The sequence below is a fragment of the Electrona antarctica genome (genome assembly GCF_951216825.1).
Source record: "Electrona antarctica genome assembly, chromosome: 20".
In the NCBI taxonomy this organism is placed as follows: domain Eukaryota; kingdom Metazoa; phylum Chordata; class Actinopteri; order Myctophiformes; family Myctophidae; genus Electrona; species Electrona antarctica.
In genome coordinates this window covers 21,941,725-22,013,813 of record NC_136801.1, presented here as the reverse complement: position 1 = coordinate 22,013,813, position 72,089 = coordinate 21,941,725, and the positions used below count along the sequence as shown (strand labels likewise).

General features: G+C 42.2%; 3 protein-coding genes across 5 annotated transcripts in view; all 3 read left to right on the top strand.

Annotated features, from left to right (window-relative positions):
• Positions 1-13,021, top strand: part of LOC306913380 (cyclic nucleotide-gated channel beta-3-like) — a 40,620-nt gene extending 27,599 nt beyond the window's left edge. Inside the window, exons 8-14 of one of the 2 annotated variants that reach the window (XM_079489981.1) lie at positions 5,315-5,474; positions 6,200-6,297; positions 7,280-7,363; positions 8,401-8,519; positions 9,423-9,575; positions 10,194-10,344; positions 12,820-13,021. In XM_079489981.1, the coding sequence (XP_079346107.1) occupies positions 5,315-5,474; positions 6,200-6,297; positions 7,280-7,363; positions 8,401-8,519; positions 9,423-9,575; positions 10,194-10,344; positions 12,820-12,834 (780 nt within the window). In that variant the 3' untranslated portion in view covers positions 12,835-13,021. The remainder of the gene's footprint in view (positions 1-5,314; positions 5,475-6,199; positions 6,298-7,279; positions 7,364-8,400; positions 8,520-9,422; positions 9,576-10,193; positions 10,345-12,819) is intronic. The other variant, XM_079489982.1, reaches the window with a different exon arrangement.
• Positions 13,022-14,072: 1,051 nt separating this feature from the next.
• Positions 14,073-49,662, top strand: LOC306912950 (cyclic nucleotide-gated channel beta-3-like). 2 transcript variants are annotated; one of them, XM_079489428.1, is made up of 14 exons: positions 14,073-15,371; positions 28,529-28,737; positions 29,787-29,837; positions 31,790-31,876; positions 32,352-32,416; positions 33,194-33,316; positions 35,381-35,522; positions 41,751-41,910; positions 42,674-42,771; positions 43,802-43,885; positions 44,941-45,059; positions 45,945-46,097; positions 46,716-46,866; positions 49,426-49,662. In XM_079489428.1, the coding sequence occupies exons 1-14, from the start codon at positions 14,903-14,905 to the stop codon at positions 49,438-49,440; spliced, it is 1,926 nt and encodes a 641-aa protein (XP_079345554.1). In that variant the 5' UTR covers positions 14,073-14,902; the 3' UTR covers positions 49,441-49,662. The 2 variants fall into 2 exon arrangements, with proteins under 2 accessions (XP_079345554.1, XP_079345555.1); XM_079489429.1 differs by lacking the exon at positions 43,802-43,885 and having other exon boundaries at positions 14,074-15,371.
• Positions 49,663-50,791: 1,129 nt separating this feature from the next.
• On the top strand, positions 50,792-59,020 carry LOC306912951 (zinc finger protein ZIC 1-like). The gene is made up of 4 exons (XM_079489430.1): positions 50,792-51,975; positions 57,499-58,074; positions 58,173-58,336; positions 58,489-59,020. Exons 1-4 carry the CDS (start codon positions 51,507-51,509, stop codon positions 58,672-58,674), a joined length of 1,395 nt encoding a protein of 464 aa, XP_079345556.1. The 5' UTR covers positions 50,792-51,506; the 3' UTR covers positions 58,675-59,020.
• Positions 59,021-72,089: the final 13,069 nt, after the last annotated feature.

Below are 72,089 nucleotides of genomic sequence, written 5' to 3'. Positions count from 1 at the left end.
TTTTACGAATTGCGAATTACATTGCTCCATGCAGTTGCTAAAAATTCTCATCAATATGTTATATCCCATTTAGGACGTAACCTGACTGCCAGATTGCGGCAGTATTGAGTTCACCAGTTCCCTCCTCCTGCCTTCATCTGGGCTCTGTCAAGCAGAAACGATGAACCCGGAAGCAGCGGGACAAAAATCTGATATCTCCATAATAATTTCGAGTTGTAGTCTTGTTAGGTTGATCCCGCCTCTAGCGGCCCCATACAGCCGCATATCGCTCTGGCCAGAATTGGTCGGGAGTAGATCGTCTCTGCCCGAGAGAGCCCAGACTCACCCTTCTGGCAGAATGCAAATGTCCAGCAGGGGGAGTGGTTCCACCAGGCTTTTTAGGCCGGGACCCATTGGGGTTTTTACCCTTCAAGACGGGAACCCATTTTTGGGTTCTTGTTGCTATGATTCATAACAACATAATTTTTTTGTAATTTTGAAGAAATATTTGAAGTAGCCTATTTCAGAAAACTTAGGTCAGGATTTAGAAGGCGTTTTTATAAGAATCGGCCTCTAGTCCTAAATGGGCTATTACTGTATCAGGCCTATAGGCTATATTCTACAAAATATTCCGCAAAATATGTGAATGTCTCCACACGGCCGGCTCTTCAATGCTAATTTAGAGTTGAACTGATCACCCCATGGAATATTTTATAGTGTTCTTAGAGTCAGGAATGTTTCAAATGAAAACGCAACGACATCATTCACATTGTCTTCTTTTCCTGGAAATCAGTGCCTACCAAACAGTGATGTGGACGGACAGCGTGACAGAAAAAAAGATTGAGCACCTTTATTCCTACATTCAAGTGTTTGCACCAAGGTTTTATTATAGTTAACCAAAAGTAAGGCAATAACTAAAACTAGAATTGGACAAAATTAGGCTTTACAAAAAAAGATAACTAATTTAAACCGTATTGTATGTTTACAAATCATAGTGAAAATGAGCTTAGTTTATAGTCCAGTCAATATTTCATACATTAGCCTAATTATTTTTTAAACAAAAAAACTATAATGAAAACAGCTGATGTATGTGAACTTAATGTAATAGATCTGCTATTTTCACCTTTTTTCTGGGCCTTTTGAACCTTACCCCAGACCTATATTATGTTCTTTTTGTCAAAACTAAGCTGTTTCATGAATTAAACTAGCAAATCCACATTAACAAAGAAACTAAACTAAACTTGAAAACAAAAAGTAAAATAAAATTCGAAACTATAATAACCTTGGCGTGAAACACTGGCCACTGACTGTACACTGTAGCTTCAGTCGTTGTGTAGAAAAACTTCAGTCATAGATGAGCTTCAGTTATACAGTGGTTCTCAAAGTGGGGTCCAGGGACCCCCAGGGGTCTTTTAAGGGATTCCAGGTGGTCCAGCTAGCAACACATAACATCAGAATCAGCCCTAACCCTATTTAGTCAGGTGAATCAGAGGTGATCTAGAAAAAAATGATCTGAGAATAAATTCCTTAACAATACATTTCTTCACCAATGTGATTGTAAAGGTGTCTAGTAACACTAAAACCTCTCACAAAGACTGAAATTCAGTTTCTTCTGTCTGGGAGTCTGTGACTTTGCCTGCAATAAGGTTATTAATGTGTAACCTCTGTGCCCAGAGTCACCTTTTTTCTATGTATTTTTGAGTGGTGTAAACCACTCCTACGACTGGCTTTGTTAGTTTACGTGTCTGTCTGTCTGTGCTAAAAAAAATGAGCACGGTTGCTATGGTCACCCAGTTCACACGGGTGTGATTTCATTACGTCAGACATTACGTCAGACCACAGCTGATCAGTCTATATAAGACCTTACACCACTCAGTTCACACGGGTGTGATTTTTTGTTTGCAATGCTCCCTTTTGATGTACTTTATTATTTTCTACCAATCCTCTACTCTATGAGATTTTGCTATTTATCTGCTGGACTATATGCTACAAGAAGCCAGTGAGATGCATGTGTTGCTATGGCAACAAGCAGTGATTGAGAGACCCCGCCCACAGCTCACCTGGCTGATGGAGTGATGGGCAATCACAATGTTTGGGCCACCTGGAGAGATTGACTCTGTCAGTCCAGAGTGGAGGTGAACAGAGAGTGAGACAGACAGTCTATACTGAGAAGCATATAGTCTTGCTATATTGTCGTATTTGGATCGTATTGTATATCTATTGGATATAAGAGACCTTTCTTTCCTTTTGGAGTATTTTCCCGGACGTTGGATTTCTAGAGGACCATACTTTGCGAAGGAGTTTAAGGGTGGCCAGAGGAGACTGGCCACATTTAAGTTTAGTTTTGGACAGTGCCAGGACACTTGGGATTTACACCCATCCCTTTTGAGGCAGTTTTATTTTATTTGATTTGATTAAGTGAATATTTTGTTATTAAACTTTATTTTGCTCTTGATTTAATAAATTACAGTTAAATGTATTTACTGATTCCTTCAGTGATTTATATTCTATACTGACCCACCACCTCCCTCATTTTGCTATAATTGGTTCTTCAATTGTTATTGTTGCAACCGTTATAAATGGTACCCCAACTTTCAGAAGCTGTCACAGACTCCCCTAGGGAAACTGAATTTCAATCTTTGCGAGATGGTTACTAGACACTTTTACAAAGGAATGTAAGGGAACAATATTCCCTTTATACATTCTTCAACTACTCAAAAGAAAAACTAAACTAAAATGATACGTAGCTTGCGGAGTTAGTTCAGTCAGATATACTCGAGGGATTTCATGCTGTGCTCAAGGGCGCATACATATACTCAAGGGGTTAATATATATACATTACTATGTGGGTGTATTCAGTGTGTGCAAGACCCACATGTCATTCGCTGATGTGGCAGTCAGCTGACCAATTGGGTGGGCTACTTAAGCTCACTAGACCATACTGTAGATATTATAAAAAATAGATGCCTCACTGGCCGTTGCAGTTCATTGGAGCGACGTGTATCCCAATGAAGTGCAGTGCTGAAGGCTTTTTTTTTTTAAATATACATTACAATACAAAACAAGACAAACAAACAACAAAGTTATTAATACAACAATACAACATCAGAGCCAGGGGGAATTAGATTACTAACAGAAAACATTAAAGAGTGAACGCAAAGCAACAGTTCTCCGCAGCTTTCTTATTTAGAAGTGCTGAAGGCATTTGCTGATGGCACACTGCGTCGCTGCCCAAGTGACGTCACTCATGCGACTCCTCCATGTCTCTCGCTGTCACTCAAGTGACTACTGGCCAATCACAGAGCGTCTTTTCCGGGACTTATGTTACGCACGCGGAAGCTTGACAAGCTTCCGCTCATTGAAGGCAAATGCTTTGCAAGGAATGTTGGGACAATTGTGCCTTCAATGGTGACACGCGCCTCAGAGCCGGAAAGGGTGTCTACGTATGTCTATGCACTAGACTGCATGCTTCTTCCTGCCTTCCTTCTGCTTCCTGGTTGTTGTTATGTGAGGTTTGCTCCCACCACCACCCCAGCACCACCGGTGGGCTCTGTTATTTCTGTTCCCCATGGGGGTTGTAATTGTATCTATCTCCCTGCTCTTAATGTTAAATGATGGTGTTTAATTGTGCCGAGCAGGGAGAAACATTTAGCAGAGCTGAACGCCAAGATAAAATATTATATGCACATTTGTATTCTCATTCTATAATAAATATTGGTTAAATCTATTTGTGAGTTATCTGACTGAACAAAAAAAAACGATCTGCAAGACCCCCACACCGTGACAAGCACATGGAATTGTAGCTGTTGAGGCATTAGATTTAGTTTGACTCTGTTCCATGGATAAATATCGTAAAAATGGCTGATCTACAACACCTTGCAACGCTATTACACCCATCTCTTTCTTATGTAATATTTGTCAATTTGGCTAGTATAGTTTGTTGATTACGCAATACTAATGGTCTTACTTTTTTTTTTTTAAATATAAGGGTATTAAAATGCCTTTAAAGTCCTTAAATTGGCACTATGTTGGTTCGTTCACTGTTGAATGAGAAATCAACGTTGCACATTAAAGGGAAACTTCACCCTTTTTGCAAAAAAATATATATGATAATGACGTTTAGAAGATTTAGAACACTTTCCTGGGAGTCTTTATGTGTGTAATATGTGGTTTTAGATATTTTAGATTGTAACAGCGAGCCCAGTGTCTCTGATGTCATGGACACTGGGCTCACTTACTTCCTGGACTACATGTTGTCTCAGTAAGACTGAGACCTATCCACAAGGAGGAGCAGTACACCAAAGCATTATGGGAATTGTAGTCCAGGAATGAAGTGAGCCCAGTGTCGATGAGACACTGGGCTCGAGACACTGGGCTCACTGCTAAAATTTGAAATATCTAAAACCACATATTACACACATAAAGACCCCCAAGAAAGTGTTCTAAATCTTCTAAACGTCATTAACATATATTGTTTTGCAAAAAGGGTGAAGTGTCCCTTTAAGCAAATCCCACGGGGACTCCTCTCCCAAATAAAGAAAATCACCTGAGGACCCCTGGGACTTTCCAACCCGCACCATTTGAGATCCACTGCTGTAGACATAAGCTTCCTTTAATCTCCTAACGGGCCGACACTTCTTCACATGCAGGTACCTGCGCTGTTACTACTACGCGGTCCGCAGTCTGATCAACATCGGGGGTCTCAACGAGCCCCACACCGTCTTTGAGATTTCCTTTCAGATGACTAACTTTTTTACGGGTGTCTTTGTGTTCTCCAGTTTGATCGGACAGGTAACAGAGAGACATATAGAACTAGAAGGGCGAGGCTTATATATACGATCCCTCCTGAGGTCCCCCGTAGGAAAGCCGAGGTTCCCTGCACTGCAGTAGCGGTTTTCGGGTGTTATCAGACGATTTAATAGTGGCCGTGATCAGCCCTTGTCAAGACCATGCAATGGAGCCAGTATGGACATTTCCTACATAGTGACGTTTTGTTGTCAGCAGTTGTTTTCGTCGACTAAAACTAAGACAAAAAATGTTCGTCGACTACCTTTTTCCACTGACAAACTACATGGGGAAACAAGTTTTATCCACAGGGATAAAAAAAGAACTATTGTTTTCACTAGCCTATAACATATTCGTAGTCTGACTATGTTTTGGTCTATCACTGGTGTTGTTAATGCTCAAGCAAATAAAAAAAAATACAAATAAAGACCAAAAAATAGAGCAGCCTACCACAGGCTTGAGGTGCGGTGGAACCCCGTTGTGCCTACTGCTTTAATAGACTAAGTATCTCTTCCTATAGTGTTTCTTATCTGTCACATGTTCTTCCCAGATGAGGGATGTTATCGGTGCCGCCACCCAGGGCCAGACATACTTCCGCAGCTCCATGGACGCCACCGTGGCCTACATGGTGGCCAACAAGATCCCGAACCTCTGCCAGAACCGCATCCGCACCTGGTACACCTACACCTGGGACGCTCAGGGCATGCTGGGTCAGTATCCATGGGCTGGTTCAGTATCCATGGGCTGGGTCAGTATCCATGGGCTGGGTCAGTATCCATGGGCTGGTTCAGTATCCATGGGCTGGTTCAGTATCCATGGGCTGGGTCCATGGGTCGAGAGAGGCTGGATTTAGGAAGATCTCCGAAATATGGAGTTTTTAAATGTAATTCAGGCACACTCGCGTCAAAGTAGATTTGGCCATTTTTTTGCAAGAAATGGAATTGGAATTTGGCGCTAATGGTGCCGCTCTTTACGGACATCATACTATTGATACTGAGTGACCATGATACTGGCCATTAGATACTGACATGATGCTGACATGATAGGCTACTGACCATGATACTAACCATGATACTGACATGATACTGACATGACACTGACCATGATACTGACATGATACTGACTATGATACTGACCATGATAATGACCATGATACTGACCATGATACTGACATGCTACTGACTGCTACTGACAATGATACTGACCATGATACTGACATGATATTGACAATGATATGATACTGCTGTGATACTGACCATGATACTGACTGCTACTGACAATGATACTAACATGATACTGACCATGATACTGACATGATATTGACAATGATATGATACTGCTGTGATACTGACCATGATACTGACCATGATACTGACATGATATTGACAATGATATGATACTGATACTGACCATGATACTGACTCAATGCTTCCAGACGAGTCGGAGCTGCTGGATAAGATGCCTCTGGTAATGAGGACAGCCATCGCTGTGGACATCAACCTGACCACCTTCCAGAAGATTGACCTCTTCAAGGTGACACCTGTACACGCACGCACGCACGCACACGCACACGCACACACACACTGGACATCAACCTGACCACCTTCCAGAAGATTGACCTCTTCAAGGTGACACCTGTACACGCACGCACGCGCGCACACGCACACACACACTGGACATCAACCTGTCCACCTTCCAGAAGATTGACCTCTTCAAGGTGACACCTGTACACGCACGCACGCGCGCACACGCACACACACACTGGACATCAACCTGTCCACCTTCCAGAAGATTGACCTCTTCAAGGTGACACCTGTACACGCACGCACGCGCGCACACGCACACACACACTGGACATCAACCTGTCCACCTTCCAGAAGATTGACCTCTTCAAGGTGACACCTGTACCCGCACGCACGCACGCACACACGCACGCACGCACACGCGCGCGCACACACACTGGACATCAACCTGTCCACCTTCCAGAAGATTGGTCTCTTCAAACTGCACACTGGTATAGACACATCAGTGGTGGAAAAGTATTCTTTCTAAAGTAAAAGCATCAATACTGCAATGTAGAAATATACTCTGTTACAAGTAAAAGTTATCTTAATTTGTAAAAATGACTTGAGTTAAAGTACAAAAGTATTGGTATCAAATTGTACTTAAAAATACCAAAAGTTAAAGTATTCATTATGCAGAATGTCCCATTTCAAGTTTTCAAATGTATAAAAATATTTTGAAAATAGCAGATCTATACAAGCTCACAATGTGTCGCAATCGTGATGCATTGTGAGCTTGTAGGTCGGAAATAGGTCAAAATTTTACTTCAGTACAGTACTTAGGTAAAATTACTTTACACCACTGAGACACAGGCACGCAGGCACGATTGTGAATGTTTAGCTTCAAAATAGATGCCCAGGAATTGAAAACAAACAATCAAATACGCTGCTGTGCTCTTTATATATTTCACACACACACATTAAGCAACTTGTTGTGTGAATTCTCTCCCCAGGGTTGTGACCAGCAGATGTTGGTGGACATGTTGCTGAGACTCAAGTCTATCATCTATCTGCCTGGAGATTTTGTGGTGAAGAAAGTGAGCACAAATATGTTTACAGTCAAACTTAGAGACTTTTGCATCTTAGAAATGTGCAGGGTGATTTAACACAATTAAGGCCTTGGACGTGTATACACGTATTTTCTAATCAAACTGCAGGTGGCCTTGGACGTGTATAGTCTTTAGGGCTTTTTTATTGATATAAATCTAAAAATTAAAAATCATATATATATATATATATATATTGGCCTCTCCTGCACCGTACTTCTTGCTGTTTCGCGCATGCGCGCTGCCGTTCACTTCCTTGTTTACGGCTCAGAAAGAATGGATTGTATCTCCTAATCTAGGGAACTCCATGGTTTTGACCAGATGGGCAATGTTCTGTCTTCATTTCTGACTTCAGCATGCCTCTCATTTGGAATATTAACACTTCTAGAGAGACTTTAGCGTGACCAGCGTGAGGTAAGAATGGAAGATTATGTCTCCCGGTTTTGGGGGAGTGAACGGAAGGCGGGGTTTTTCAAACTAAAATCTCCCATATCCGCTGGCACTCTAGCACTTATATTTTGAAATATGCTGGCGGCATCCAAATTGTTTAGCTGGACACGTACTCCACATTTAGGTGATAACCTAACCACAGCGGTGATTGGTAAAAACAGAGATGTGCTGGGGTGGGGTTCTTGCTTACTGTAAATTGCACTGGATTAACACAATCAGTGCCGGGATTCCTTCAAAATAGGAGCTCTGGGGTGCCAGAAAGACATGGCCGCTTTTACTCTCCCCTCGCCTGATATCATTGAGGATGCGCTAGGACGTGTACACACGTCCAATGCATCCCTCAATTGGATTCCCTAGGACGTGTGGACACGTCGGATGGACGTAAATGGTTAAGAGCGTCTGCTAAATGCCCACAGTGTAAATTGTATATTATTATATAGATTGGCTTTTTCCCACTGTGCGCTTTTTGTTTACAAAGCCTAAAAGAAATGTTCAATGCCAAAATCAAAAATGACATCGTAAATCACAACCTGCATCCATATGACAATGAATCCTCTGCCCTGGTCTTGTGTCTTCAGGGGGACATTGGTAAGGAGATGTACATCATTAAGGAAGGAGCGGTGCAGGTGGTTGGAGGACCTGACAACAGCATTGTGTTTGTAACACTGAAGGCTGGCTGCGTCTTTGGAGAAATCAGGCAAGAGTTATACTATTGTTAATGTCATGTCACTTTGCCCTTGATCTTGTACAGCATGTTTCACATGACTTACATTGGCATGGACACTGGTGGAAAGTCACTTTTTACTTACCCAAGTACTTTGCTTTGTACAATGTTGAGGTGTTTTTACTTTACTAATTTATGCTATTTATACTACTGCCATTTATAGTGCCACCAGAGGCTGACTTGTGAAACTTCTTTTTTTATATAGCTCCTTCAGATGCTGTCCAAAAATGCAAATCGGTATCTCTATAGTCATGTGATCAATAGAGGGTATGCGCATACATAAAGTGAATGGCAAATCGAGTGGCAAATCGAGTGGCAAAGTGAGTTTAACGTCATTTAACGTTGTTTAATGCAATCAGATTCTGTTTCTGTTTGGATGTAATATGGGCTGTCATGGCCAGAGTTTAGTTTTTTGCCACTCCAGTAGACATTCCCGCATATCTTCCGCATATGATGATGATGTCATGTGCATATGGATCTGTCCGGTATTTCATGTTCCATCCTAATTGGCTAACATTGGCTTCCAAAGTTTGTTTGGAAAAATGCCTTAAATCATGAACGCAGAGTGCAATTTGAGGGAAATATTGCACGCACACTCCTACTAGGCAGAGGAATAAATCCCACCTTTTTCACATCGGCCTGTTATAGCGCCACCGGCAGGTGGACTTTTGCAGAACACATTTTTTGGAACAAAATGCCTCAAACCATGTGATTTGAATGTCGAATTGCCATCAAAGGCGTAAGAATAAATGGCACCCCTTTTCACATTGGCCTATTATATAGTGCCACCAGGAGGCCAGGATAACGTACCTGGCCTGGTGGAGACCTGTGCTCCGAGGAACACTTTTTCTAGTTAATCTCTCTTTCCATCACCAGTCTGTTGCAGTCCTCCAAAGACGGAGGGAACAGGAGGACGGCTAACGTCAAAGCGTATGGCTTCGCTAACCTGTTTGTCCTGGAAAAGAAAGACCTGTTTGACATCCTGGTCCACTACCCAGAGTCCCAGAAGGTGCTGGCCAGGAAAGGCAGGTGAGTCACCGCCAAAGATCTATCAATCCGTTTCCCAGTGGAACTCGGGTGGGGAGTCCTCTGCCCAAAGCTTCACACTCAATATTTCAGTGTACAATATGTGCTAGTGGTGTAAGTAACTCATTTTGAGGTATTTGTACTTTACTTGAGTATTTTCAATTTCCCATACTTTTACTTCTACTCCACTACATCTCAGAGGAAAATAATTTTAGCTATAATATAAATTTCAAATTTTTACTCCACTACATTTATTTGAAAACTTTAGTTACTATAGTTACTTTGTAGATTATTTCAGCCATTTGAAAATAGCCGATCTACAAGCTCACAATGCGTCACGATGCGACCCATTGTGAGCTTGTAGATCTGCTATTTTCAAAAGATTTTTATACATTTGAAAACTTGGAATGGGACATTCTGCTTAGTGAGTACTTTTTACCTTTGGTACTTTAAGTACATTTTTATGCCAATACTTTTGTGCTTTTACTCAAGTAAATTTTGAATTCTGTACTTTTACTTAATGGAGTATTTCTACTTATAGTAATTTGAGTACTTTTTCCATCACCTGCAAATGTGTGTACAATTGTGTCGATTTAATATGAACTTTGTTCAATTGAAAAGGAAACTGATGAAGTCCAAAGGTCCTGCGGCAGCCAAAGCTGATGAGGAGAAGAAGAAGGGTCTGGCCCTGTTCGGACCCAAACCCCCCACCCCGAAACTACTGCGCGCCTTCGGCGGGAACATCAACAGAGCTTTCATCAACAAACTCAAGGTGCTTTGATTGATTCATTGAACAGTTTGTAGTAGTAATCACAGTTCGAGGAAAGCAGTATCAAAATACCTTAACCATTGGGGCCATACAAATATGCAATACTATGCAAAAAATAATAATAAATATAGCTGAAAGCAGCGATAAAGCGGGACCAAGATAGAAGAAGAACAATGCGCAATAAGAACAATATGCACAATAAGACTGACGAGCTGAGTTGTCTGTACCCGGGTTTGAAACAACAACCTTGCGGTCCAAGGGCAAGAGCTCGACTGACTGAGCTACACGGAGACAATCAGTTACTCCATTGTTAACAGGAGCATAAGAATAGTTCAGCATAAGTACTCAAACTTTTAGAAATTAGCAGATCTACAAGCTCATAACATGTCCCGGTACAGTACGGTACGGTACGGTACAGTACGGTACAGTACAGTACAGTACAGTACAGTATGGTGCAGTACAGTACGGTGCAGTACGGTACGGTACAGTACAGTACAGTACAGTACAGCACAGTATGGTACAGTACAGTACCATATGGTACAGTACGGTACAGCACAGTATGGTACAGTACAGTACGGTATTACACTTTGCACTTATTACACTATTACACTACTATTACACTATTACACTACTATTACACTATTACACTTATTACACCTATTACACTATTACACTACTATTACACTATTACACTAAATACACTTATTATCCTATTACAACATTTGACTCAATACACTATTTCATTATTACACTATTACACTTATTACACTATTACACGTATTACACTATTACATTACTATTACACTAAACACACTTATTACACTATTACAAAATGAGACTTATTACACTTACTAGTATCTCTATTATTGTGATGCCATGTCCTAGTGCCTGATGGGTCAAATGTAATCTACTTCAATATTTCTATAGTTGAGTCATCACAAATCTTGCAGCACACAATGCATACACTGAGTTGTCTTTACCCGGATTTGAACACACAACCTTGTGGTCCAACGGCGAGAGCTCTACCGACTGAGCTATGCAGACACAGTCAGTTGACTCATTCTAAACAGTAACATCATTCAGTATTCATATAGGTATTAGGTGCAGAAGAAGTTTCACAAAACAGCAATTTTCATTGGTTCATAAAAACTGTGCTACGATTATTTGTCCGTATAGGTCCAAAGTTCACATGTAGAAGTTTTCGTGCATTTTGAGCAAAGATTCTGGGAGGAGTTACATTTGAACTGTTTTTCATATAATTAAAAATGGCGGGTGATCTAAAGGTCAGAGGTCAAAAGTAATAAAGTTGTTCGGCATGAGGAGACACATATGTGTATCAAAGTGTCATTGCCAACGGTCAAACGGTTCATGAGATATGCACGTTCAAAGTTTGCAAGTTTTGCATCAATCTGCACCGTTTAGCATGGCCCTCTACCATGTTGACAAGTTTCGCGAAAACCGACTGCACGGTTCAGCCAGAACAGCTATTTTTGGCGGAAGGAGAAGAAGAAGGAGAAGAAGAAAAATAAACACAAAAACAATAAGTGACCAAAACCACTACGTGACTTCTTGGTCCCTTAATAATAATACAAATAAAAACGTCATATAAACGGTTAGAAATCAAAAGAAAAAAAATATGAACATCAATGAGGGAGAGGGGGGGCTCTTTGAGAGCGGTTTTAAGGAGAGTATATGATTGCCTTTTTGGCAGGGTGTTACACTTTTTTTTTGTTTTGTTTGTTTTTGCATAGAAATTAATTTACCCCCTTGTTTGAGCCGAATCTGGGTTGAACATGCTCATCTTTTAATCATTTTTCTAACCACTTGAACTCCATCATTCACGTGTGTCATATTTAGAAAATGTTTCAGATTCAGATTAAAAAATGATGACATGATGGAATGATGATGGATGATGATGGTCATGGAAGGGGAACCTTCTGAAAGCTTCATGGGCAAAGATAATCAACTTCAAAATCTCAATTCTTTTTTTTCTCCTTTTTTATTCAGACATCCAGCAATGGGTAGAACGCTCCCCCCAAAAAATGTGTCTCTGTGACACATCTAGGGGCCGCAATCTGCATTCAAAGATGTTCCTAGAAGCTTTGTCATTGGTCGAAAAAAAGAACCCAGTCGAAATGACTAACCAATCAGGAAGTAGACAGGCAAATCGACCAATGACAAAGCTTCTAAATCTTTTAATGCAGATTGTGGCCTCTAGATTTTTTTGGGAGCGTTGTACCCGCATTGCTGGCTGTCTGAATACAAAAAAGAAAAAAAGGTCATTAAAATGTTGACTTATTATTGCTTATAGCAGCTTTAATTAACATCACATTTGTAGTCTGCGGTGCACATAAATGACTAACAGTCTACCGAATACAGGAAAGCAGGAGCACAACCATGTTTTTTGTATGCATACAAAATGTATAACAGGTGCATTTGTTTGCCCATTTAATAATTAATTTATTGTTTCTTTTCCAGAGTGCTGCTGGTTAACAGTGAAGATTCCAATCGGTGTGCTTTCTACATGTTAACATCCTTTTTTTTCTTTTTCTTTTTTTTTGGGGGGGGGGGGATTAATGACTTTACTAGTACAGTGCATTTTATGTGTTGACTTTGTATATTATTCCTAAACATTTTTTGTCAAAATGAATGTGTATATATATATTTTTTCCTGCATTGATGCATTGATGATTTTATTGACATTATTTCTTGACCTTTTGTTTTAGCCTGGTTTATTCCATGAGGGCAATTTGTGTCAGGACAGTTATCTGCACATTTTATTTCCAATAATATTGTGTGAAACAGTGTAAAACAGCTCTATATTCCCATAGCTCTATATTCCCATTAGGGGCGGCCGTGGCTCAGGCGTATTGCCGGTAGAGTGACTGGAGTTCGATCGGCTCCCCCAGAGTTACAGTTATATTAGTGTCGAAGTGTCCTTCAGCAAGACTCTGAACCCCTAACTGCTCCTGGTGTGCAGGTTGGCGCCTTGCATGGTTTCCTCCGCCATCGGTGTGTGAAGGTGTGTGAATGTAAAATGCACAATCTATGTAAAGCGCCTTGGATAAAAGCATTATATAATTGCACCATTTACCAATGTAATCAATACTACAGACAGTGTTTGTTCAATACTACTTTAGTAAACAGAAAGCATGTGAAATAACTCGTATGATAGGATACATGTTGAACAAGTGTAGACAGAGCCTTCGCAGCGACTGCCGCCCACTGGGGCAAGCTGTACCAAAGCCTCGGCCCCCCAGGCTGTGAAGATTTGAGCGTGCTGCAGTCTCTGAAAGGCGGTCTTGCCAGCGTTCCTGCATGCCAGCAATCCTGCAGGACTCGTATGACTCATAGAACAGTGGAAAAAAAAGTTTGGTCCATTTTTGTTTTTGGGATCATCAAAATCCTTATTTTAAAGGTCCTAAGGATGAATAAAAACCAGACTATAAAAAATAAACATAAGGGGGGTGCGTGTGGACCCCTCCTCTACTACACGTATTTGTCGACCTCCATGTAAGTTATGTGATGTCCACAAGATGGTCACATTGTATGAGTGCCTATAGTCACCCAGGAGTTGAAAGTAATGAAATGGCTGATATTCTGGCTAAGGAGTCCCTGTTGAGGGAAAATATAGATCTGAATATCCTAATTGGTAAATGTGAATAAAAGTAAGTAAGTAGCCTTGCCGAGCCATGAGGCCCATAGGGTAAATAAAGGATTCAAAAATAAATACAAAACAATGTCGGCCTGTGGAGGGCAGCATTACGTTTTAGCGTAAAATCCTGCTGGAAATCAAAAGAAGAAGAAGAAGATGGTCACATATTTCAGCAGGTCACCAATTTCACTGTAACACTGTCATGCTGTAGTGGTTGAGTGTGAGTGAGCGATCTTGGCAATGATTTTGGGTAGGGTATTGGAATTTATCTACATGCTCCTCTTCCAGTGTTTGAACTTCCCCTAGCTAGAAGTTGTCATTTTTCAACTTCCGCCAAATTCCAGCACAAATTCCACCCAACGTGGTGGCAGGGTGAAAACTGCCACACATACACAGAATTTGGAATAAAGTACCAAAGCTGGAATTATGGATCCATGTGATTGTTGTAAATTCAACATAAGTATAGTGTTTATATTTTCTACATTCAAAGCTGTGGAATTGGAGACTGAAATTGGAGTGGGCCCAAAATTCAGTTATGGCCCCAGTCAGTCACCACCAGGCTACCACAAGGCTACTAGCACTGCAGCACCTGGGTCAGGCAAACACCAGGCTACACAAGACTAGCCTGGGTAAACCCACTCCCCCTGCTGGACAACATTTAATTCTACAAATCTGGCGAGGGGGGAGGGGTTTACCCAGGCTAACACAAGACTACCAGCAGCACCTGGGAGAGGACCAGGCTATCACCAGGCTATACCAGCACCTGGTACAGCCAGGATCAGGCTATCACCAGGCTATACCAGCACCTGGTACAGCCAGGACCAGGCTAACAGCAGGCTACCAGCAGCACTTGGGAGAGGACCAGGCTATCACCAGGCTATACCAGCACCTGGTACAGCCAGGACCATGCTATCACCAGGCTATACCAGCACCTGGTACAGCCAGGACCAGGCTAACAGCAGGCTACCAGCAGCACCTGGGAGAGGACCAGGCTATCACCAGGCTATACCAGCACCTGGTACAGCCAGGACCAGGCTATCACCAGGCTACCAGCACCTGGTACAGCCAGGACCAGGCTATCACCAGGCTACCAGCACCTGGTACAGCCAGGACCAGGCTATCACCAGGCTACCATCACCTGGTACAGCCAGGACCAGGCTAACAGCAGGCTACCAGCAGCCCCTGGGTGAGGACCAGGAACAGGCTCCACCAGGCTGGAACAGCAGCCTCTGGGAAGTCCAGGCTTCACAAGGCCAGCAGCCCCTGGGTGAGGACCAGGAACAGGCTCCACCAGGCTGGAACAGCAGCCTCTGGGAAGTCCAGGCTTCACAAGGCCAGCAGCCACCACCAGGCCCCAGCACGCCAGCCTGGCCAGGTACCAAATATCATACTACTGTTTTAACTTTAGAATGTGCTTTAGGCATGTTGAAGTGCTTGTTGGGTTGAAAGATCAATTTAGTGGAGTTGTGCGCTCTGGAGGCAAAAATGGCCTCAAAGGAAATTCACTTTCAACCTTGCCTCCCTATTCTTTCTCTTTTATATTAATATTGGTGATCTATAAGCTAATTAACGACTGGTGCACTTCACTTTTTTGAGTGGTGCAACCACTCCCTTACGGAGCCATGTGTGTGGGTGGGTGGGTGGGTGGCTGGCTGGCTGGCTGGGTCTGAGCACGAAAACAGCATGGTTGTTTTTCATCACCTGTGCGCAACCTAACACACACGCACATATTAACTGTATATATGATGATTTTGGGTGTGCCAGTACAGTACAGTACAGTAGAGGGACCCCCACACGGTAATTGTCATTTCTCAACCGTTTTGGACGCGGGGCAGCACGCCGGAACCGGCCCGGCCCGGCCCCCTGGCCGTGCTCCTGGGGGTCTGGAACCTGTGGGTCTTGAATTATCCTCTTTCAATCTGCAAAGTTTGTTTCATAAAAATCCACCGTATACATGTTATGAGCTACTTTCTGCTAAGCTTGTGCAGGTGATTATTTTTGTGTTGGAGTTAAATTTGGAGGTGCTCGTCGGAAGTCAATGAATGGCCCTGCGTATCACCTGTTTTGAATTTGCACATAATGCAGGAGGCAGCAGTGTTATGCGTTAATAAAAGCAAAAAATGATCCAGCTCTCAGGCTGTACCAAAATAATACCTATATCGCTCCCTATCCATTTTCCTCAAGTGCTACTGCTGTGTCGTTACAAAGCAGACAGGAGCTGTATGGTTCTATATGATGTCGTCTTGAGACCCAGTTTAAGAAATACATCACTGGATGAAGGCATAATACATACAATATAGTAGCTTGTTGGTTTAGCAAAAAAGTTGCAAAACGAAAATGGAAGCCAACGTTCTCACGATAATACAAATCTAAACATTTTTGTAAAAGAATCTTATATATAAAATATATGTTAATGACGTTTAGAAGATTTAGAACACTTTCCTGGGGATCTTTGTGTGTGTCATATGTGGTTTTAGATTTTAGCAGTGAGCCCAGTGTTTCTGATGTCATGGGCTCACTTACTTCCTGGACTACATGTTGTAGTCCAGGTAAGTGAGCCCAGTGTCCATGACATCAGTAAGTAAGTGAGCCCAGTGTCCATGACATCAGAGACACTGGGCTCACTGCTACAGTAAAATATCTAAAACCACAAATTACACACATAAAGATCCCCCCGGAAAGTGTTCTAAATCTTCTAAACATCATCAACACAAAAGGGTGAAATGTCCCTTTAACGATGACTGGTGGACAGGTTTCTGAACTGCTACAGCCCTCCTATGAGACACAGACTGAGTAGAACAATGTTCCACAGCTTGAGGTGGTCTTCCAACCACCTCAAGCTGAACCCAGACAAGACTGAGCTTCTGTTCTTCCCAGCTAAGTCCTGCCCTATGCGGGAGCTAACTATCTCGTAGACAACGCCCTGGTAAAGTCTGTCCCGACAGCCAGGAACCTTGGTGTTGTCCTGGATAGTCAGCTCTCGTTCAAAACACACATCACAGCTGTCACTCGATCCTGTAGGTTTACACTCTACAACATATGACGAATTAGACCGTTCCTCACCCAGGAGTCAGCCCAGCTCCTAATCCAGACAACAGTCTTGTCAAAACTTGACTATTGTAACTCCCTCCTTACTGGCCTACCGGCATGTGCACTTAAGCCCCTCCAACTGATCCAAAATGCAGCAGCCCGCTTGGTCTTCAACCAGCCAAAATTCACACACGTCTCCCCCCTTCTCCGCTCCCTCCATTGGCTCCCGGTCGCTGCCCGCACATAATACAAAACTCTGATGCTGGCATTCAAAGCAACCAAAGGCATGTCTCCCCCATATCTCACAAGTATGATCGTACCCTACAAACCCTCCCGCGGACTCAGATCAGCCAACCCAGGGAAGCTGGAGGTACCTTCACTAAAAACGCCGGGACAACGCTCCACACGTCCCAAACTCTTCTCCCTTCTGTGGAATGCACTTCCCATCAGTCAGAACTGCAGCCTCACTCCCAATCTTCCGCCGTAGTCTGAAAACCCACCTCTTCAGACTCCACCATGGCCCGTAGCACTTGCCCTAGCCTAGCCCCTTAGATAGCACATTATGTAGACTTAGATAGTATTTTAAACAGACTTATAGCTTGTTACGTAGACAGCTCTAGAATTGCATTTTATGTAGTCATAGCACTTTATAGTACACATGTATAATATATTATATAGTATAGTATGTATAGTTTACATAGATACTCCACTGTTACGTTCTTAGTTTACGCATGATTCATGATAACTACTTTGTTTTTAATATATGTGATGTATGCCATGCTTTTGTTATTGCTTAATGTAAATCGCTCTGGATTAAGAGCGTCTGCTAAATGCCTAAATTGTAAATTGTAATGTGTGCCATTTTATCATGATTATTGGTGAGGGGACCTATTATATGAAGATAGGTTGAAAAGTGTTGAAGTCGTCCTTTAAGCTAATTGGAACATAATATTAAATATCAGAAAATGTCCCACTTTGCACCCTGTGTGATATAGGCCTACTATAAATGTATAATCTTAATGGAGGAGTTCATGCTTCTTGACCACCCATAGGGTTCACCAACCGTAGGACACAAAACATTTGGGAAATGGTTGCATTGCAGTGAATACATTATTAAACTATTCACATTTAAACATCCAATGACCACACAGTACAAACGTATGTCTTTCGCTCCTTGATCCAATGCATACATCATACAAGTTTTTGGCAATGCTATACTTTAAAAATGGTGATTGTACCTATGCTTTGGCATCCCCCCTCCCATAATAGCAGAATAGGGATGCTCGGGTTCGAAACAAGAATCACAGCGCAGCACATTTTTCAAACACGTGAAAACATGCGGTGCATCACAAACATGGCTTATAGGAGCTTGATTCTTGCAATAAAAAAAGGAAAGGAAACATATGTTTTGCAGCGAATCCACTCCCAGCTGTCCTTCTGGAGCCTCTCTGTCTATCCAGAACTATCCGGAACTGAGGAAAATGAAAAAACATAGTTAAACCACTGCTCTCTCTCTCTCTCTCTGTCTCTCTCTCTCTAAATTTGTAACACAAAATTGTTACAGACAGCAAATAAGGGTGTGAACAGAAGGAGCAATTCATTTGTTGAGGAACAACATCGTAAATGAAGAGGCGTACTTATGGAATTCCCAAAGCAAACATTTGTAGAACTGTAAAACGATGTTTGAGTTTATGAAAGTTATTTTCTGTCTTTTTTTCCCTCGTTTTTGTGTTCATCATGTTGTAGTGTGTATGGTGTGGTTGTGGGTAAATATCTACTATCATTAGTGGACTAAGAAAAATATTTTATTTATTCATTTATTTATCTATCTTTCAAAAATACTGACAATAGAAGGTCTTCGGAATTGAACGTTTTTCAACATTTTTAGCCATCATGGCATGCCCAAAATACACACATTAATTAAAGGGGTGTGTGTGTGTGTGTGTGTGTGTGTGTGTGTGTGTGTGTGTGTGTGTGTGTGTGTGTGTGTGTGTGTGTGTGTGTGTGTGTGTGTGTGTGTGTGTGTGTGTGTGTGTGTGTGTGTGTGTGTGTGTGTGTGTGTGTGTGTGTGTGTGTGTGTGTGTGGGGCGCGTCTTACATTTCTCTGATCAACTTGACGTCTTGGCTCTAGAAAACATGAGGAAAGTGTGGCTTACTGTATATCAACACCAATACGGAGAATACAGTTAGAACTAGAAAAAAGAGACCTTCGGCACAGGTCTCCACCAGGAGGATAGGAGTGTGTGTGTGATGTTTGGCAAAATGTTTAGGAGTGATATAAACATGTTTGTTTGTTTTTTGCAACAATTTTCTTCATTTTGTTGAGGAAATGCAGAGCCTCATGGTGGCGCTATAACCGGCAGATGTGGAGGGATGCAGGGAAAATGTTTTTCCATGGCCTCTAGGGAGTGCGCATACAAAGTTGTACACAGATCGATGCAGTTATAGGTAAAAACAGGAATTGCCCTGTTATAGCGCCACCATGAGGCTGGTTTGGAAAATAAATTGTGTCATGTCGTCCTCAGCCTAGTGGAAAAGTGCGTGTATAATTTCACAGAAATTGCACACCGTGTTTGTGATTTGTGGCATTTTGTTCGAAACGGACCAATCATGTGAGCTTTGGAAGCGAATCTTAGCCAATCAGGAAGGAAGATGGGAAATGGTGCAGATCCGTGTTGATCACATGACTATGGAGATAGTGTATACCGAATTGTGTGATGTATGGATAAAATGTGTACGAGTAATCTACAGAAATGTGTTTTGCCTAAATCGGCCTCATGGTGGCGCTATAACAGGCCGTTGAGGAATATTTGGGGCAGAGGTTCGTCGTTGGCATCCAGAGAGTGTGTGTGCAAAGTTTGGCATGGATCGGGCCAACGGTGCCGGAGATTAGCTGGTAACAGACGGACGGAAGGAAGGAAGGACGGACGGACGCGCACACACACACACACACACACACACACACACGGAGTGCAAAACATACTCTCTCCCCATGCCTTCGGCCTGGTGGAGACAATGAACGTGATCATGTAGCACTAGCCTCGATGACCTTACAGGTCATCTTAAGGTAAGACGGCACTGCACTTGCCTTTCGTTATAATATGCTTTAACTTGGTGTGCTTCCTTGTTGTGTATATGCTTGTGGTTGTGTGCCAAACATGTGTTGTGTATATATGCTCACTTAGTTTACTTTTAAGGCATTACTAGTAGGCTATTGCTGGCTGTCTCAATTCCCTTCAATTAACTTTGCTACTGAGTTTGGTGTTAAACTGGTGGTGTTGGTGGTCTAATCTATTGGGCTGTGGTAAGGCACGTGCTCTTTGCCTCTGTCCATGGGACTGAATGGGGGGGGAATTGTGTGCACTGCATGCACATCATCACATCACGTTGTGTAGTTCAGTTTGGGTTGGCTCAGGCTGCTTCTTTTAGTGGTTATATACTGTTAAATGTACAACTTTCTCTAATCCCTACCTCCCACCCCTACTGTAGCGATCGACCCAGTGACACAGAAGTGGTGTAGCCTGAGGGCACAGTCAGAGAGAGAGAGAGAGAGAAGAGAGAGCGGTGTTGTTTGAAATAATTCAATCATTTGAAGAATTATTTTTTGAATTATTTCCAGGGGTCGACCACCAGGTCCACCAACACCTCTTCACGACCATGGCAGGCTCTCTGCAGCAGCATCACGCAGGCGCAGACGCCCAGGGGCACGGGCACCTCATGTACCCCGGTCTTCACGAGCAGGCGCTTCACGGAGGCAGGCTCGCCGGAGTGGGAGAGCAGTTCCACCATGGAGCGAGAGGCGACCCTTATTGCCAATATGGAGCGACGAACGTGGGGATGGCCGCCCACCATCACCACCACCCCGAGACGTTCTTCCGCTACATGCGACAACAGTGCATCAAACAGGAGATGGTGTGCAAGTGGATCGACCTGGAGCAGAGCGACCACCGGATCTGCGGGAAGACCTATGTCAACATGCACGAGCTGGTTGCGCACGTCTCGGTGGAGCACGTGGGGGGTCCGGAGCAGAGCAGACATGTGTGCAGCTGGGAGGAATGTCCGCGCGAAGCCAAGCCCTTCAAGGCCAAACACAAGCTGGTCAACCACATCCGCGTGCACACCGGAGAGAAGCCGTTCGCTTGCCCGTTCCCCGGCTGCTGCAAACTGTTCGCCCGCTCGGAGAACCTCAAGATACACAAGCGAACGCATACAGGTGGGCACAGTTTAGTTATAATATATAGCACAATTTCTTAATGCAACGTAAATGTCGAGTTTGGCACACGTGTCTAATTTTCTGTGTTTCTGTCTCAGGGGAAAAACCGTTCGTGTGTGACTACTTCGGCTGTGACAGACGCTTCGCCAACAACAGTGACTGCAAGAAACACATGCACGTTCATTCGTCTGAAAAGCCCTATGTGTGCAAGATGTGTGACAAGTCCTACACCTATTCCAGCTCCCTGCGAAAACACATGAAGGTAAACATTTTTACGCACAAGTTTCATCATTACGCACGGCTTGTTCTGTGAGACATAGCCTGCAACTTGACAGGACACTGTTGTATTGAATACAGACATAGTTAACCCTGATGTACAAATAAACTGATCGACATTTGTTATTCTTCACATAGGTTCACGACTCCTCGGCCTCGATGTCAATCTCCGAGCCTTCTCCGGCGGCCAGCAGCGGTTACGATTCGTCCACTCCCACGGTGTCGCCATGTGTGTCGGACACGCATGGCGAAACCAGATTCTGGTTTCCAGATTCTGTGGCGCTCAGTGGGTCTCACGGCGCCATCTCGCCTAACTTCAGTGAATGGTACATCTGAGACGCCAGCGATGGGAAGAACAGCGCAAAGGATTCTCGGAACTCGGAGACAATTAGGACTTAGGAGCCAGGACTGCTTCGCCAAGGCGACAAAAAGCCTTAATTTTTTTTACACTGGAGAGGCAGGCTTCTTCAGCCAAACGGACGTTTCACGCGGTGTTGATAGCATTTATTTACATTTATATAGTGGTTTTAATGTTCTGTTGTCAGTATTAGCTAGCCAGATTTTGGCTACACATCATGTTGTGACAGAGCATTGTTATTATTTTTTAATCGTGATTCATATGACGTTTTTTTGTAACTGTTATGATTCACAATGTACATAAAATAAAATGAATTTACTCGATTAATCTGTTCTTGTTTCCTTAATCTATTTTGCTGACTGGTGATGTTCTATTCTAACATGGGCCTGTTTTACACTTATTTAGCTATATAGGCCTATGTGTAGGCCTACGACCAAACAGATTGAAACGAGAATTGGACTAAATAGATATATTTCATCCATGCAGACAATGATTTTCCTATTCAAATTATGACGGGATAACCATTTATGTTCTACACTATTATAGGCATATCTATGAATCGTTCCTAATTGTGTAATAACATATACAACTATTCTACAAGGTGTAAATAGTTTTAATTGTATTCTATTTGTAAGCAAAAACAGTGACAGCACATGTCCTGTGGTCACACATGGAATTTCACACATGTAGATGTATAGTCTAGGCTATTTAACATTTTAAACTAAACAATTATAAAGCTCAAATTCCAATAGGAGAGAGAAACCTCAAATGTAGCCAGGCTAGTGTTCCAGGTCATAGGTTATTTGATTCCTATAATTCTTCTTGTTTCATCTCTTCCAATTTAATTTCTTGCATGTCTAATATTACACACCACAGCATGCAGCCTATATTTCTGCTACAAAAACTGATAACAGTTTCAATAAGTGTTCTTATTTGTTTGCCTATAGCTTTGGACTTAAGAAGGCTAAAATACATGACATTCAAATGACCAAATGGCTATTCTGTGTTCATTTGAGTTAGCCTAGACCGTGAAGAGAAAGAAAACGGGTATAGGCCTACATTGGTTTTGCAACCTTTTGGACATTGTGTTCACTATATACATTCATTACATTCATTGCGAAAGGGCCTTTCTGTGTGGAGTTTGCATGTTCTCCCCATGTCCCCTAGGGTAGGTACCCTCACAAAAACATGCAGTAATCCTGATCTCTAAACTGCTTGATGGAGGGGAAAGGAACTGGTTGGAATAACGTGTTCCTTCCACGCGCTACGTCTGGCCAGGGAAATTCCCCCGTCAGGTGAAAAGAAGCAGCTTGGATTCCTCATTCATAGGAGGCATGAGGTCAGGAAGTGTAGCGCCCAGGATTACATTAGATAATTGGCACTGGGTGAAAAAACTGGGTTGCAAAATCGTGGGATAAAAAATTAAAGAGAAAATCATTTGATTTAGGCTATTGGCTACTATAGCGTTCTGCTTGCATTGACAATTTACTTTACATATGCAAAGCAATGTGAACATCAGGCTTTAAACAAAGGAATTAGGCTACATATTGTGTCTTTTAAAAATAATAAAAATGCCTAATTTGATTTGATGCATGGCCTATGTTGTTATTTAACATTTCTGACATTGTAAGCTGCATGGTAAATTGGTCAGTCTCAAAGGCACTAGACACTCGACTTTATATTTCTAGGAAAATGAAGGGAAATGGAGGTAAATATGCCATAAAAAAATCAGCAAATACCTGAAAATAGGCCATAAAAAGACGCAAATAAGACGCAAATACCTGAAAAAGATCGCGCACGCTGACGTCAGCTTGCCATACCTTAGCATTTGCTGTATTGATGCTGGTGTCCAGCCTCGCCCATTTCACCCATTTCGCCCTGCAATCACAAATATGCATACATTTAAAGAAGCAGTGAATCTCACCACATTAGAATACATTTTGGCTACTTCAAACATATTCACTTTTTTGGATTCATACAAATTGATTGTGGGGAAGAAATTAATCACATTAAAAACACAAGTTAATAAAGATCCATAATTAGCCCTTCACTAAGTCCCTCCCCAACCCATCCTTGTCCAATAGGCACGTTAGCAGCGAAGAAAGCTTGACCTGCATAGCAACCTTTGCTAAACTATTTGGATTGGCATTGGACAATCGCTTTTTGGGGTGGGATTTAGCGAATGGCTAATTGATTCAGTACAAAATCTGCCTGTAAGATATAGTTTCAGGCAGAGTATAGGGTATTTACCTTGGGTCTTCCATGGTAGCCCATGTCACCCTGCAATCACAAATATACATTGCATTACAAGAAGCGGTGAAACTCACAGCATTAGAACACATGGAGCTATGGCAACATTTTACAATAAAGCAATACTTGCACGCTCTGATTGTGCAAGTAAGTTGATTAGCAGTATACTGTGGTTACTTGGGTCGTTTGATGCGTATGTCCGTAGCTGCGTATGACGTGATGAAGATATGTACCAATGCCAGGGTATACCTGGCTCTTAATGGTGACGTAATAAAGATATGTTTCAGTGTCGGGTGGATTAAAGAAGCATGATTAGCATTTATCGTCCTCCAAAGTGCAGCAAAGCAGTATTTCTAAAATAAATATTAGAACTTTTATCTATCTGTTCCACTAACTATGACAGAACTCTTATCTCAGGTGATCTTAATCTTCACTTGGATGATGCTTCAGATGCTGTGTCTATGGGTTTCTTAGTTATTGCACTCCTTTGAGTTTATCCAACATGTTGTTGGGCCTACACATAAACATGGGCAAACTCTGGACCTGGTGATTTCTAGAGGTCTGAACATCACTGTGGAAAGGACTATTGAAAGGCCTGAGCTATCAGACCACCATTTGCTGTGTTTTAATATGACTGTCTCTGATCTAGAGAAAAACAACACTGAATATATATATATATATATATATATGGTTCAAAGTTTTAATCTTAAACTAGAGTCAGCTCTTGACATAGTGGCTCCTATGAAAACAAAAAAGAAACGGAACACCAGAGTAACACCCTGGATAAATGAGCATACACGTTCACTGAAGCAAGAATGTCGTAGAGCTGAGCGAGCTTGGAGAAAAGCCAAACTCACTATCCACCTAGAGATTCTTAAAGTCAACAGTCACCTATAACAAAGCCTTGGGCAGGCATATTTCTCTGTCATTATTAATGAGAACAAGAAAAATGCCAGAGTCTTATTCTCTGCTTTTCTGATAACAACATTTGTAACATTAGAGCTGATATTATGAATGGTGCTGCTGCTAGCACAAACCCAAGTACGACGATTGGCGTGCAAGTAGGCACTCGACAGAGTGCAGTTCTATTATTACTGCTTGTGCAAGTAATAATTATTATTAATAAAGGGAAAGCTGACCAAAGAAAAAATGAAGAAGGGAAAATGAGTGTCACAGAGCAGTAAGTGCATTTGTAGTGAAAGGACTGTGACAACAGGCACTACCCTGTTTTTTACAAGCAGAGTACCAATTATATAATGATTGAGTCTTTTCAAAATATATAAATAGGCCTAATAACCGTTTCTCCGGGCCCAACAGGTCTGGTGGGTGGCCCAGGCGGACCTGCCTCACCCTAAAGAACAAGAGCAATACTTTGTCACCCTAAAATACACAATATGGTCATTACTACGTCACCCTAAAATATATAATATGGTAATTACTGTCACCCAAAAACATGATAATTACTACCATATGTCATCCTAAAATAGAGATAATTACTAAGTCACCCTAAAAAAGAAAGAACAAGTTGATTACTATATGTCGCCATAAAATAAAGACAAGGCAATTAAAGGTTTAGTTCAGATTTTTGGCTGTAGGAAAACAGTAGTTCTGGTCATTTGGTGGAGGTCTGGGGGCCACTATATTAATGCCAAGTATTTCCTACAGCCAAAAATCTGAACTAACCCCTTAAATAAGATACAGTAGTTCATAGTACAAACCCAGGGACCAGGAAAGCCTCGATCACCCATCGGACCACGTGGAGTGTCTCTACCAGGATATCCCTTGGGACCCATCTGTAAGCACACAGTAACAGAAAAATAATGAATACATTATATGTATATATATATATATATATATGTGTGTATATATATATATATATATATATATATATATATATATATATATATATATATATATTTATATTGGGGGAGAGAGATGGGAAGTGACACGGCAGCAAAGGTCGTCAGGATCGGGAGTCGAACCTGCGACATGCTGCCAGAATTGGCAGCCTCAGAGGTGGCCGGACCACTAGGCCGGCCCGGGCCCACCGTGCTGTAGTTTTTGAGTGGTGCAACCACTCCAAGGAACAGCTTTGTCCCTATGTCCCAACCTGTCCTGTCCCGATGTTTAGAGTACCAATAGGGGGTGCTGTTGCACCACTCGCTTCAGACTGGTCTGATTTTTTTTTAACCTGAAGTGGAAAAGCCCCTTTAATGGTAATGTGTTTTTGCCTGGGCACAGATGTCATAAAGTCATTAATGTTAGGGTGTTTTTGCCTGGGCACAGATGTCAAAAGGTCATAATGTCATAAGGTCACCTGAGCACAGATGCAGGTCAGAGCTGTGATGGCGAGCAGTGCCAGCTTCATGGTGACATGCTGGGACACCATTGTCTCTCAACTGTTGACAAGAAAATATTATTAAACACAAACGCCATTTTTGTCTATAATCGGTAGACTACAGAATACACGGTTTCCATGAATAATTTGTGGCCGTAAAGGCCTATTCATAGTCCAGTTTTCGGTGAAGAGGTGACCACCGAAAACTACAACATGACGTCACGCTGCGGTGGCCCCGCAGCGTGACACATCTCTCTGTTTCGGTGGTCACCGCTTCACCGAAACCTGGATTATGAATATATGCCTAATGCTTTTTATGTCTATAAAATGCTTTCTGTTCTGCCCTCGCTGTGCGTGTAGCCACCAAAGTTGCAGAGCTAGGCAGACAGCTAACATCATAAAGGACCAGGAGGACACGGTTTTCCATTTGAAGGCAAAGACTTTGTTTTGACTTTGTTTCTCTTTTCCTTTCCTTCATTTAATCCATATTTTAATTTTGTAGAACTGAAATAACATGAAATCACTCATTCTTGAGATAAGGGACAAAACCTTTTTCAAATCAGAATTATTTTTAAGAACCATTAAAATGAAATGGATGTATTTGTAGACACAGGTCTCAACTACCAATCTTGAGAAGGAACAGGTTTTTCGCATAACATTTCTTTCTAAAATGGGACATTTATGCACTTTATAACTGATTTATGTCAACTCCGTCAGACACACTAAAATCCCTTTTATTTTAATTTGATAATTTCAACAATACTATAAAGTCCTCAGTTATCGTATAATGGCTTTTAGTAGTCAAGTTAAGTAATACAATTCATTTAATATTGTTTTATTCCAATATCACACTATTATGAAATATCCCATTTCTCAAATCCTTCATTTTCAACCTTTACTTTCAATATTATAACATAAAAACCATGTTAAAAAAAATAAAAAGCATCATTACGTAGTATTTCAGTTGGTGTTTCAATACATAAGCACAAAATATTTGACATTGAATCATCTATTTCTTTGGAAATTAACAAAAACATCATGTGACCAACGTCTGACGGAGTTGACGAACATCTGACGGAGTTGACAAGTTGAACTGATTTAGGTTCTAGACCACCTAGGATCTTGATTCTGGTAACTAATCCCACATTTTCAAGGATGAGGAATACAGTGGTACTATTTAGATTTGCCCTGTGACCATGGCAGCCATTTTTCAAAATGGCCGCCACCTGCTGTTACTTTACAATAACTCAAGTTCTACACCACCTAGGATCTTGATTCTGGTGACTAATCATACATTTTCAAGGATGTGGGATACATTGGTACTATTTAGATTTGGCCTGTGACCATGGTAGACATTTTTCAAAATGGCCGCCAACTTTCTGTTATTTCCCAATAACTCAAGTTCTACACCACCTAGGATCTTGATTCTGGTGACTAATACTACATTGTCAATGATGAGGAATACAGTAGTACTATTTAGATTTATCCTGTGACAATGGCAGCCATTTAAAAAAATGGCGGACCTTCTATTATTTTACCAATTAGTCAGGGAATATTATCAGAATAATGTCAAATCTGGGAATACATTTCTTACCAAGAATGTTCTTGTTTGTAAAGGTGTCTACTAACATATCCCACATTGGTTTCTATTGAACCACCCTAGGGGAATTTTTGACAGCTGCTGATAGTTGGGTACCATCAACAACCAATATAAGGCTAAATGTTCTAAATTTCATTATGCTTTAAGTAGCATGTGGCATGTCAAACGAGGGGGTTTTCATGATTCTGAATCCATTCCAAGCATTAGTTTTGCACGAAAAACACTCCTTGAGCTAAAAACGGCCTCCAGGAAACAACATATGGGTACAGAGGCTACGTTTTTGAGTGAGCAGCCGCTCTGTCTGTCTGTCTGTCTGTCTGTCTGTCTGTCTGTCTGTCTGTCTGTCTGTCTGTCTGTCTGTCTGTCTGTCTGTCTGTCTGTCTGTCTGTCCGTGTGAGCACGGAATTCCACACACAGTTACATTGCCCTGTCTCGCCACTCTCACGTCCACCCCCACTCCTCTGCAGATCGCAGTTACATCGCCTGGCTGGCGCTGGTGACACTTGCCTGGAACTACAACACCTGGTTTGTCACGGCGCGCCTGTGTTTCAACTACCACACCCCTGACATGATCCCTTACTGGGTGGCCGCCGACCTGTTCGCTGACTTCATCTACCTCGTTGACTGCACCATTTTCCAGCCACGCAAGCAGTTTGTTAGGGGCGGTGATGTCATTGTAAGTTGCTGCAATAACAAACTTTTCTTCTTTTCTTTCTTTTGAGGGGCGCTAGCGCCTCTCCTGTCTCCTATGCGCAATGTGAGGATAAAAGGTGAGGACAGAAAAGTGAGGACACCAAATGTGATTGGCCAGTATGTGATGATGTATGATGATGGGTGACAAGAGCGCCCCTCACTTCACATTGGTGTGATTTTTTTTTTCTTTTCTTTTTTCGTTCTTTTGTCCCCCCACATCGGAAATTTGTGCCAACACAAACATTAAATGCCATTGACAAAGAAGGGAAACGTTACGTCATATGTAGACGAGCAAATCGGCTAACCAATCACATAAATGCAGTTGTTCATGAGATGATGTATAATGATAAGAGCTCTGTGTGATTTGTGAGGGGCGCCAGCCACTCCTATATGCAGGTTTAATGTTTGTCTTTAGTTCAAGGTTTGTTTTGTAAACACCATTGACAATGAAGGGAAAATGTACGTCATAATGTGCCATTTACGTCATATTGTCTCTTTATTGTTAATGGCGTTTAATGTCGCATACAGCAATGTATGTGAAAAATAAAAGGGCTTTCATCTTCCTCCATCCCACTTCCGCATCCTCCTGTGGGTCTGGAACTTCCAGGGACCCCCACACAGAGTTGCACCAATCATTTCACACGGGTGTGATTTTAATAGACACTAGTGCTATCTAGGGCATGATTTGAGGCCCTAAAGATGAATACAAAATCAATATGAACATCTTAATACTGTCCAATACTTAGATAGGGAGAGGGGTGCAAATTATGATGTATGTATAGCATTTTTAGCTGCCCTGAGAGCAGAATTCAAAAGCTGCCATCAGAGCAGAAAATTAACATGGTTGTACTTGTATGTATAGCGTTTAAGCTGCCCTGAGAGCAGCATTCAACAGCTGCCCTCAGAGAAGCATTCAAAAGCTGCTCTTGTAATCTTTCCATGTGAATTTGCTGCTCTGCAGGTCAGCTTTTGAATTCTGCTCTCAGGGCAGCGAGTCAAAGGCTAATAATTGTTTTATTTTGTCCTTTTCAGAAAGACAGGGTGACCACGAAGAAGCACTACAGGGAATCAGCTAGAGTCACGGTACAGTGTTATTGATTGATTGATTGACTGATTTAATACTTTATTAACAGTTTGCATGGACAAGCACAGGGAAGTATACTGTACAATTCAATATCCGCTAAAAGGATGATTCCAAGAAAGCTTGTTGTTGTTTTTCAATGGGGTCCTTTTGGACAGTGCCGCCGCTACGTATACGCACAATACGCACTGCGAGTAGGGCAACACGCCTCATAATAACAATGTTCTCTGCGGCTCTGCCGCGTAATAACGCACGCCCAATGTGTGCGTCCTCGCACACATGGGCGAGGAGATAATGCAGCGCTCCCGTCGGGAGGGGGGGGCAGCACAAATAATGTGCCATAGATGTTTCAGAGAGTAGGCTATGTATTTAAAGACCTGTAATCCTCGGTAAAAGCAAACTCGGATGGTGACAAACAAAAGTGTTGTACCCTGCCCTTTTTGAGTGGTGCAACCATAGGGTGCAGCCACTCCAATGCCCAGCTTTGTCCGTCCCTGCGTCCCTGCGTCACTGTGTCCCTGCGTCCCTGCGTCCCTGTGTCACTGTGTCCCTGCGTCCCTGCGTCCCTGCGTAACTGCGTCCCTTCGTCACTGCGTCCCTGTGTCCCTGCGTCACTGCGTCCCTGTGTCCCTGTGTCCCTGCGTCCTGTGTCCCTGCGTCCCTGCGTCCTGTGTCCCTGCGTCCCTGCGTCCCTGCGTCACTGCGTCCCTGTGTCCCTGTGTCCCTGCGTCCCTGTGTCCCTGCGTTCCTGCGTCACTGCATCCCTGTGTCCCTGCGCCACTGCGTCCCTGCGTCCCTGTGTCCCTGCGTCCCTGTTGGTCTGATTTTTGAGGGCCCTCCTATATACAGGTTTAATATTAGTTTTTAGTTCAATGTTTCTTTTAAAAACGCCATGAACAATAAAGAGAATTTAATGTTTGTTTTTAGTCCAATGTTTGTTTTAAAAACGCCATTGACAATGAAGGGAAAATGTACGTCATTTTGTCCCTAACGAATTTAATGTTTGTTTTGTCATCGTTTGTTTTACATCACCATTACATGCACCTAATCAACGTTAGTTAGACTTCTTCTTTCTAATTATTTGTTCGGCCCAATTTTACATTTTTTATTGTCACCATCCGAGTTGGCTTGGTCCGAGGCTTACAAACTCAACGCTCTATAGTAGCCTGGGGTCCACCTATGCTTTCTATGGCATAGGCAGCTCCCGGCAGGATCCGCCGGGAGAATCTAGAAGCAGCTGCGTGACATGAGACTAATTAATTAGAGCGACAGAGAGAAGCTGTAGCCAGATCTATTTTAGAGCCACGGATGTTTTCGGCTGTCCGCAGCTTCTTTTCCGGGTTTTTAGACAGCTGGTGGATGGAAATTAAGCTCCACCTCCGCGGATGACTGCTGCGGAACTCGGAAAAGAAGCTGCGGACAGCTTCTTCTGTCCGCGGCTGTCGGCCGTTTTACGCTCAGATGTGGAAACACAGAGAGAGGAGTGTGTGTGTGTGTACGTGTGTCCGTGTGTGCGTCAATTTAACAAATGCCGCAATTTAACAAATGCAGAATTGAAGTGGACTCAGACCTTTTTTAGAGGCTACTCTATAGTAACTGAAACTATAATGACCTGACAAAATGTAGAAATAAAATATACATACGTTGATGTGAGTGATCACCTGATCAGGAGATTGCTCCGCCCTCTGCAGGCTTCACGTAACTTTGGGCCTTGATTTCCAATGCCGATCTACAAGCTCACAACGTGGTGTGACTCATGTGAAGCAACGTGTTGTGAGCTTGTTGATCTGCTATTTTCGCTAGTTTGGCAACATCGCATTTCTCTTTTGGGACACAGGCTAAAACGTTTGGGAACCACTCGTCCAACAATACACTTCAAACGGCTAGAAAAAGAATACCCTAAAAAAACATCCAGATGATTTTTACACGACTGCGTCTCTCTGTCCCTTTTCAGATAGACTTGATATCTCTTGCACCGTTGGACCTGCTGTGCTTCCAGTTCGGATACAAGTCCATTTTCAGAGCTAATCGTATTTTAAAGGTAAATTATATAAACTAAATGGTCTTTCGTTGCCAGACTGTCGCCACCTCGCAATTTTCAAATGCTTAATCTGTCATACAGAACAGAATCTTTGATCATGAGTAATTTATATACATCGAAATCATCTAAGACTTAGATGATTTCTAGGCAGCAAGCATACACTTAGATTCTAAGTGTGTATATATAGCTTGCTGCCTGGCAGAAATGGAAATTAAAAAAATAAAATGTAAAGATATTTTAATATATATTTTCGTGAACGGAAATGCCAGCTTCCTTACTCGGATTTCGGGAGGTGTAGTTTCAGACTCTATATAGCATTCAGAGATTGTGGAATAGTTGTCTGGCTATGTGAGACTATAAACTAAAGTATGTGATGCATTTCAACAGATACATGTTAGCTTATTAAGCTAATGTTATTATGATATTGTACCAATGTGTTACCGATACCTACTGCATTCTGATTTTCACTTTGAAGGCAGATACATTCTTTGAGTTCAGCGATCGTCTGGAAAGCCTCATGGCCAAAGCTTACATCTGGAGGTGAGATACGACAGTAGTTACAATATTCATTAATTGAGTAGGCCTACTGCACTTAAAGGGGAATACCACTCATTTTCGACATTTTACTATGTCATTAATATACCTTAGAGGTGTTGTGTGGAAATAATACAAAAGTCCATCTGTTCTGTGTTTCCTAGAAAAATCATTAACAAAAAAATCATTAACATGGTGAAACACATCTTGATGACATCATCAAGAATGTGATTCACCATGTTAATGATTTTTTTCAGACCTCCAGTTCTAGGAAACACAGAATGGGGGGACCTTTTTAACAGCTCTAAGGTACATTAATGACATAGTAAAATGTTGAAAATGAGTGGAATGCCCCTTTAAGTAACATTTTTGGAGTATCTGTACTTTATTGAATATTTGTATTGTTGGATACTCGAAATCTGTGAAAATAGCAGATCTACAAGTTCACAACGCTTCACAATGCAACTCTTTGTACACTTGTGTATCTGACTGCTATTTCTATTTTCACTATTATTGATTTATTTTTATTTGAACATTTCTTGAAAATGAAAAGAAAACGTCTGTTCTACTTTTTAATGCTTGAGTGTTTTTATAGAATAGGCCTACTCCAGTACTTTTAACTCAAGGGCAATAATTTGACAGAGCAACTTTTATTTGTAGTTGACCAAGAGTGTCTATACACAAGAGTGTACTGGGATTGAGCACAGCTGCTGTCTATCACCACTGTAGCTACATTTCTATGCAATGAAGAAACGCTTAACTTGGTGTGTTTTTTGTGTTTAGAGTAATCCGCACCATTGGCTACCTCCTTTTCATGCTCCACCTCAACGTCTGCGTCTACTACGTTGCTTCGGACTACCAGGGCATCGGCAAGACCAAATGGGTGTACTCTGGCCTGGGCAGCGCGTATGTACCCTTCAGTATTATTATTATGTTTCATTTACACGTGTTTACATTGTACCCGTACTAGTGTAGTCAAATGAGACTAAAATGTATAATAGTTTTACCTAACTTACTCGTTCGTTGAGCCACAGAGTGATGGCATTGCTACCATTAGTCTGTCTGTCTATCCACAGTGACTCAATACATAGGTCTGCTGTGGGGGGGGGGGGGGGGGGGGGGGGGTCAAATTATGAAAAATGCACATCTATCCACTTTCCATATCGTCGCCTTCTTAAACTACTGGCCTAATTCATTTTTTTAAGGTTTTCTTGAAGAAAACACAATATAACATAATATGATTATATTTAATTAAATAGGATTAAACCTTAGACTTAGGCAAATTGACCTATTTTATCCTGATAATGTCACAAAACCTTGACTTAGGCCAAAAAAATGCCTATTTCACACTCCTCCTGGCCTAAATCACACTATTATTTTGGCCTAAGTCACACTCATTTTACTAAAAGGGGCGGGATCAGCATGATCCTTTTCAATTACTTTAGCGAGTTTACCAGAGGTCACAAGGAGCTGATTTTACTTTTGGTACTTTAAGTACATTTTGATGCCAAGCACTTTTACTCACATTTTTAATTCTCGACTTTTACTTGTAACAGAGTAGTTTTATATAATAACTAGAAAAAGTGCCCCTCGGGGCACAGGTCTCCACCAGGGCAGGTCAGGTTGTGGCCTCCTGGTGGCGCTATAATAGGCCAATGTGAAAAAGGTACAATTTCTTCTTACGACTTGGATGGCAATTGGATGATTTGAGGCATTTTGTTCCAAAAATGTGTTTTGCAAAAATCCACCTGTTGGTGGCGCTATAACAGGCCAATGTGAAAAGGTGGGATATATTCCTCAGCCTAGTAGGAACGTCTGTGAAAGATTTCACGTAAATTGCACGCTGCGTTCATGATTTGAGGCTTTTTGTTCAAATCGGGCCAATCCTGCAAATTTTGAAAGTCACTGTTAGACAATCAGGATGGAATATGCAATATCGGACAGATTTGTCTTGATCACATGACTATAGAGATACTGTGTAACGATTTGCGGGATTTTTGGACAAAATATGGAGGAGTAATATCAAAAAATGTGTTTTACAAAAGTCGGCCTCCTGGTGGCGCTATAACAGGCCGTTCTGGAAAATGTGGGGCAGAGGTTCATCGTTGGCATCCAGGGAGTGTGTGTGCAAAGTTTGGCATGGATCGGGCCAACGGTGCCGGAGATTAGCTGGTAACAGACGGACGGAAGGACACACACACACACGGACGGACACACACACGGACGGAGTGCAAAACATACTCTCTCCCCATGCCTTCGGCCTGGTGGAGACAATAAATAACATTGATTACTTCCACCACTGCCTCTTAACCCTAGAACAAACATATTTTTTGTTACACCATCACTAAACACAGGTATATTTTACCCAATATAAAATATTCCATAAAAATATTTCTCATCAAAATATATTGCAGTACAGCAATATATGGCAACTTGAGGTACTCTTCTTTAATATTTCATCATGACTTTTCACAAAAAAACAAAACATAGATTTCATAGTGGGGCCCTATCATGGGGGGGCAAAATCGGTGAAAAACGTGCATATTATTTTTAAAATATTCCTAAAAAAAGAGAAATGAAGTTGGGAACTTCTCCTTTGGTCCACCCATTCCTAAGACATGTGAGATTGGTCCAGTGAATAAAAAAAATATCCATTGTGAGTGTATTGGATTTTTTTTACATTTTTTTCTCTATCACACTATCACTAAACACGGGTGAAATTCACCCGAACACCTGCCTGTAGGAGAAATCAGGGATGTGGGCAAGGAAACAAACCTACCTTCTATGATGTCACTGAGCATCATGAAGGTATACTGAAAGACCCACCCACCTCAGACATCAGCAACATTATGATAATTGGAAAAAAAAAATTGTCCGGGTGAAAATCACCCATGTTTAGTGTTCTAGGGTTAAATTGAGTTTTCACTTGTAAATTCTGTAATATTTTTTCCATGTTTACTGTTGCCATAGTTACCTCAGCTGCTTCTTCTATGCTGAGAAGTCCCTTCTGATGGTGGCCGAGTTACCAACGCCCGACAGTGTGTTCGGTCAAGTCTTTCAGATGACAAACTACCTTTTTGGGGCATTCTTTTTGTCCATCGTTCTAGGACAGGTATTCTCATAGTTATACTTTACCTTTTTTGTGTTTGTGAGGCAAAAGAGTTTTTCATTCGTTCCCCCCACCCCCCTTCATCAACTTTTTAAAATACATACCGTTTTACGAATTGCGAATTACATTGCTCCATGCAGTTGCTAAAAATTCTCATCAATATGTTATATCCCATTTAGGACGTAACCTGACTGCCAGATTGCGGCAGTATTGAGTTCACCAGTTCCCTCCTCCTGCCTTCATCTGGGCTCTCTCAAGCAGAAACGATGAATCCGGAAGCAGCGGGACAAAAATCTGAGTTGTAGTCTTGTTAGGTTGAGTTTACATTTGCGCTGTGGCACAGCTTCAATATGTCACAAGTATTGCGTTGATCCCGCCTCTAGCGGCCCCATACAGCCACATATCGCTCCGGACAGAATTGGTCGGGAGTACATCGTCTCTGCCCGAGAGAGCCCAGACTCACCCTTCTGGCAGAATGCAAATGTCCAGCAGGGGGAGTGGTTCCACCAGGCTTTTTAGGCCGGGACCCATTGGGGTTTTTACCCTTCAAGACGGGAACCCATTTTTGGGTTCTTGTTGCTATGATTCATAACAACATAATTTTTTTGTAATTTTGAAGAAATATTTGAAGTAGCCTATTTCAGAAAACTTAGGTCAGGATTTAGAAGGCGTTTTTATAAGAATCGGCCTCTAGTCCTAAATGGGCTATTACTGTATCAGGCCTATAGGCTATATTCTACAAAATATTCCGCAAAGTATGTGAATGTCTCCACACGGCCGGCTCTTCATTGCTAATTTAGAGTTGAACTGATCACCCCATGGATTATTTTATAGTGTTCTTAGAGTCAGGAATGTTTCAAATGAAACCGCAACGACATCATTCACATTGTCTTCTTTTCCTGGAAATCAGTGCCTACCAAACAGTAATGTGGACAGACAGCGTGACAGAAAAAAAGATTGAGCAGCTTTATTCCTACATTCAAGTGTTTGCACCAAGGTTTTATTATAGTTAACCAAAAGTAAGGCAATAACTAAAACTAGAATTGGACAAAATTAGGCTTTAGAAAAAATGATAACTAATTTAAACCATATTGTTTACAAATCATAGTGAAAATGAGCTTAGTTTATAGTCTTGGTCAATATTTCATACATTAGCCTAATTATTTTTTAAACAAAAAATCTATAATGAAAACAGCTGATGTATGTGAACTTAATGTAATAGATCTGCTATTCTGGGCCTTTTGAACCTTACCCCAGACCTATATTATTATGTTATTATTATGTTATGTTATTTTTGTCAAAACTAAGCTGTTTCATGAATTAAACTAGCAAATCCACATTAACAAAGAAACTAAACTAAACTTGAAAACAAAAAGTAAAATACAATTTGAAACTATAATAACCTTGGCGTGAAACACTGGCCACTGACTGTACACTGTAGCTTCAGTCGTTGTGTAGAAACACTTCAGTCATAGATGAGCTTCAGTTATACAGTGGTTCTCAAAGTGGGGTCCAGGGACCCCCAGGGGTCTTTTAAGGGATTCCAGGTGGTCCAGCTAGCAATACATAACATCAGAATCAGCCCTAACCCTATTTAGTCAGGTGAATCAGAGGTATAATAATCTGAGAATAAATTCCTTAACAATACATTTCTTCACCAATGTGATTGTAAAGGTGTCTAGTAACACTAAAACCTCTCACAAAGACTGAAATTCAGTTTCTTCTGTCTGGGAGTCTGTGACTTTGCCTGCATAATTAATAAGGTTATTAATGTGTAACCTCTGTGCCCAGAGTCACATTGTTTCTATGTATTTTTTGTTTGCAATGCTCCCTTTTGATGTACTTTATTATTTTCTACCAATCCGCTACTCTATGAGATGTTGCTATTTATCTGATGTACTATATGCTACAAGAAGCCAGTGAGATGCATGTGTTGCTATGGCAACAAGCAGTGATTGAGAGACCCCGCCCACAGCTCACCTGGCTGATGGAGTGATGGGCAATCACAATGTTTGGGCCACCTGGAGAGATTGACTCTGTCAGTCCAGAGTGGAGGTGAACAGAGAGTGAGACAGTCTATACTGAGAAGCAAGAGGATTTATCCCAAGTCTTGCTATATTGTCGTATTTGGATCGTATTGTATCTATTATTGGATATAAGAGACCTTTCTTTCCTTTTTGAGTATTTTCCCGGACGTTGGATTTCTAGAGGACCATACTTTGCGAAGGAGTTTAAGGGTGGCCAGAGGAGACTGGCCACATTTAAGTTTAGTTTTGGAGACAGTGCCAGGACACTTGGGATTTACACCCATCCCTTTTGAGGCAGTTTTATTTTTATTTGATTAAGTGAATATTTTGTTATTGAAAACTTTATTTTGCTCTTGATTTAATAAATTACAGTTAAACGTATTTACTGATTCCTTTAGTGATTTATATTCTATACTGACCCACCACCTCCCTCATTTTGCTATAATTGGTTCTTCAATTGTTATTGTTGCAACCGTTGTAAATGGTATCCAGTCCCCAACTTTCAGAAGCTGTCACAGACTCCCCTAGGGAAACTGAATTTCCATCTTTGCGAGATGGTTACTAGACACTTTTACAAAGGAATGTAAGGGAACAATATTCCCTTTATACATTCTTCAGCTACTCAAAAGAAAAACTAAACTAAAATGATACGTAGCTTGCGGAGTTAGTTCAGTCAGATATACTCGAGGGGTTTCATGCTGTGCTCAAGGGCGCATACATATACTCAAGGGGTTAATATACATTACTATGTGAGTGTATTCAGTGTGTGCAAGACCCACATGTCATTCGCTGATGTGGCAGTCAGCTGACCAATTGGGCGGGCTACTTAAGCTCACAAGACCATACTGTAGATATTGCAGTTCATATTGCAGTTCATTGGAGCGACGTGTATCCCAATGAAGTGCAGTGCTGAAGGCTTTTTTTTTTTTTAATATACCTGTACATTACAATACAAAACAAGACAAACAAACAACAAAGTTATTAATACAACATCAGAGCCAGGGGGAATTAGATTACTAACAGAAAACATTAAAGAGTGAACACAAAGCAACAGTTCTCCACAGCTTTCTTATTTAGAAGTGCTGAAGGCATTTGCTGATGGCACACTGCGTCGCTGCCCAAGTGACGTCACTCATGCGACTCCTCCATGTCTCTCGCTGTCACTCAAGTGACTGGCCAATCACAGCGCGTCTTTTCCGGGACTTATGTTACGCACGCAGAAGCTTGACAAGCTTCCGCTCATTGAAGGCAAATGCTTTGCAAGGAATGTCGGGACAATTGTGCCTTCAATGGTGACACGCGCCTCAGAGCCGGAAAGGGTGTCTACGTATGTCTATGCACTAGACTGCATGCTTCTTCCTGCCTTCCTTCTGCTTCCTGGTTGTTGTTATGTGAGGTTTGCTCCCACCACCACCCCAGCACCACCGGTGGGCTCTGTTATTTCTGTTCCCCATGGGGGTTGTAATTGTATCTATCTCCCTGCTCTTAATGTTAAATGATGGTGTTTAATTGTGCCGAGCAGGGAGAAAAATGTAGCAGAGCTGAACGCCAAGATAAAATATTATATGCACATTTGTATTCTCATTCTATAATAAATATTGGTTAAATCTATTTGTGAGTTATCTGACTGAACTAAAAAAAAACGATCTGCAAGACCCCCGCACCGTGACAAGCACATGGAATTGTAGCTGTTGAGGCATTAGATTTAGTTTGACTCTGTTCCATGGATAAATATCGTAAAAATTGCTGATCTACAACACCTTGCAACGCTATTACACCCATCTCTTTCTTATGTAATATTTGTCAATTTGGCTAGTATAGTTTGTTGATTACGCAATACTAATGGTCTTACTTTTTTTTTTTTATAAGGGTATTAAAATGCCTTCAAAGTCCTTAAATTGGCACTATGTTGGTTCGTTCACTGTTGAATGAGAAATCAACGTTGCACATTAAAGGGAAACTTCACCCTTTTTGCAAAAAAATATATGTTAATGACGTTTAGAAGATTTCCTGGTGGTCTTTATGTGTGTAATATGTGGTTTTAGATATTTTAGATTTTAACAGCGAGCCCAGTGTCTCTGATGTCATGGACACTGGGCTCACTTACTTCCTGGACTACATGTTGTCTCAGTAAGACAGCCCTGCCCCTATCCACAAGGAGGAGCAGTACACCAAAGCATTATGGGAATTGTAGTCCAGGAATGAAGTGAGCCCAGTGTCGATGACATCAGAGACACTGGGCTCACTGCTAAAATTTGAAATATCTAAAACCACATATTACACACATAAAGACCCCCAAGAAAGTGTTCTAAATCTTCTAAACGTCATTAACATATATTGTTTTGCAAAAAGGGTGAAGTGTCCCTTTAAGCAAATCCCATGGGGACTCCTCCCCCAAATAAAGAAAATCACCTGAGGACCCCTGGGACTTTCCAACCCGCACAATTTGAGATCCACTGCTGTAGACATAAGCTTCCTTTAATCTCCTAACGGGCCGACACTTCTTCACATGCAGGTACCTGCGCTGTTACTACTACGCGGTCCGCAGTCTGATCAACATCGGGGGTCTCGAACAGCCCCACACCGTCTTTGAGATTACCTTTCAGATGACTAACTTTTTTACGGGTGTCTTTGTGTTCTCCAGTTTGATCGGACAGGTAACAGAGAGACATATAGAACTAGAAGGGCGAGGCTTATATAATACGATCCCTACTGAGGTCCCCCGTAGGAAAGCCGAGGTTCCCTGCACTGCAGTAGCGGTTTTCGGGTGTTATCAGACGATTTAATAGTGGCCGTGATCAGCCCTTGTCAAGACCATGCAATGGAGCCAGTATGGACATTTCCTACATAGTGACGTTTTGTTGTCAGCAGTGTTGTTTTCGTCGACTAAAACTAAGACAAAAAATGTTCGTCGACTACCTTTTTCCACTGACAAACTACATGGGGAAACTAAATGGAAACTAAGCCATGTTGACTAAAACTAAGACTAAATATACTGACAATTTCGTTGACAAATAAAAACTAGACTAAAATGTTAGGAAGGGACTAGTGGACAAGATATCCAGTATATGTCATTTTACACTTGGTTCCATGCTGAAAATAGCAGATATACAAGCTCACAATGTGTCGCGCTGCGACGCGTTGTGAGCTTGTAGATCGGCTATTCTCAGCAAGTGTAAAATCATTCATTACGACGGCATCAAGGCCCGCCAAAACACATTTTAGTCGACAAAATCAACTGTAGATTTAGTCGACTAAAACTAGACTAACACTAAAACATCCCAGGTGACTAAAATGTGACTAAAACTAAATGAAAACCATTCAAGAGACTCTGACTAACACTAAAATAGAAAATTGCTGCCCAAAACAACACTGGTTGTCAGCCATTGTCCGACGTGGTGTTGGTCGCATTGTCTGACTACTAACCCTATTCCTCAGGGACGTCGCTGACCATTTGGTTGCCCTACTCGTATAGGCTATTTGTGCTGCTCCCGCTCCTGACGAGAGCGCTGTGTTTCCTCGTGCAGATCGGCTACTTTCGCCGTTTGCGAGAACGCACACACGGCCGCTCGCTATTACGCGGCGGAGCCGTGGAGAAAATTGTTATTGTGAGGGTCGGCTTGGCACATTTGAACTAGTGTAAACCTAACCTAACATAAAGTGAAGTTGTTGTACAGTGCAGTTTCGTGATGTTTTCGCTTCGGCGGCAGTAATTTCACTTCCATGTTTCCTATAGTTGCTGTTCGCGGTAGGCAGTATGTAGGAAAGGGCCATAATTGCTCAAGCGCATGGTCTTGATATTGGTGATTATCAGTTGATAACATTCGCACATCCCACAGTCCAGATGAATCTAGAACCTGTTGTTGTTGTTGTAGAGTAACATGCCCCCCTTTACCCAACAAAACATGAATTGATTATTAATAAGTAACACAATATGTCATTAAATGGTAGTATTACTAGTAGTTTTATCCACAGGGATAAAAAAAGAACTATTGTTTTCACTAGCCTATAACATATTCGTAGTCTGACTATGTTTTGGTCTATCACTGGTGTTAAGCAAATTTAAAAAAATACAAATAAAGACCAAAAAATAGACCAGCCTACCACAGGCTTGAGGTGCGGTGGAACCCCGTTGTGCCTACTGCTTTAATAGACTAAGTATCTCTTCCTATAGTGTTTCTTATCTGTCACGTGTTCTTCCCAGATGAGGGATGTTATCGGTGCCGCCACCCAGGGCCAGACATACTTCCGCAGCTCCATGGACGCCACCGTGGCCTACATGGTGGCCAACAAGATCCCGAACCTCTGCCAGAACCGCATCCGCACCTGGTACACCTACACCTGGGACGCTCAGGGCATGCTGGGTCAGTATCCATGGGCTGGTTCAGTATCCATGGGCTGGGTCAGTATCCATGGGCTGGGTCAGTATCCATGGGCTGGTTCAGTATCCATGGGCTGGTTCAGTATCCATGGGCTGGGTCCATGGGTCGAGAGAGGCTGGATTTAGGAAGATCTCCGAAATATGGAGTTTTTAAATGTAATTCAGGCACACTCGCGTCAAAGTAGATTTGGCCATTTTTTTGCAAGAAATGGAATTGGAATTTGGCGCTAATGGTGCCGCTCTTTACGGACATCATACTAATGATACTGAGTGACCATGATACTGGCCATTATACTGGCATGATACTGACCATGATACTGACATGATGCTGACATGATAGGCTACTGACCATGATACTGACCATGATACTGACATGATACTGACATGACACTGACCATGATACTGACATGATACTGACCATGATACTGACCATGATAATGACCATGATACTGACCATGATACTGACCATGATACTGACATGCTACTGACTGCTACTGACAATGATACTGACCATGATACTGACATGATATTGACAATGATATGATACTGCTGTGATACTGACCATGATACTGACTGCTACTGACAATGATACTAACATGATACTGACCATGATACTGACATGATATTGACAATGATATGATACTGCTGTGATACTGACCATGATACTGACCATGATACTGACATGATATTGACAATGATATGATACTGATGTGATACTGACCATGATACTGACTCAATGCTTCCAGACGAGTCGGAGCTGCTGGATAAGATGCCTCTGGTAATGAGGACAGCCATCGCTGTGGACATCAACCTGACCACCTTCCAGAAGATTGACCTCTTCAAGGTGACACCTGTACACACACGCACGCACGCACGCACGCACGCACGCACGCACGCACGCACGCACGCACGCACGCACGCACGCACACGCACACGCACACTGGACATCAACCTGACCACCTTCCAGAAGATTGACCTCTTCAAGGTGACACCTGTACACGCACGCACGCGCGCACACGCACACACACACTGGACATCAACCTGTCCACCTTCCAGAAGATTGACCTCTTCAAGGTGACACCTGTACACGCACGCACGCGCGCACACGCACACACACACTGGACATCAACCTGTCCACCTTCCAGAAGATTGACCTCTTCAAGGTGACACCTGTACACGCACGCACGCGCGCACACGCACACACACACTGGACATCAACCTGTCCACCTTCCAGAAGATTGACCTCTTCAAGGTGACACCTGTACCCGCACGCACGCACGCACGCACGCACGCACGCACGCACACGCGCGCACACACACTGGACATCAACCTGTCCACCTTCCAGAAGATTGGTCTCTTCAAACTGCACACTGGTATAGACACATCAGTGGTGGAAAAGTATTCTTTCTAAAGTAAAAGCATCAATACTGCAATGTAGAAATATACTCTGTTACAAGTAAAAGTTATCTTAATTTGTAAAAATGACTTGAGTTAAAGTACAAAAGTATTGGTATCAAAATGTACTTAAAAATACCAAAAGTTAAAGTATTCATTATGCAGAATGTCCCATTTCAAGTTTTCAAATGTATAAAAATCTTTTGAAAATAGCAGATCTATACAAGCTCACAATGTGTCGCAATCGTGATGCATTGTGAGCTTGTAGGTCGGCAATAGGTCAAAATTTTACTTCAGTACAGTACTTAGGTAAAATTACTTTACACCACTGAGACACAGGCACGCAGGCACGATTGTGAATGTTTAGCTTCAAAATAGATGCCCAGGAATTGAAAACAAACAATCAAATACGCTGCTGTGCTCTTTATATATTTCACACACACACATTAAGCAACTTGTTGTGTGAATTCTCTCCCCAGGGTTGTGACCAGCAGATGTTGGTGGACATGTTGCTGAGACTCAAGTCTATCATCTATCTGCCTGGAGATTTTGTGGTGAAGAAAGTGAGCACAAATATGTTTACAGTCAAACTTAGAGACTTTTGCATCTTAGAAATGTGCAGGGTGATTTAACACAATTAAGGCCTTGGACGTGTATACACGTCTTTTCTAATCAAACTGCAGGTGGCCTTGGACGTGTATAGTCTTTAGGGCTTTTTTATTGATATAAATCTAAAAATTAAAAATCATATATATATATATATATATATATATATATATATATTGGCCTCTCCTGCACCGTACTTCTTGCTGTTTCGCGCATGCGCGCTGCCGTTCACTTCCTTGTTTACGGCTCAGAAAGAATGGATTGTATCTCCTAATCTAGGGAACTCCATGGTTTTGACCAGATGGCCAATGTTCTGTCTTCATTTCTGACTTCAGCATGCCTCTCATTTGGAATATTAACACTTCTAGAGAGACTTTAGCGTGACCAGCGTGAGGTAAGAATGGAAGATTATGTCTCCCGGTTTTGGGGGAGTGAACGGAAGGCGGGGTTTTTCAAAGTAAAATCTCCCATATCCGCTGGCACTCTAGCACTTATATTTTGAAATATGCTGGCGGCATCCACATTGTTTAGCTGGACACGTACTCCACATTTAGGTGATAACCTAACCACAGCGGTGATTGGTAAAAACAGAGAGATGTGCTGGGGTGGGGTTCTTGCTTACTGTAAATTGCACTGGATTAAAACACAATCAGTGCCGGGATTCCTTCAAAATAGGAGCTCTGGGGTGCCAGAAAGACATGGCCGCTTTTACTCTCCCCTCGCCTGATATCATTGAGGATGCGCTAGGACGTGTACACACGTCCAATGCATCCCTCAATTGGATTCCCTAGGACGTGTGGACACGTCGGATGGACGTAAATGGTTAAGAGCGTCTGCTAAATGCCCACAGTGTAAATTGTATATTATTATATAGATTGGCTTTTTCCCACTGTGCGCTTTTTGTTTACAAAGCCTAAAAGAAATGTTCAATGCCAAAATCAAAAATGACATCGTAAATCACAACCTGCATCCATATGACAATGAATCCTCTGCCCTGGTCTTGTGTCTTCAGGGGGACATTGGTAAGGAGATGTACATCATTAAGGAAGGAGCGGTGCAGGTGGTTGGAGGACCTGACAACAGCATTGTGTTTGTAACACTGAAGGCTGGCTGCGTCTTTGGAGAAATCAGGCAAGAGTTATACTATTGTTAATGTCATGTCACTTTGCCCTTGATCTTGTACAGCATGTTTCACATGACTTACATTGGCATGGACACTGGTGGAAAGTAACTTTTTACTTACCCAAGTACTTTGCTTTGTACAATGTTGAGGTGTTTTTACTTTACTAATTTATGCTATTTATACTACTGCCATTTATAGCGCCACCAGAGGCTGACTTGTGAAACTTCTTTTTTTATATAGCTCCTTCAGATGCTGTCCAAAAATGCAAATCTCTATAGTCATGTGATCAATAGAGGGTATGCGCATACATAAAGTGAATGGCAAATCGAGTGGCAAAGTGAGTTTAACGTCATTTAACGTTGTTTAATGCAATCAGATTCTGTTTCTGTTTGGATGTAATATGGGCTGTCATGGCCAGAGTTTAGTTTTTTGCCACTCCAGTAGACATTCCCGCATATCTTCCGCATATGATGATGATGTCATGTGCATATGGATCTGTCCGGTATTTCATGTTCCATCCTAATTGGCTAACATTGGCTTCCAAAGTTTGTTTGGAAAAATGCCTTAAATCATGAACGCAGAGTGCAATTTGAGGGAAATATTGCACGCACACTCCTACTAGGCAGAGGAATAAATCCCACCTTTTTCACATCGGCCTGTTATAGCGCCACCGGCAGGTGGACTTTTGCAGAACACATTTTTTGGAACAAAATGCCTCAAACCATGTGATTTGAATGTCGAATTGCCATCAAAGGCGTAAGAATAAATGGCACCCCTTTTCACATTGGCCTATTATATAGTGCCACCAGGAGGCCAGGATAACGTACCTGGCCTGGTGGAGACCTGTGCTCCGAGGAACACTTTTTCTAGTTAATCTCTCTTTCCATCACCAGTCTGTTGCAGTCCTCCAAAGACGGAGGGAACAGGAGGACGGCTAACGTCAAAGCGTATGGCTTCGCTAACCTGTTTGTCCTGGAAAAGAAAGACCTGTTTGACATCCTGGTCCACTACCCAGAGTCCCAGAAGGTGCTGGCCAGGAAAGGCAGGTGAGTCACCGCCAAAGATCTATCAATCCGTTTCCCAGTGGAACTCGGGTGGGGAGTCCTCTGCCCAAAGCTTCACACTCAATATTTCAGTGTACAATATGTGCTAGTGGTGTAAGTAACTCATTTTGAGGTATTTGTACTTTACTTGAGTATTTTCAATTTCCCATACTTTTACTTCTACTCCACTACATCTCAGAGGAAAATAATTTTAACTATAATATAAATTTCAAACTTTTACTCCACTACATTTATTTGAAAACTTTAGTTACTATAGTTACTTTGTAGATTATTTCAGCCATTTGAAAATATCCGATCTACAAGCTCACAATGCGTCACGATGCGACCCATTGTGAGCTTGTAGATCTGCTATTTTCAAAAGATTTTTATACATTTGAAAACTTGGAATGGGACATTCTGCTTAGTGAGTACTTTTTACCTTTGGTACTTTAAGTACATTTTTATGCCAATACTTTTGTGCTTTTACTCAAGTAAATTTTGAATTCTGTACTTTTACTTAATGGAGTATTTCTACTTATAGTAATTTGAGTACTTTTTCCATCACCTGCAAATGTGTGTACAATTGTGTCGATTTAATATGAACTTTGTTCAATTGAAAAGGAAACTGATGAAGTCCAAAGGTCCTGCGGCAGCCAAAGCTGATGAGGAGAAGAAGAAGGGTCTGGCCCTGTTCGGACCCAAACCCCCCACCCCGAAACTACTGCGCGCCTTCGGCGGGAACATCAACAGAGCTTTCATCAACAAACTCAAGGTGCTTTGATTGATTCATTGAACAGTTTGTAGTAGTAATCACAGTTCGAGGAAAGCAGTATCAAAATACCTTAACCATTGGGGCCATACAAATATGCAATACTATGCAAAAAATTATAATAAATATAGCTGAAAGCAGCGATAAAGCGGGACCAAGATAGAAGAAGAACAATGCGCAATAAGAACAATATGCACAAATAAGACTGACGAGCTGAGTTGTCTGTACCCGGGTTTGAAACAACAACCTTGCGGTCCAAGGGCAAGAGCTCGACTGACTGAGCTACACGGAGACAATCAGTTACTCCATTGTTAACAGGAAAATCATTCAGTGTTAGTTCAGCATAAGTACTCAAACTTTTAGAAATTAGCAGATCTACAAGCTCATAACATGTCCCGGTACGGTACGGTACGGTACGGTACGGTACGGTACGGTACAGTACGGTACAGTACGGTACAGTATGGTGCAGTACAGTACGGTGCAGTACGGTACGGTACAGTACAGTACAGCACAGTATGGTACAGTACAGTACCATATGGTACAGTACGGTACAGCACAGTATGGTACAGTACAGTACGGTATTACACTTTGCACTTATTACACTATTACACTACTATTACACTATTACACTACTATTACACTATTACACTTATTACACCTATTACACTATTACACTACTATTACACTATTACACTATTACACTATTACACTAAATACACTTATTACACTATTACAACATTTGACTCAATACACAATTTCAATATTACACTTATTACACTATTACACTACTATTACACTATTATACTATTACACTATTACACTATTACACTTATTACACTATTACACTTATTACACTATTACAAAATGAGACTTATTACACTTACTAGTATCTCTATTATTGTGATGCCATGTCCTAGTGCCTGATGGGTCAAATGTAATCTACTTCAATATTTCTATAGTTGAGTCATCACAAATCTTGCAGCACACAATGCATACACTGAGTTGTCTTTACCCGGATTTGAACACACAACCTTGTGGTCCAACGGCGAGAGCTCTACCGACTGAGCTATGCAGACACAGTCAGTTGACTCATTCTAAACAGTAACATCATTCAGTATTCATATAGGTATTAGGTGCAGAAGAAGTTTCACAAAACAGCAATTTTCATTGGTTCATAAAAACTGTGCTACGATTATTTGTCCGTATAGGTCCAAAGTTCACATGTAGAAGTTTTCGTGCATTTTGAGCAAAGATTCTGGGAGGAGTTACATTTGAACTGTTTTTCATATAATTAAAAATGGCGGGTGATCTAAAGGTCAGAGGTCAAAAGTCAGAACATGAAAGTTGTTCGGCATGAGGAGACACATATGTGTATCAAAGTGTCATTGCCAACGGTCAAACGGTTCATGAGATATGCACGTTCAAAGCTTGCAAGTTTTGCATCAATTGAGTGCTATAGCGCCACCATTTGGCCAATCGTCATGGGCTTCGCATAGTCACCGTTTAGCATGGCCCTCTACCATGTTGACAAGTTTCGCGAAAACCGACTGCACGGTTCAGCCAGAACAGCTATTTTTGGCGGAAGGAGAAGAAGAAGGAGAAGAAGAAAAATAAACACAAAAACAAAAGTGACCAAAACCTCTACGTGACTTCTTGGTCCCTTAATAATAATACAAATAAAAACGTCATATAAACGGTTAGAAATCAAAAGAAAAAAAATATGAACATCAATGAGGGAGAGGGGGGGCTCTTTGAGAGCGGTTTTAAGGAGAGTATATGATTTCCTTTTTGGCAGGGTGTTACACTTTTTTTTTGTTTTGTTTGTTTTTGCATAGAAATTAATTTACCCCCTTGTTTGAGCCGAATCTGGGTTGAACATGCTCATCTTTTAATCATTTTTCTAACCACTTGAACTCCATCATTCACGTGTGTCATATTTAGAAAATGTTTCAGATTCAGATTAAAAAATGATGACATGATGGAATGATGATGGATGATGATGGTCATGGAAGGGGAACCTTCTGAAAGCTTCATGGGCAAAGATAATCAACTTCAAAATCTCAATTATTTTCTTTCTCCTTTTTTATTCAGACATCCAGCAATGGGTAGAACGCTCCCCCCAAAAAATGTGTCTCTGTGACACATCTAGGGGCCGCAATCTGCATTCAAAGATGTTCCTAGAAGCTTTGTCATTGGTCGAAAAAAAGAACCCAGTCGAAATGACTAACCAATCAGGAAGTAGACAGGCAAATCGACCAATGACAAAGCTTCTAAATCTTTTAATGCAGATTGTGGCCTCTAGATTTTTTTGGGAGCGTTGTACCCGCATTGCTGGCTGTCTGAATACAAAAAAGAAAAAAAGGTCATTAAAATGTTGACTTATTATTGCTTATAGCAGCTTTAATTAACATCACATTTGTAGTCTGCGGTGCACATAAATGACTAACAGTCTACCGAATACAGGAAAGCAGAAGCACAACCATGTTTTTTGTATGCATACAAAATGTATAACAGGTGCATTTGTTTGCCCATTTAATAATTAATTTATTGTTTCTTTTCCAGAGTGCTGCTGGTTAACAGTGAAGATTCCAATCGGTGTGCTTTCTACATGTTAACATCCTTTTTTTTCTTTTTCTTTTTTTTGGGGGGGGGATTAATGACTTTACTAGTACAGTGCATTTTATGTGTTGACTTTGTATATTATTCCTAAACATTTTTTGTCAAAATGAATGTGTATATATATTTTTTTTCCTGCATTGATGCATTGATGATTTTATTGACATTATTTCTTGACCTTTTGTTTTAGCCTGGTTTATTCCATGAGGGCAATTTGTGTCAGGACAGTTATCTGCACATTTTATTTCCAATAATATTGTGTGAAACAGTGTAAAACAGCTCTATATTCCCATAGCTCTATATTCCCATTAGGGGCGGCCGTGGCTCAGGCGTATTGCCGGTAGAGCGACTGGAGTTCGATCGGCTCCCCCAGAGTTACAGTTATATTAGTGTCGAAGTGTCCTTCAGCAAGACTCTGAACCCCTAACTGCTCCTGGTGTGCAGGTTGGTGCCTTGCATGGTTTCCCTCCGCCATCGGTGTGTGAAGGTGTGTGAATGTAAAATGCACAATCTATGTAAAGCGCCTTGGATAAAAGCATTATATAATTGCACCATTTACCAATGTAATCAATACTACAGACAGTGTTTGTTCAATACTACTTTAGTAAACAGAAAGCATGTGAAATAACTCGTATGATAGGATACATGTCGAACAAGTGTAGACAGAGCCTTCGCAGCGACTGCCGCCCACTGGGGGCAAGCTGTACCAAAGCCTCGGCCCCCCAGGCTGTGAAGATTTGAGCGTGCTGCAGTCTCTGAAAGGCGGTCTTGCCAGCGTTCCTGCATGCCAGCAATCCTGCAGGACTCGTATGACTCATAGAACAGTGGAAAAAAAAGTTTGGTCCATTTTTGTTTTTGGGATCATCAAAATCCTTATTTTAAAGGTCCTAAGGATGAATAAAAACCAGACTATAAAAAATAAACATAAGGGGGGTGCGTGTGGACCCCTCCTCTACTACACGTATTTGTCGACCTCCATGTAAGTTATGTGATGTCCACAAGATGGTCACATTGTATGAGTGCCTATAGTCACCCAGGAGTTGAAAGTAATGAAATGGCTGATATTCTGGCTAAGGAGTCCCTGTTGAGGGAAAATATAGATCTGAATATCCTAATTGGTAAATGTGAATAAAAGTAAGTAAGTAGCCTTGCCGAGCCATGAGGCCCATAGGGTAAATAAAGGATTCAAAAATAAATACAAAACAATGTCGGCCTGTGGAGGGCAGCATTACGTTTTAGCGTAAAATCCTGCTGGAAATCAAAAGAAGAAGAAGAAGATGGTCACATATTTCAGCAGGTCACCAATTTCACTGTAACACTGTCATGCTGTAGTGGTTGAGTGTGAGTGAGCGATCTTGGCAATGATTTTGGGTAGGGTATTGGAATTTATCTACATGCTCCTCTTCCAGTGTTTGAACTTCCCCTAGCTAGAAGTTGTCATTTTTCAACTTCCGCCAAATTCCAGCACAAATTCCACCCAACGTGGTGGCAGGGTGAAAACTGCCACACATACACAGAATTTGGAATAAAGTACCAAAGCTGGAATTATGGATCCATGTGATTGTTGTAAATTCAACATAAGTATAGTGTTTATATTTTCTACATTCAAAGCTGTGGAATTGGAGACTGAAATTGGAGTGGGCCCAAAATTCAGTTATGGCCCCAGTCAGTCACCACCAGGCTACCACAAGGCTACTAGCACTGCAGCACCTGGGTCAGGCAAACACCAGGCTACACAAGACTTGCCTGGGTAAACCCACTCCCCCTGCTGGACAACATTTCATTCTGCAAATCTGGCGAGGGGGGAGGGGTTTACCCAGGCTAACACAAGACTACCAGCAGCACCTGGGAGAGGACCAGGCTATCACCAGGCTATACCAGCACCTGGTACAGCCAGGACCAGGCTATCACCAGGCTATACCAGCACCTGGTACAGCCAGGACCAGGCTAACAGCAGGCTACCAGCAGCACTTGGGAGAGGACCAGGCTATCACCAGGCTATACCAGCACCTGGTACAGCCAGGACCATGCTATCACCAGGCTATACCAGCACCTGGTACAGCCAGGACCAGGCTAACAGCAGGCTACCAGCAGCACCTGGGAGAGGACCAGGCTATCACCAGGCTATACCAGCACCTGGTACAGCCAGGACCAGGCTATCACCAGGCTACCAGCACCTGGTACAGCCAGGACCAGGCTATCACCAGGCTACCAGCACCTGGTACAGCCAGGACCAGGCTATCACCAGGCTACCATCACCTGGTACAGCCAGGACCAGGCTAACAGCAGGCTACCAGCAGCCCCTGGGTGAGGACCAGGAACAGGCTCCACCAGGCTGGAACAGCAGCCTCTGGGAAGTCCAGGCTTCACAAGGCCAGCAGCACCTGGGTGAGGACCAGGAACAGGCTCCACCAGGCTGGAACAGCAGCCTCTGGGAAGTCCAGGCTTCACAAGGCCAGCAGCCACCACCAGGCCCCAGCACGCCAGCCTGGCCAGGTACCAAATATCATACTACTGTTTTAACTTTAGAATGTGCTTTAGGCATGTTGAAGTGCTTGTTGGGTTGAAAGATCAATTTAGTGGAGTTGTGCGCTCTGGAGGCAAAAATGGCCTCAAAGGAAATTCACTTTCAACCTTGCCTCCCTATTCTTTCTCTTTTATATTAATATTGGTGATCTATAAGCTAATTAACGACTGGTGCACTTCACTTTTTTGAGTGGTGCAACCACTCCCTTACGGAGCCATGTGTGTGGGTGGGTGGGTGGGTGGCTGGCTGGCTGGGTCTGAGCACGAAAACAGCATGGTTGTTTTTCATCACCTGTGCGCAACCTAACACACACGCACATATTAACTGTATATAATGATTTTGGGTGTGCCAGTACAGTACAGTACAGTAGAGGGACCCCCACACGGTAATTGTCATTTCTCAACCGTTTTGGACGCGGGGCAGCACGCCGGAACCGGCCCGGCCCGGCCCCCTGGCCGTGCTCCTGGGGGTCTGGAACCTGTGGGTCTTGAATTATCCTCTTTCAATCTGCAAAGTTTGTTTCATAAAAATCCACCGTATACATGTTATGAGCTACTTTCTGCTAAGCTTGTGCAGGTGATTATTTTTGTGTTGGAGTTAAATTTGGAGGTGCTCGTCGGAAGTCAATGAATGGCCCTGCGTATCACCTGTTTTGAATTTGCACATAATGCAGGAGGCAGCAGTGTTATGCGTTAATAAAAGCAAAAAATTATCCAGCTCTCAGGCTGTACCAAAATAATACCTATATCGCTCCCTATCCATTTTCCTCAAGTGCTACTGCTGTGTCGTTACAAAGCAGACAGGAGCTGTATGGTTCTATATGATGTCGTCTTGAGACCCAGTTTAAGAAATACATCACTGGATGAAGGCATAATACATACAATATAGTAGCTTGTTGGTTTAGCAAAAAAGTTGCAATACGAAAATGGAAGCCAACGTTCTCACGATAATACAAATCTAAACATTTTTGTAAAAGAATCTTATATATAAAATATATGTTAATGACGTTTAGAAGATTTAGAACACTTTCCTGGGGATCTTTGTGTGTGTCATATGTGGTTTTAGATTTTAGCAGTGAGCCCAGTGTTTCTGATGTCATGGGCTCACTTACTTCCTGGACTACATGTTGTAGTCCAGGTAAGTGAGCCCAGTGTCCATGACATCAGTAAGTAAGTGAGCCCAGTGTCCATGACATCAGAGACACTGGGCTCACTGCTACAGTAAAATATCTAAAACCACAAATTACACACATAAAGATCCCCCCGGAAAGTGTTCTAAATCTTCTAAACATCATCAACACAAAAGGGTGAAATGTCCCTTTAACGATGACTGGTGGACAGGTTTCTGAACTGCTACAGCCCTCCTATGAGACACAGACTGAGTAGAACAATGTTCCACAGCTTGAGGTGGTCTTCCAACCACCTCAAGCTGAACCCAGACAAGACTGAGCTTCTGTTCTTCCCAGCTAAGTCCTGCCCTATGCGGGAGCTAACTATCTCGTAGACAACGCCCTGGTAAAGTCTGTCCCGACAGCCAGGAACCTTGGTGTTGTCCTGGATAGTCAGCTCTCGTTCAAAACACACATCACAGCTGTCACTCGATCCTGTAGGTTTACACTCTACAACATATGACGAATTAGACCGTTCCTCACCCAGGAGTCAGCCCAGCTCCTAATCCAGACAACAGTCTTGTCAAAACTTGACTATTGTAACTCCCTCCTTACTGGCCTACCGGCATGTGCACTTAAGCCCCTCCAACTGATCCAAAATGCAGCAGCCCGCTTGGTCTTCAACCAGCCAAAATTCTCACACGTCTCCCCCCTTCTCCGCTCCCTCCATTGGCTCCCGGTCGCTGCCCGCACATAATACAAAACTCTGATGCTGGCATTCAAAGCAACCAAAGGCATGGCTCCCCCATATCTCACAAGTATGATCGTACCCTACAAACCCTCCCGCAGACTCAGATCAGCCAACCCAGGGAAGCTGGAGGTACCTTCACTAAAAACGCCGGGACAACGCTCCACACGTCCCAAACTCTTCTCCCTTCTGTGGAATGCACTTCCCATCAGTCAGAACTGCAGCCTCACTCCCAATCTTCCGCCGTAGTCTGAAAACCCACCTCTTCAGACTCCACCATGGCCCGTAGCACTTGCCCTAGCCTAGCCCCTTAGATAGCACATTATGTAGACTTAGATAGTATTTTAAACAGACTTATAGCTTGTTACGTAGACAGCTCTAGAATTGCATTGTATGTAGTCATAGCACTTTATAGTACACATGTATAATATATTATATAGTATAGTATGTATAGTTTACATAGATACTCCACTGTTACGTTCTTAGTTTACGCATGATTCATGATAACTACTTTTTTTTTAATATATGTGATGTATGCCATGCTTTTGTTATTGCTTAATGTAAATCGCTCTGGATTAAGAGCGTCTGCTAAAAGCCTAAATTGTAATGTGTGCCATTTTATCATGATTATTGGTGAGGGGACCTATTATATGAAGATAGGTTGAAAAGTGTTGAAGTCGTCCTTTAAGCTAATTGGAACATAATATTAAATATCAGAAAATGTCCCACTTTGCACCCTGTGTGATATAGGCCTACTATAAATGTATAATCTTAATGGAGGAGTTCATGCTTCTTGACCACCCATAGGGTTCACCAACCGTAGGACACAAAACATTTGGGAAATGGTTGCATTGCAGTGAATACATTATTAAACTATTCACATTTAAACATCCAATGACCACACAGTACAAACGTATGTCTTTCGCTCCTTGATCCAATGCATACATCATACAAGTTTTTGGCAATGCTATACTTTAAAAATGGTGATTGTACCTATGCTTTGGCATCCCCCCTCCCAGAATAGCAGAATAGGGATGCTCGGGTTCGAAACAAGAATCACAGCGCAGCACATTTTTCAAACACGTGAAAACATGCGGTGCATCACAAACATGGCTTATAGGAGCTTGATTCTTGCAATAAAAAAAGGAAAGGAAACATATGTTTTGCAGCGAATCCACTCCCAGCTGTCCTTCTGGAGCCTCTCTGTCTATCCAGAACTATCCGGAACTGAGGAAAATGAAAAAACATAGTTAAACCACTGCTCTCTCTCTCTCTCTCTCTCTGTCTCTCTCTCTCTAAATTTGTAACACAAAATTGTTACAGACAGCAAATAAGGGTGTGAACAGAAGGAGCAATTCATTTGTTGAGGAACAACATCGTAAATGAAGAGGCGTACTTATGGAATTCCCAAAGCAAACATTTGTAGAACTGTAAAACGATGTTTGAGTTTATGAAAGTTATTTTCTGTCTTTTTTTCCCTCGTTTTTGTGTTCATCATGTTGTAGTGTGTATGGTGTGGTTGTGGGTAAATATCTACTATCATTAGTGGACTAAGAAAAATATTTTATTTATTCATTTATTTATCTATCTTTCAAAAATACTGACAATAGAAGGTCTTCGGAATTGAACGTTTTTCAACATTTTTAGCCATCATGGCATGCCCAAAAGACACACATTAATTAAAGGTGTGTGTGTGTGTGTGTGTGTGTGTGTGTGTGTGTGTGTGTGTGTGTGTGTGTGTGTGTGTGTGTGTGTGTGTGTGTGTGTGTGTGTGTGTGTGTGTGTGTGTGTGTGTGTGTGTGTGTGTGTGTGTGTGTGTGTGTGTGTGTGTGTGTGTGTGTGTGTGTGTGTGTGTGTGTGTGTGTGTGTGTGTGTGTGTCTTACATTTCTCTGATCAACTTGACGTCTTGGCTCTAGAAAACATGAGGAAAGTGTGGCTTACTGTATATCAACACCAATACGGAGAATACAGTTAGAACTAGAAAAAAGAGACCTTCGGCACAGGTCTCCACCAGGAGGATAGGAGTGTGTGTGTGATGTTTGGCAAAATGTTTAGGAGTGATATAAACATGTTTGTTTGTTTTTTGCAACAATTTTCTTCATTTTGTTGAGGAAATGCAGAGCCAGATCACTCATAGCATCTCTGAGGATAGAATTCTGGATGAGCTGGACATGTGCAGCATTTTGTACAAAACGGGCCACTCCTGAAGACTTTGGAAGGCAATCTTAGCCAATCAGTGTAGAATCTGAGAAATCAAACAGACTCGTCTTGATCACATGACTACAGAGACTACATGACTACAGATAAACAATGTGTTTTGCATAAATCGGCCTCATGGTGGCGCTATAACCGGCAGATGTGGAGGGATGCAGGGAAAATGTTTTTCCATGGCCTCTAGGGAGTGCGCATACAAAGTTGTACACAGATCGATGCAGTTATAGGTAAAAACAGGAATTGCCCTGTTATAGCGCCACCATGAGGCTGGTTTGGAAAATAAATTGTGTCATGTCGTCCTCAGCCTAGTGGAAAAGTGCGTGTATAATTTCACAGAAATTGCACACCGTGTTTGTGATTTGTGGCATTTTGTTCGAAACGGACCAATCATGTGAGCTTTGGAAGCGAATCTTAGCCAATCAGGAAGGAAGATGGGAAATGGTGCAGATCCGTGTTGATCACATGACTATGGAGATAGTGTATACCGAATTGTGTGATGTATGGATAAAATGTGTACGAGTAATCTACAGAAATGTGTTTTGCCTAAATCGGCCTCATGGTGGCGCTATAACAGGCCGTTGAGGAATATTTGGGGCAGAGGTTCGTCGTTGGCATCCAGAGAGTGTGTGTGCAAAGTTTGGCATGGATCGGGCCAACGGTGCCGGAGATTAGCTGGTAACAGACGGACGGAAGGAAGGAAGGACGGACGGACGCGCACACACACACACACACACACACACACACACACACACACACACACACACACACACACACACGGAGTGCAAAACATACTCTCTCCCCATGCCTTCGGCCTGGTGGAGAAAATGAACGTGATCATGTAGCACTAGCCTCGATGACCTTACAGGTCATCTTAAGGTAAGACGGCACTGCACTTGCCTTTCGTTATAATATGCTTTAACTTGGTGTGCTTCCTTGTTGTGTATATGCTTGTGGTTGTGTGCCAAACATGTGTTGTGTATATATGCTCACTTAGTTTACTTTTAAGGCATTACTAGTAGGCTATTGCTGGCTGTCTCAATTCCCTTCAATTAACTTTGCTACTGAGTTTGGTGTTAAACTGGTGGTGTTGGTGGTCTAATCTATTGGGCTGTGGTAAGGCACGCGCTCTTTGCCTCTGTCCATGGGACTGAATGGGGGGGGGAATTGTGTGCACTGCATGCACATCATCACATCACGTTGTGTAGTTCAGTTTGGGTTGGCTCAGGCTGCTTCTTTTAGTGGTTATATACTGTTAAATGTACAACTTTCTCTAATCCCTACCTCCCACCCCTACTGTAGCGATCGACCCAGTGACACAGAAGTGGTGTAGCCTGAGGGCACAGTCGGAGAGAGAGAAGAGAGAGCGGTGTTGTTTGAAATGATTCAATCATTTGAAGAATTATTTTTTGAATTATTTCCAGGGGTCGACCACCAGGTCCACCAACACCTCTTCAGGACCATGGCAGGCTCTCTGCAGCAGCATCACGCAGGCGCAGACGCCCAGGGGCACGGGCACCTCATGTACCCCGGTCTTCACGAGCAGGCGCTTCACGGAGGCAGGCTCGCCGGAGTGGGAGAGCAGATCCACCATGGAGCGAGAGGCGACCCTTATTGCCAATATGGAGTGACGAACATGGGGATGGCCGCCCACCATCACCCCGAGACGTTCTTCTCGGGGTGGATCAAACAGGAGATGGTGTGCAAGTGGATCGACCTGGAGCAGAGCGACCACCGGATCTGCGGGAAGACCTATGGCAACATGCACGAGCTGGTTGCGCACGTCTCGGTGGAGCACGTGGGGGGTCCGGAGCAGAGCAGACATGTGTGCAGCTGGGAGGAATGTCCGCGCGAAGCCAAGCCCTTCAAGGCCAAATACAAGCTGGTCAACCACATCCGCGTGCACACCGGAGAGAAGCCGTTCGCTTGCCCGTTCCCCGGCTGCTGCAAAGTGTTCGCCCGCTCGGAGAACCTCAAGATACACAAGCGAACGCATACAGGTGGGCACAGTTTAGTTATAATATATAGCACAATTTCTTAATGCAACGTAAATGTCGAGTTTGGCACACGTGTCTAATTTTCTGTGTTTCTGTCTCAGGGGAAAAACTGTTCGTGTGTGACTACTTCGGCTGTGACAGACGCTTCGCCAACAACAGTGACTGCAAGAAACACATGCACGTTCATTTGTCTGAAAAGCCCTATGTGTGCAAGATGTGTGACAAGTCCTACACCTATCCCAGCTCCCTGCGAAAACACATGAAGGTAAACATTTTTACGCACAAGTTTCATCATTACGCACAGCTTGTTCTGTGAGACATAGCCTGCAACTTGACAGGACACTGTTGTATTGAATACAGACATAGTTAACCCTGATGTACAAATAAACTGATCGACATTTGTTATTCTTCACATAGGTTCACGACTCCTCGGCCTCGATGTCAATCTCCGAGCCTTCTCCGGCGGCCAGCAGCGGTTACGATTCTTCCACTCCCACGGTGTCGCCAGGTTCGGACACGCATGGCGAAATGTCACCAGATTCTGTGGCGCTCAGTGGGTCTCACGGCGCCATCTCGCCTAACTTCAGTGAATGGTACGTCTGAGACGCCAGCGATGGGAAGAACAGCGCAAAGGATTCTCGGAACTCGGAGACAATTAGGACTTAGGAGCCAGGACTGCTTCGCCAAGGCGACAAAAAGCCTTAATTTTTTTTTACACTGGAGAGGCAGGCTTCTTCAGCCAATCGGACGTTTCACGCGGTGTTGATAGCATTTATTTACATTTATATAGTGGTTTTAATGTTCTGTTGTCAGTATTAGCTAGCCAGATTTTGGCTACACATCATGTTGTGACAGAGCATTGTTATTATTTTTTTATCGTGATTCATATGACGTTTTTTTGTAACTGTTATGATTCACAATGTACATAAAATAAAATGAATTTACTCGATTAATCTGTTCTTGTTTCCTTAAACTATTTTGCTGACTGGTGATGTTCTATTCTAACAAGGGCCTGTTTTACACTTATTTAGCTATATAGGCCTATGTGTAGGCCTACGACCAAACAGATTGAAACGAGAATTGGACTAAATAGATATATTTCATCCATGCAGACAATGATTTTCCTATTCAAATTATGACGGGATAACCATTTATGTTCTACACTATTATAGGCATATCTATGAATCGTTCCTAATTGTGTAATAACATATACAACTATTCTACAAGGTGTAAATAGTTTTAATTGTATTCTATTTGTAAGCAAAAACAGTGACAGCGCATAATGTCCTGTGGTCACACATGGAATTTCACACATGTAGATGTATAGTCTAGGCTATTTAACATTTTAAACTAAACAATTATAAAGCTCAAATTCCAATAGGAGAGAGAAACCTCAAATGTAGCCAGGCTAGTGTTCCAGGTCATAGTTTATTTGATTCCTATAATTCTTCTTGTTTCATCTCTTCCAATTTAATTTCTTGCATGTCTAATATTACACACCACAGCATGCAGCCTATATTTCTGCTACAAAAACTGATAACAGTTTCAATAAGTGTTCTTATTTGTTTGCCTATAGCTTTGGACTTAAGAAGGCTAAAATACATGACATTCAAATGACCAAATGGCTATTCATTTGAGTTAGCCTAGACCGTGAAGAGAAAGAAAACGGGTATAGGCCTACATTGGTTTTGCAACCTTTTGGACATTGTGTTCACTATATACATTCATTACATTCATTGCGAAAGGGCCTTTCTGTGTGGAGTTTGCATGTTGATTGATTGATTGATTGAAGAATTTATTAACAGTTTGCAGAATTACAGTACATTTCAAGCACAAACTCAATACAAAGGCTGTTAACTGTGAGTGGACGACCCAATTAAGCATTACACTTGTTTCCAATAGGGTCCACCATGTTCAAATCATCAAAACATTTAGAGACGTACAAATAGACACTTCTATAGACAGAACAGGAATTCATCATAAAGGAGGTAAAAAGGGAAAAGAAACATATACAGTGAGGGGAAAAAAAGGGGTGGGCGGTGGGGGGGATTCACGTTCAGCTCAGTTAATTTGTTTGTTTTCCTTGGAGGAGCTGCGTTGGGTCCCCAAGTCGGCTCCGTGGCCGTACCTTGAGTTGGCTGTGTGGCCGTGACCGTCTCTTGTGTTGTCCTTGCGTTGGGTCCCCAATTCGGCTCAGTGGCCATACCTTGAGTTGGCTGTGTGGCCGCGACCGTCTCTTGTGTTGTCCTTGCGTTCGTGTTTGAGGGATTCCGATTTTACAGGGGCCAGTTTCGAATTGCAGCCGTCCGTAGGTGCCCTTTGAGAGCGGTTTTGAAAGAGTCAAGGGATTCGCATGTCTTAATGACAGTTGGTAGGGCGTTCCACATTTTGGTGGCATAGGAGCGAAAAGAATTTAGTCCCTTGTTTGTGCCGAATCTGGGTTGTACATGGTTCGTTGCACTCCCTCTGGTGTTGTGGGTGTGGACTTCGTTAACATTAAGGAAGTATCTAGACAGGTACATGGGTATCTTGGTGGTGTATCGAATCTTGTGGACCAGACCCATTGCAAGATGCTGTACTCTGTCGTCGACCCTAAGCCCTTCCAGCCTGTCGAAGTGGGTTCGGGGGGCTAGGTCAAGTAGGAGCCTGACCAGTTTGTTTTGGGAAGTCTGGAGCCTGGTTTTAAGGGCCTTTGAGGTGCTGTGGTACCAGGAGGTGCATGCATAGTCAAAGAAACCCTGTACAAGGGCTCCTGTTAAGGTCTTCAAGGTGTTTTTGTTGACCAGTGAGGAGATCCTGTAAAGGAATCTTGTTCTATGGTTGACCTTTTTGATTACGTTGGCGGCCATTTTATCACCGGAAAGATTAGCCTCCAGGATGGAACCTAGGTAGGTAATTTCATCTTTACGTGTGATAACATTGTCACCCACTTCTCCCACTTCTCCCCATGTCCCCTAGGGTAGGTACCCTCACAAAAACATGCAGTAATCCTGATCTCTAAACTGCTTGATGGAGGGGAAAGGAACTGGTTGGAATAACGTGTTCCTTCCACGCGCTACGTCTGGCCAGGGAAATTCCCCCGTCAGGTGAAAAGAAGCAGCTTGGATTCCTCATTCATAGGAGGCATGAGGTCAGGAAGTGTAGCGCCCAGGATTACATTAGATAATTGGCACTGGGTGAAAAAACTGGGTTGCAAAATCATGGGATAAAAAATTAAAGAGAAAATCATTTGATTTAGGCTATTGGCTACTATAGCGTTATGCTTTCATTGACAATTTACTTTACATATGCAAAGCAATGTGAACATCAGGCTTTAAACAAAGGAATTAGGCTACATATTGTGTCTTTTAAAAATAATAAAAATGCCTAATTTGATTTGATGCATGGCCTATGTTGTTATTTAACATTTCTGACATTGTAAGCTGCATGGTAAATTGGTCAGTCTCAAAGGCACTAGACACTCGACTTTATATTTCTAGGAAAATGAAGGGAAATGGAGGTAAATATGCCATAAAAAAATCAGCAAATACCTGAAAATAGGCCATAAAAAGACGCAAATAAGACGCAAATACCTGAAAAAGATCGCGCACGCTGACGTCAGCTTGCCATACCTTAGCATTTGCTGTATTGATGCTGGTGTCCAGCCTCGCCCATTTCACCCATTTCGCCCTGCAATCACAAATATGCATACATTTAAAGAAGCAGTGAATCTCACCACATTAGAATACATTTTGGCTACTTCAAACATATTCACTTTTTTGGATTCATACAAATTGATTGTGGGGAAGAAATTAATCACATTAAAAACACAAGTTAATAAAGATCCATAATTAGCCCTTCACTAAGTCCCTCCCCAACCCATCCTTGTCCAATAGGCACGTTAGCAGCGAAGAAAGCTTGACCTGCATAGCAACCTTTGCTAAACTATTTGGATTGGCATTGGACAATCGCTTTTTGGGGTTGGATTTAGCGAATGGCTAATTGATTCAGTACAAAATCTGCCTGTAAGATATAGTTTCAGGCAGAGTATAGGGTATTTACCTTGGGTCTTCCATGGTAGCCCATGTCACCCTGCAATCACAAATATACATTGCATTACAAGAAGCGGTGAAACTCACAGCATTAGAACACATGGAGCTATGGCAACATTTTACAATAAAGCAATACTTGCACGCTCTGATTGCGCAAGTAAGTTGATTAGCAGTATACTGTGGTTACTTGGGTCGTTTGATGTGTATGTCCGTAGCTGCGTATGACGTGATGTAGATATGTACCAATGCCAGGGTATACCTGGCTCTTAATGGTGACGTAATAAAGATATGTTTCAGTGTCGGGTGGATTAAAGAAGCATGATTAGCATTTATCGTCCTCCAAAGTGCAGCAAAGCAGTATTTCTAAAATAAATATCAGAACTTGTATCTATCTGTTCCACTAACTATGACAGAACTCTTATCTCAGGTGATCTTAATCTTCACTTGGATGATGCTTCAGATGCTGTGTCTATGGGTTTCTTAGTTATTGCACTCCTTTGAGTTTATCCAACATGTTGTTGGGCCTACACATAAACATGGGCAAACTCTGGACCTGGTGATTTCTAGAGGTCTGAACATCACTGTGGAAAGGACTATTGAAAGGCCTGAGCTATCAGACCACCATTTGCTGTGTTTTAATATGACTGTCTCTGATCTAGAGAAAAACAACACTGAATATATATATATATATATATATATATATATATATATATATATATATATATATATATATATATGGTTCAAAGTTTTAATCTTAAACTAGAGTCAGCTCTTGACATAGTGGCTCCTATGAAAACAAAAAAGAAACACCCTGGATAAATGAGCATACACGTTCACTGAAGCAAGAATGTCGTAGAGCTGAGCGAGCTTGGAGAAAAGCCAAACTCACTATCCACCTAGAGATTCTTAAAGTCAACAGTCGCCTATAACAAAGCCTTGGGCAGGCATATTTCTCTGGCATTATTAATGAGAACAAGAAAAATGCCAGAGTCTTATTCTCTACCATTGAACGACTTTTAACACCCCCCCCCCCCCCCCCCCCCCCCCCGGGAACGACAAGCAGTCGTTCCCGGCTTCTAAAGATAAGTGTAATGAGTTTGCATGCTTTTCTGATAACAAAATTTGTAACATTAGAGCTGATATTATGAATGGTGCTGCTGCTAGCACAAACCCAAGTACGACGATTGGCATGCAAGTAGGCACTCGACAGAGTGCAGTTCTATTATTACTGCTTGCGCAAGTAATAATTATTATTAATAAAGGGAAAGCTGACCAAAGACAAAATGAAGAAGGGAAAATGAGTGTCACAGAGCAGTAAGTGCATTTGTAGTGAAAGGACTGTGACAACAGGCACTACCCTGTTTTTTACAAGCAGAGTACCAATTATATAATGATTGAGTCTTTTCAAAATATATAAATAGGCCTACTAACCGTTTCTCCGGGCCCAACAGGTCTGGTGGGTGGCCCAGGCGGACCTGCCTCACCCTAAAGAACAAGAGCAATACTTTGTCACCCTAAAATACACAATATGGTCATTACTACGTCACCCTAAAATATATAATATGGTAATTACTATGCCACCCAAAAACATGATAATTACTACCATATGTCATCCTAAAATAGAGATAATTACTAAGTCACCCTAAAAAAGAAAGAACAAGTTGATTACTATATGTCGCCATAAAATAAAGACAAGGCAATTAAAGGTTTAGTTCAGATTTTTGGCTGTAGGAAAACGTATTAATTGTATAGATTGTCCCGTGGTGGGAGTTCTGGTCTGGTTTTGGTGAATATTTAGTTCTGGTCATTTGGTGGAGGTCTGGGGGCCACTATATTAATGCCAAGTATTTCCTACAGCTTTAAGTCCAAAAATATACAGTAGTTCATAGTACAAACCCAGGGACCAGGAAAGCCTCGATCACCCATCGGACCACGTGGAGTGTCTCTACCAGGATATCCCTTGGGACCCATCTGTAAGCACACAGTAACAGAAAAATAATGTATATATATATATATATATATATATATATTGGGGGAGAGAGATGGGAAGTGACACGGCAGCAAAGGTCGTCGGGATCGGGAGTCGAACCTGCGACATGCTGCCAGGATTTGCAGCCTCAGAGGTGGCCGGACCACTAGGCCGGCCCGGGCCCACCGTGCTGTAGTTTTTGAGTGGTGCAACCACTCCAAGGAACAGCTTTGTCCCTATGTCCCAACCTGTCCTGTCCCGATGTTTAGAGTACCAATAGGGGGTGCTGTTGCACCACTCGCTTCAGACTGGTCTGATTTTTTTTTAACCTGAAGTGGAAAAGCCCCTTTAATGGTAATGTGTTTTTGCCTGGGCACAGATGTCATAAAGTCATTAATGTTAGGGTCACCTGAGCACAGATGCAGGTCAGAGCTGTGATGGTGAGCAGTGCCAGCTTCATGGTGACATGCTGGGACACCATTGTCTCTCAACTGTTGACAAGAAAATATATTATTAAACACAAACGCCATTTTTGTCTATAATCGGTAGACTACAGAATACACGGTTTCCATGAATAATTTGTGGCCGTAAAGGCCTATTCATAGTCCAGTTTTCGGTGAAGAGGTGACCACCGAAAACTACAACATGACGTCACGCTGCGGTGGCCCCCGCTCACAACACATCTCTCTGTTTCGGTGGTCACCGCTTCACCGAAACCTGGATTATGAATATATGCCTAATGCTTTTTATGTCTATAAAATGCTTTCTGTTCTGCCCTCGCTGTGCGTGTAGCCACCAAAGTTGCAGAGCTAGGCAGACCGCTAACATCATAAAAAAGGACCAGGACTGGACACGGTTTTCCATTTGAAGGCAAAGACTTTGTTTTGACTTTGTTTCTCTTTTCCTTTCCTTCATTTAATCCATATTTTAATTTTGTAGAACTGAAATAACATGAAATACAAACACAATACATGTGTTACCATGTGTAAAGAATAAAGCTTTCCACTGTAAATAGTGTACATACTTTTTTTACCAATGCTTTTAACTATATGAGCTCCCAAACTTCCAAACATGAATTGCAGGTACACCATTTCAATGAAAATAAATGTACATTAGCTATATGAAAATGCTCTGCTGTTTTGCACAGAATCATGTAAATTAATGATTCTGTACATTAATAACATGAATTCAAATTGGCATGAACTCAAAATCCGAAAATAGTAATGTACAAATTACTACCAATATTCACAAATAAATCACCCAAGTGAAAGGAAAGATACACCATTGCTGTCTGAAAGCATTAGAATTAGCTCCAAGAAGAATAGCTTATAAGCTAACAAAGCACACAGTAGCCTGCAGTATAGGGTGTGGGCATAGATGCGTTCGGTAGGATTTTGGAGTAGGATGCTAGGCTACTTGGCTGCCAGTCTGTAGTTCGTAAATTTGCTTGCCTTGTCAGTGACGCTGGTGTGTATACTGTCACGGCAGTACACCATCTTCCATCTCTCTACTATCTTTGACTTGTCACAACTCTTCTACTCTATGGCTCTGGATCGACACAGTGGTATTATTATTATTCGCAAAAATGTTCGGGTGTTCTGATCTGATAGCCGCCTCCCCTCACGTCAAAACAGTTCTCAATGTTTACATCTTACTTGACGAGAAGACATGTGGACATATCCTTATGGAACCAGGGAGAGAGGGAAAAACACCACGAGAGTGACGAGTGATCAGTCAAACATGTGTTCTCTCCGCAGGAAATAAATAATCTGTCTGTATGCGATCTGACCATTATTTTGATTACACTGTCATGCTCGTTTGAGGACAGGTAGAGAGCAGAGCATACATGTGTTTGGGAATGTTGCTGAAGGTTATGTTGTTTTGTCAGCTGACTAGTGACACCCAAATAAAATAAACCATACAGCGTGTATTTAATTATTTGATATCGCCGACAGTCAACGCACTGCAAGGCTACAATGGAAGCATAATTCTGACGGCCCCGCGGTGGAATGGACAAGTTAGACTCAAGAGTATAAAAACGGACAGGGCAGACCCATTACTGTTGTGGATCAAGGTTATGTTATTTTGTCATCTGACACCCAAACCATACAGTGTTTATTTAATTGTATATCTACAATGGGTCTCCACAGTGAGGCTGGAAAATATAGCCTAGCAGCCTACTACTATAGCCTACTAGCCTATACTGGTAGGCAGAAAAATGGCAACCAGAATAACCCGTTCTGAGTGAAACTCCTCCCTATGCACTGGCCCTATAGGGTGTACCAAAATCTCCTGGAGGGGGCGTCAACATATGTGTCACATGGTAGCGGCCGCCATACTTGCTGGCTTGTCTGGTTTGTTTACATTGAGCGACTATCCGTGTGCTTGTATACGTTCTTTTTTTAAACTGACCTCACAATGGTGCAGACTTGCTCAGTAAATAAGTGCCACAGCAGGTCACGTTGAGGAAATGAGCCAGAAAACGGAATTAGATGTTCAGCTTTCCAGCATGGAGACAGCATCAAGGAACCCAGATTGACAAGTTTACAAAAAGACGTAGAATGGCTTGGATCGGCGCACGGGCGCAGAGACATAATGTTCAACAAAGTATCTAAGCACAGCCGTGTTTGTTCACAACATTTTCCTTGTCCTTGTAATGTATTTGGGCCCGACGTTCTTTCTATCCACCCTGGTGTTGGTTCACTATGTTGTCGCCAAGAACGAGCTTAATATTTACAAATACATACCACCGTCACTCTATTCTGAGTGATGTGGGCTAGAATTGAATGCCCACGAGAGGGCCGTCCCAAGCTTTTCAGACACCGCCCCCCTCTTGGTGACGTACACGTTCTCACACGCTATAAAGCTAAAAGGCTAACATGACATAGACCACATGACTGGTACTGAATAATAACAAACATTACGTTTTTGCTGCAGAGAAAATACAAAGTTGGGTTGTCAAAAAGGAGTTAGAAATCATGTCTCAGATTCTAAGGCACAAGAACAGTAGCCTACTTACAGACGTATATTCAACAAGACTGAAGTGCCCTTGAACAAGGCATTGAACCACTACGATGAAATGTGTTCTATGAGCAGGGCCTGGCTGGAAACAAGTTCTTGAGCTTAGCCCAGATACCCTGGGTAAATATTGATTTCATTTCATTTCATTTCATTTCAACTAGAAGTGAGCTTCATCAGTGTAGCTTTATCAACTCAAAAACAGGAAGTGCATGATGGAGAAAATACTGGGGTATGTATAGTAAGGAAGAGACCAGTAGGGGGCACTGTTTCACAAGAACCTGTCTAGCCGAGCTCAAAGAGCTGAACACTTTCTAAACATAGGCTACACACAATGCATTGTAATCTGCTAATAACACTGTATAATTATAGCTATAAGCATGTCTAATACATCATCATAATGATTTAAAACTGCAAAAGACTTAAAAGACTTGTATAATGCTAAATAATGTCAAGTATCATAATTAATTCATACAAATATCAATACTGTTTTTTTATAATTGGTCTAGTGCACTAGAATCACTGTGCAGACAGCATCGTGTGAATAAAGTCGCTACAGTATAAGTGGTCATCAGGTGTTTCAATTAAGTAGAAATAGCATGTAGCCTATACATAATCATCTGCAACTTGAGGAATGCCATTATTGTACAAGCACCCAATCATCACCTCCTATAGTGACTTATAATCACTTTATAATGCAATTATAACGGTGATTATAATGTACTATAGGCCTACAAGTATTATAATATGTTAAGTTGTCCTTATAGGTCATACATAATACACTGTTTTACAATGTGTAAGGGACTACCTTACACTAAAGTGTTATATAATTGAATATAATTGTACATTGCTGATTATAATGCCTTCCAGACATGGCCTCCATATTAATATTACCGTCTTGGTTTTTAAATGTGCCATATTGGCGTATTGTAGATTGACTATATTAATTAGACTATAGAGCACCGACGTCTGACGTCACTTTCAGTAGAGGGTGCCAGTACACAGGTTCATGTATTTTTTTATTTGCATTGAAATCCCCATAGGGGGATTTTAGGCCGCTTCATATAAGAACTGTGTTTGAAAAATAAACCGATCTGTCAGGGGGGTGGCTGTGCGTCGTTAATGATGTCCATTCGATCATATTTGATACAGCCAGTTTCTGGAGAAAATGGAATTAATGTGGCCACAAAAGCCTTGAAACTACAAGGGTATGAAAGCAATGTCGCTGCTAATATACGTCACGCCCAGTTGTCAACACATTGCGTTCCTGAGATTCCTCGTTGACGTAAGCTCAGCTGGTATAGTGACTCGACTCGTAGTAACCACAAAACATTAAATATCAATAACACAAATTTAAAAAATGAATTTGTCAGTTTTGCAGAGTGAAAAGGCCGGGATGATCGGTTTATAAGAACACAGTTCTTGTATGAAGAGATCTAAAATCCCCCTATGGGGATTTCAATGCAAATAAAAAGTTCAGTCAGACAAGTCAAGAAGGATGTAATATACAGTATATTTATTGAATATAGATGAGCAATGCAGTATATTTATTATGGTTTGGCGATGTATTGGATCTGCTTTTTAGGTACTCAGATCAAGCGCATCAGTCCCGGCCATAGGGACTCCGAATCCCCCGTACCTAAACCGTAGATCCAAAACGACTGGCTGGGGTGGAGGTGGGTGAGCAGCAGGTTGTATACAGCAGCGCGCAGGTATACAGTAGGCAGCAGCAAGCAAGCAAGCAGGAGGAGGAATGCAAACCTCCGGTTAAAGTAGCCGGTATGGAGATGGAGTGAGTGTGTGATTGGCTGAGTGAATCATGTGGATGAGAGCATGATGCTGAGGTGGCCCAATTAACGGCCAGCAGTGACTGAACTGAGGTTCCCTGACTGAACTTGCTCTGCGCATGTCTACGGCAGGCACAAATGCTCATTACACGAACCTGTGGACTGGCGCCCTCTACTGACAGTGACGTCAGGACTTCGGTGCTCTATAAGAGAAGCATATTAAGAGATTATCGTTGTAACGACTTACAGTTCTTGGAGAATGCGTCGACTTGTTGAGAATGCATGAAGCAGTGGAGACGATGGTAGTCACAGCAGCAGCAGCTTCAGGACTGGTGGTCTCAGCCCTCCTGTGGTGCACAGAGACTGTATCCCCTGAGACCCTCTCCCTCCTTATTTATAGGAGCAGAGACCCTCCCCACCCCCCAAGCACATAGACCAGTGGTTTTTCAACCCTTGTCATAATCAAGGTCCATTATCTATTCTGGAATCATGGAATCATGGGCAGTCCCGGCCCTCCCCGTGTCACCTTGCATCTACTTTACGTACCAGCTTAACCAGCTTTAACCGAGATTCATGAAGGAAGATATTATATAATCTTACATTTAGGGCTGATCCTTTAGGGCTTGATTAGTCGACAGAATTGATTGAAGGAGTCTCAGTTTGTCTTTTTCTTCATAATTCGACTTAGAGATTGGCCTAATTTGTTCATGATTTATTGGGAGAAACCAAGCAAATTAAATCATTAAGCACCCCCCACAGCCCAAATGGAATGATTCTCTATTCACTATTGCATAACATTTGTTATGTTATGCAATCATCTACTGAAATAGCCTGAAAAATGCTTAGTGGGGCCTAATAGTCGACTACTAGTGGCCAATCATAGTCGACTGTACAAATCCTTAGTCGGGGACTCGGGGACAGCCCTATACTTACATTACAGCAATATCATTAATTTCTACTCACCTTTTCAAAACAGCATTTCGTACTCAAGGTGCTCCACAAACAGTAAAACTATACTGTAAATGTAGTAGTAGTAGTTTTGTTTTTGTCGTTAAAAGCATTTATATTAATCCATGAAGCAGACCATAAAGGTGTAGGCTGAAGCCAAAGGCTTATTGTGCCTATACTTCTAACATTTAAATTCAAAGATCAAAGCTAAACAGAATACACATGTCAACAACATGAAGCAAACAGGTCAACCATTCGTGAAATTAAATGGTTGCGGTTGAATTAAATGGTTTGTGTCTGGGTAGCTCAGTCAGTAGAGCCTTTTGACACAAGGTCATGGGATTCGATCCCGGGCACCGCCATTTACTTTTACTTTATTTGTTTATTTGGACAGGACAATGCATATTAATGGACGTCACATTGACGCAAATACACCGGATATAGCACAGTTGCTAATTTTCATCCGCAGTCCTCACAAGAAACACAAAACGGAAAACAGACAGGCAAACAGTGGAATACATTTACATAACAGTACATGGGGAACACAGCATCAAAAAAGAAATACACCTAAAATAATCATGAATGGTTGCAGCTTTGGTTTTCAAGCAACCATTTTTTCAGATTGTATTTAAAAGATGGACTGTGGTCCAACTCGGCATATGAGTAGCACGGCTTGATTTACATTCTAGACAAACTACTATTTGTCACACACGTTACCGCAGTGAAATTTGTGGGACCGATTTGTAGTTGATCTGACCGCCCAACCCAACCTTTGATGCTGAGTGCCAAGCAGGGATGTACAGGTTCCCATTTTTACAGTCTTTGGTATGACTATGACCCAGCCGGGGATCGAACCCCGACCTCCCGGTTTTAGGGCAGACACTCTAACCACAAGGCCACTGTCTGGTCTACTTTACTAATAATGCCAGTATGAGCTTCTCAGAGTGGTTACAACACAGCCTATAGTGGAGTTGTGGAGGCACCTTTGGCAACGATGTCAATGATGACGGAACTCTCAGGAGAGAAAGATAAGAGATAAGGGTTCCAATGTCTTACAAGCAGCTGATGACTAGACCTCTTGAAGAGCTGGTGGGTGGGTGGGGGGGGGGGGGGGGGGGGGGGCAGAGTGCAGAGGCACAAAGGGCAGGGCCAGAGGCCAACACTGTGACAGAGACTGTATCTTAACCCATTTAGGCCTGACGTCGACATTTTCAAAATGTCCTCTAAATCGTGACAGTTTTCTGAAAAACCCGTCGTTCTCAAACATATTCATGTCAAGGACCCCAAGTATATATGACATTGGCTGCTGACCCATCTGAAAATATGTTGTTCCACGGACCTTCCAGAAGCAAAGATTTGAATTAAAAACTCTCTCTGCACATTTTCACGATATTTAAAAAAAAATACCAGGCTCCACAAGGGTAGCAGCAGCACCTGGGTCAGCTGGCCAGGCAAACACCAGGCTCCACAAGGCTACCAGCATCAGGAACAGGACCAGGCTACCAGCAGCCCCTGGTACAGGACCAGGCTACCACAAGACTATCAACACCAGGCTACCAGCAGCCCCTGTACTGTAGCATACTGTAGCATTTTGCATCATCATAGGGGCGGCAGTGGACCTATGTTCCTCTGCACCAGAGCTAGAGCGCACTGAACCTGTGTAATAATTACTGCCATTCTGACAAGTAAAGAAGTTACACTGTACAGTGTACAACAACAACTGCAAAGTGAGAATGCACTGCACTGTAAAACAAAAAAGAAAACGTTACAACCAAAAACTGCTTGCTAAAAGTTGGAAAATAACAAGGGACATTGAATCAACAAAAAGCTTATTGTGAAATGGATAAAGTGATTGCAAACTGCTGTTAAAAAAAGTAGACAAACGACAAACATGGAAAACAACGATGAGGTTTTGGGAGCTGCAGCAGCACCAGCGGATCCATTCCTACAGCATGTGACGGCAGAGAAAAGGGGAACAACTACAGAAATGTCTGCCGGGGCAAGCAACTACCTCCAAACAGAACCACCCAGCATAAGCCCATTCGCAGCAGAATTAGAGGTGATTCAGCAGAGGTCACGCAATGCAGGGCCTCCTAATACCTCAAGCATACATGACCCAGCTGTGCAACGCAGAGATGAGCGAATGCCTCAACGTTCTTCCACAGCACACATGGCTCCACATGAATCATATGGCATGCATGACAATGGGCATCGACATGACCTGGGGCAACAACAACTACCCCATCGACGTGCCCTCAGCAGGTG

Coding starts and splice junctions, on each gene's coding strand:
- LOC306912950 (XM_079489428.1), top strand. CDS start 14,903: ATGCTATCACCAGGCTATACCAGCACCTGGTACAGCCAGGACCAGGCT. Junction 29,838..31,789: donor GGGAATCAGCTAGAGTCACG/GTACAGTGTTAT, acceptor GTCCCTTTTCAG/ATAGACTTGATATCTCTTGC. Junction 43,886..44,940: donor GAGATTTTGTGGTGAAGAAA/GTGAGCACAAAT, acceptor TTGTGTCTTCAG/GGGGACATTGGTAAGGAGAT.
- LOC306912951 (XM_079489430.1), top strand. CDS start 51,507: ATGCTATCACCAGGCTATACCAGCACCTGGTACAGCCAGGACCAGGCT. Junction 58,075..58,172: donor ACACAAGCGAACGCATACAG/GTGGGCACAGTT, acceptor TTTCTGTCTCAG/GGGAAAAACTGTTCGTGTGT. Junction 58,337..58,488: donor CCCTGCGAAAACACATGAAG/GTAAACATTTTT, acceptor TTCTTCACATAG/GTTCACGACTCCTCGGCCTC.